Here is a 72,089-nt window from a genome sequence, read left to right on the forward strand (position 1 = left end):
CTCGCTGTTGTTGCAATGCAACCTGTTGGCCACAAATAACGGGGTCATAACACACAATGAATGGCATGTAATGAAAAACCAAGAACTTTCCGTGCGAATTTTTTATTGTAAATACAATTTTTTGTGTTTTAAATATTTTTATGTTTTTTTTTGTGTATAGATTGCAAGCAATTTTTGCAGCAACTGAAAGCTTATCAATACTGCCCTCATTGTTGACAAACGTCAAATGCAAGCTTTCAACTTGGTTTATTCACAGTTTATATCGCTGGCTATTGGCAGATGCACTCATTCGCTTAACGCACAGCCATTAAACGGTTTTTGTAAGAGCAGTTTTTCCGTTGAGCACATTTTATTTTATGCTTTGAGCAATCGCGACGGTCATTGTTTACTATTTGGTGATCGTTGACGTGAGACGGCATATCTTTGACAATTTTATTGCATTTCAAAAGTGCAAACTGTTTGCGAACCAATAAAAAGCTTTAGTGTGAAAGTAGCAACAGTGCAATAAAATGGTAAGATTTATAGTAATAGAAGACTCAAACTAAATAGTAGATAATTTTCAAAAGTCTGCCAAATTGTACCGAATAGCTTAAAATGGGGTTTGAAAAAGCAATAGAAATTTATTATAATAAGTACATGAACTAAAAGTATAGGAAATCGTAAATGTTCACCCCTTTCAGTAAAAAAATTGCAGCAGCAATTTAAACGATCCTTCTAGCTTGACCTTAGTCAATAACATTTCCGATTAACTGGGCATAATTTATACATTCTAATTGTGTTATAATTATTTTTATAATTTCTCTTTTGTACAATTTGCCAATATGTTTACTGAATTGTTTATATAGCCGGGAAAAATTGAAAGATATTAATAATGCAATGAAGTTTGTAACACTTGGGGAAATGTCAGAGATTTCATAAAGTATGCATTGAGAAGTCGAAAAAGTCTTTTCGTATTTCTAATCAAACTTTAACTTATTATTTTTATATATTTATACTAATAAATAAATAATCAAATATATATCATTTTGGTAGAGCACTTTTTGCCATTTTTCCGCTAGAGACATTATTCTGTCAGTGTAAAATTTTCATCTGTGTAAATGGAAATTTCCAGAACGGTATCGAGCTAACCATTGTCGTGCTACCCGAATTGATATAACATCGTCTCCGTAAACTTCACAAATTTCTTTGGTGGCTTGACTGGCATTCTTCCCTTTTTTATGCAAAATTTTCAAAAAAAAGCGAATGTCTTAATTTTTTTCACTCATTTTTGAACAGCTGTAACTTTTTATCAACCTCCCCGTATTTAATTTTTTTGTTAAATGAAGCTTAAAATCTCAGCTTTCCAGCACTATATGGTATGACACAATGTGATTGGTAGCACTGGAGTATCTATTGACAAAATACGAAAAGACTTTTTCGACTACCAATATACACCCTGTCAGGAAAGTATCGGGAATTCTTCATTTAAATTTCTGGCTTATAATAGGTTGTCAAAAAAGTCTTGCGGTATTTTCGCTAGTTGGCGCTGAAAGCGCGTAGTTGCAGTTTTATTCGTCGCATCGGGTCATGCTATACCTTTTTGTAAAGCCCATTTCACGCGCTAACAGGTGTTTGATTGATTGTCGTTTCTTTTAAGTCGTTCGTGAATTATAGCGGCGCAAACAAGGAGCAAAATAAAGAGAAAATACGGCATATTTTACAGTACTACTACGATAAAGGCAAAAATGCATCTCAATCCGCCAATAAAATTTATGCAGTTTACGGACCCGACACAGTTTCCATTTCCACCGCACAACGATGGTTTCAACGTTTTCGTTCTGGTGTGGAGGTAGTCGAAGGTGCGCCACGCTCCGGAAGGCCTGTCGTCGAAAATTGCGATAAAATCGCTGAATTGGTCGACCGGCATAGTAGCAGCCGTAGCATCGGTCAAGAGCTGGGCATGAGTCATCAAAAATTCATTTCAATTTCAATAAAAAAAAAAATTCAATACAAATACCGCAAGACTTTTTTGACAACCCTTTACAAACAGAGAGACTTGTTCAAATCTTATGTATGGTTCCTGAAGTTGGCTTTTGTGTGTTAAAATCTTCGTGGCAAATTTAATATACCCTGTTCTGGGTATAACTAGACGAAATGTGCTAAAAATGTCCATTAGCAGTGAAATAAAAAAAAAATATATTTTTGGTGTGAACTTCTATAATTTTCATTAGTGTGAGTTCCGAGCTTGCATCATCTTCTTCACGAGTTCGGCTATTCTATGTAGGATTAATATTGTTAATCAAAGCCACACGCAAATCATCTCTAACCTTCCAATGATTGTCGAGAAAACTGTAAAATAGATTAAAGCGATTTCTTGAATTCTATAAGAAATCGTATTTTACATCAAAACGAAAAAAAGCGATCAAAAACAAGCAGTTAACGACAATTCTGAATGTCTTTCGATTCATTACACAGCAATGCAAAGAATGACGACTTTTTGATTTTTGCAATAAGTGGCTTACAAAATTTCGTTCCGGCAAAAACTAAATTTTTTAAGTGTTAGTTCGACGCGAAAGAACATTGGATGGACCTTTTTTTGAATTGACCAGGGTTATTTTCAAAGTGAAGAAAGTCAGTTCACGTTTGGACGAATATTAATAAAAGTAATAATAACAAGTGAGGAAGGGCTAAGTGCGAATGTAACCGAACATTTTATACTCTCGCAAATGAAAGTTATATACAGGATTTTTGTATATATTTTATCACATATTGATAGTCGAAAAAGTCTTTTCGTATTTTGTCAATAAATGTCGTCGTAGTCAATACGAGTTACACATGGATGTGCTGAAGTTGTGCTCCAAGACTTACTCGACCACACTACTATAAGATTTTGTCTTTATATTGAGGACATTCTTCAAAACTGCACGTTAGCCGAATTAGAGAATCTTGAAATTATTTAAAAAAGAACTTGCATATCACCAACATATTTCAGAGTTCATCGGTTCCCTAGAGTTTGCAATCACATATAGCTGACACTAAAAAAGTTTTGTTTCAAAATCTAACACCCTCATCTAATTGTTTCTGCCGCCCATTTCAAATTCGATTTGTGCATGAAACTGTCAACGTCACAAAAGAAGGGTTATTATACGTAGATAATCAGACAAAACGATTGCTAGTGACTAAAATACCCAATCCAAAAGATATTTTCGTGCGACATACATTGCTTCCAACAATGGTTGACTCGAAAGTTTGCAATGCGGCTATCGATACCACCTCTGCCATCAGATGTTACATATGTGGGAAAACGTCAAAAGATTTCAATAACTTTGAAAGTACTAATGAGGAAGAACCCAAGTCTTTATAATTAGGTCTGTCAATTCTCCACGCTTGAGTCCGTTTATTTGAAATCACCACATTACACTTTGCATATAAATTACCTTTGAAGAAATGGCAAGTCCGAACCACAGAAGAGAAAAAAATTGTGAAAGAAAATAAGAAAAGTATCCAAAAAGCATACAGGGAAAGGACTAGACTATTAATAGATATGCCAAAAGCTGATTTCGAAAATTCCAATTCGCGAAACACATCCCGAAGATTCTTCAACGTCAACGAGGCAAAAGCCAACGCTTCTTGAGTGAAACTGTAATGCTTTTCGAGTCAAAGGAACCGGAGGTTCACGTTCGCACTGAAGCAGGGTTGCCTGAACATTCTGATGAATCAGAATAGATTTTTTAACAACACACACGAGGGCATTCTTATTTTCTTTATTATTATTTTATTTTATCATTTTATTCTGATATATTGCATTATTATATTCATTTTCATTCATAAAATCACTTTAAATTATTTTGTACGGTTGTGTTGCGGTTACAAAAGTTTTTTGGTATCTACTACACTGATGCAATGCCATGGACATTAGAAATAATTTCGTAAAGTTTTATTGAAAAATCTCCTTGTACGACAATTTACGCGCCATCTCGAAAAATGTATACAATTTCAAATTAAGTGAAATTCCAATATTTAGCTCGAGCTCAGTTTCTGTAATTTAAAAGAAATAAAAATTTTCTGGCAGCAAAATGACAGTGGTGCTATTGGTTATGCCAGAAATCCAGCAAGCGACGCTGTAAAAAGTTATGAAATGACAGTTAGGTTACATAAAGGGCAGTTAAATAAAAACACGAAACTCAAAAAAGAGAAAAATCGCGAATTAAAAGGAAATAAAATGAAATTGATCACCAGCCGTGATTAATTGTATTTTCCGTTTATCCATTGACCCACAGTTAAAGAGTTTGCCCATAAATCAACGACCTTTTGGTCCATTCAAACCTACATATAGTATAGGTTACTTTGTATATATCTGCACACATTTAAGTAATTACTTCTTTTTTATTTACACAGTAATGCACACAGTTTATACAGCTGTGACTGCTATGTGGGAAGTTAAAAAGTTTGTTTACGTTTTACTCATAGTCTTTTTTATTTGTCCCGGCCATATTATATTGATAGTATGAGAGTCTCCAGTTTAGCTTATAATACTATTATATATCTAAAACTTTTGGGTTTAACAGCGTTTCCTTATGTTAAACATATGTAAATATAAAAAAATTGTTGTTTATATTTGTTTGTTTTCTTTGTTTCAAAACCTTGTTCTAATTTCTAATCCACAAAGCAATTGAATATTATTTTAAATGCACACAAAATAAGTAAATAATTATTAATGAAACATGATTTAACTTAAGCAAATACCTCGGTAGAGCATTGTATTGATCCTCGATCTCTTGAATTGTTTTCTCGTTTATCGTCTTAAGCCCGAATCATTAAAAGATTATTTGTTTTATAACAGTATTTCAGTGCATCTCACATTACCTGTTTCTGTAGTCCCCGAGATGGCAGAAAACGCTGGTATCCCGATAATTATGTTACAGATGAATCTATCTATTCCAAAAATATCATCCGGTTCTGTTCTCTGTTCTTTTTTATGGGTTAGATAGGTAGGTGAGTATGCTATGTTAATTATTATTCATTTCAAATAATTTCTGAGTAACATTGTTTTATTTTTATTTTTTTACTTTAATAATTTATTGCTTTGTGAATTTCCTACAAGTACCGCTTGCCCTTTAAATATTTTACTATGCCTAAAACATACATATGTATGTACATACATATTACACTCTTGGGCCCTTGTACAGTCATTCGCTTTGTTGTAAATTATATTTTCAAAGTCAAGTTGCGAAATGTTTTCCACACTTAAACACAAACAAACACAAATGAGCTTATTTATATAGAGTTGGAATTCGAGTACGTAAATATGTATTTATGTATCAGTGTATGTATGCATGCGTGATTGTATATATGGATGTATGTGTGAGTTTGACTTTATCATTTTACTGCAGTACTAAATGAATAAAATCAACAAAAAAAGCACAACTTGTGATACGCTCACGCGCTCATTTGCGCACAAGCTCATGCGCACATTATGCGAAGAGCTCATTCGGCTTAACCCCCTTTACCGCTGCCACGCTGCTCATAAACACAGTGGCAACAAAGCTTTTAACAACTCGCAAAAATCGTTGCGAACGTGACTACTTTAACTAGCAGAAATCGCTAGACTGACTGCCGGTTGCCCCCTTGACCAAAGTCGTGCTGGTAGGCTGTATTAAGACTACTTGCTGTGCTCGTAGAACAATTTATGGTGAACTTTGATTAGGCGTTTGTAATGTAAGGAAATTGCAACTCTCAAGCCGGCGAGATTATTCTTTTTATTTATACATATGTACATACATACATATGTACATGAGTTGCTTGTTTTATTTATTAACGATTTTATGATTTAATGATCGTTGATTGTGATAGGATCATTTGTCTCCGATCATCACTCAAGCAAATTTGAAACATGCAGTTTTGAGAAAACCCCGTTCGAAGATAAACCGATAAAGTGGACTAAACTGAGCTGCTACACTTTAGAAGACTGTAACTCAAGAACTATTTGAGATAACGATATAAAATTTTAATATTATATTTTCAAAGGTCTAACCCATCGAAATATGAAAAAATTTTCTTATTTTATTTTTCTTTTACATTTTTCATTATAGTAGTTGTGCTTCTTATCTAGTTCCCTCTGCCGAATAGCATTAAATCATCAAAAATCGCTTATGGAATTATACTTTACGCTTACTCGGCTTCAACGTACCCAACAGCTTGCGCCCTTCACAGCCACTCTGCCAAGACATTTGCTATTAGTGAGCGAGTGTTAGCGCGCACGAACACCGTCCGTTACGGCAGCTTATTGCTTCGCGCTAGCGAATTGTGAAATTACTGTGCGAAATTCAATATACATACATCTGCAAGGTTTTCAAATTAAACACACATTTTTCCTAATAATGTGACTATTCTGAAATGCTCTCAATGTGAATTGTATTTTTTTACACTCCGATATACATATGTACATATGTATGCATGTATTTAAATTCAATTGATTTTAATTTTTTGTCATGTCCTTCAAGAGAAACTCTATTTAATTAATCATTATTACTATATCGCATATGAATTCCCATATTTATATTGATTTTTTTTGAAGAGCCCGATTGGTTGCCACACTCATCGTTCAATTTGAATAAATATTTGGTACCAAGCGTTTTCTATATACATATACTTCCTATATTATATTTTTATACACACTTTATAACTCACAGCCAGAATTCTGAAGTTTTGTCGATTACTGTACTGTGTTGATTTCCACTTACCAGCTAGATTTTCGAATTAATACGATTCCCTTATTATATGGCGCTTTTTGTAGCCTCAGAACCTGATCCATTTATGATAATTACTATCAAGAATGCGAGAAATGTACTTTGTGACAACAAAGTACCCGGAAATTGTAAATAAAACGCAAAACATTTAATTATTCATCAATATTTATAGATGTAACACACTTACATATGTCAACGATTTTTATATTCCTTGGGATGGTCTTCAGCTCCTTCAGCGAATTTTGTATATCTCTTCGATCGACTGAAAACGAGTTTCAGGGAGCGGCAATTTCATTTTGTGGAACAAGAAAATATCACGCGGAGCCAAACGTAGTGAATACAGTAGTTGATCGATGGTATTCATTGCATTTTGACTTTAAATTCGGTCACAATCGAGGCTCGATGCAATGATGCATTATCATCCTGTAAATTCTATGAATTGTTCTTCCACAATTCCGGGCGTTTTCGACGGATGTTCGCACGCAAATGCCTCAATATTGCGAAAGAAGAACTTCTTGCACGATTAACATGTCCAAAAATACCCGACACTCTTTCTGAAAAAATTTCACTTTCATCGGGACAAATCGAGCAAGAACACATTTCATATCCAAATTATCCACAAAAAACATTCGAACGGACTCCCGAGAGATGTCGAGCTCTTTTGCCAACTCTCTAACACTTGCCTCACGATTTTCAAGCACCATATCCCTCGCTTTTCCAATATTTTCATCAGTTACAGGCGAAGGTCGTCCAGAACGAGGCATGTCTTCAACGATCTCTGAAGCGTCTTCTGAAGGCATTCCACGACTCGTAGACACTCGAAATTTGATTAGATATACATAATTTGAGACGATATTTTTACCCGTTGTAAAAATCGGAACACACTACTGAGGTGTACCGACTTAAGCAGCTGCTGTAAACAAATCGATCTCAAGACAGATCGCGCTCATATTTAGCATAGTAATTAAGACAGTCCTAGAACTTAGCAAAAAACATTTTTTTTTAAATATCATTTAACCGGGGAATTTAATTACAATTCCCGGTTGCTTTTTTTGCCACAATGTACAGTTTCTGACAAAAGCTGTGGAAAGTGCTATCAGCAAACGATCTTCTATGTGAATCAACTAACGAAGTTTAATATCAAACCATTCTTATATATGTATATTAATACTAGTTCATACGATAACACTAGTTATCTAATTGAAAATAAAAATGCATATATTTAAAATCCGCCTGAGATCAAATTCAAACCTTTTATTTCTTAATTTTTGAATTTCAATTTATGGCTTTTGTTGCTGCTTTGTCAGTAAATTTTTCAATTTCTTTTCTTTTTTTTTGAATTTTTTGTGTTTTTGTTTCAATATTTTCTTTATAAAACAACGCATACAAATCAAAACAAATGCTTAAACAACATAATTAAAAAATTCAGTGGCTATTTTACGTTTTAGCGCAGAAAGTATAAGGCTACAAATTAACCAATATAGCACAATGTTGCATTTTTGCAAAATAATTTTTCTCACACTTACATAATATGCTAGAATAATTGTACATTTCGGTTTAGGAGCAAAGTAAAAACTCAACAACAATCAAGAATTCGAGTGCTTCAGTAAATTCACTGCAACTACAATACATTATAAAGGCAGTTTAGAGTTACTTTTTGTTTAAATATTTACATAAATCACTTTCAATGAAAAAATACTAAGTATTTAATTTATAAAAAAAAATGGAAGGCGGGTGGTGACGTGAGGAACAATAATAAACATTATCAACGTTGTCTACAGTAAGCACTGCCAAAGTAGAAGCTTGAACGCCCGCTACCAGAAGAGGCCCAGCCAGCGCCATGGTGTGTCTTCCAAACTTCGTTAAGTCCATGTTGGCCGCGCGCGTGCGTGTATGTTGCCAACGCTGATGCGGCGGCCCGTTGAGTTGTTTGCCGGCGACAGTTGAGTTGTTTGCCTTAGCGCCGGCAAAGAACTGGCTGCTTGCTGCTTGCAGTGCACCAAACAACAACGTTGACAAATAAGCATTGTGTGATGACAAACGACGACAACAACAAACAGCATGATGTGAAAGTATGTTTATGCCTGCATGTGTGTGTGTGTGTGTAATTGTTGCTGTGATGGAGGAGGAGTTGTAGGATGGCGTAATCATACAGCGCCTGCGCTTAGATAACCAGCTACCGCACCGACCACCACAATGTCCACGTAGTAGATGACTTTCCGACCACCAACGCTGCAATTGCCGCTGTTGCTATATCGTCAACGTCATATATATATAATACACACGCATGTGTAATCAGCTCATTTCGACGTCATCATCCACAACAATTGCATGCTGCTGGCTATTGCCGGTGGCAGTTGTGTGCGTACGCGAATAGTTAAGCGGCTCCGTATTGCTAATATCACAGTCGTCAGCGTCTTCGTCTTCGTCTTCTTCACAGTCTTCTTCAGTAACAAAGTGGTGTGCGGCAGCAATATTATGACTATTGTTGTCCACTTGGCAGTCTTTAGTGTAATGCATTTGCTGTGCTCCCCCCTCCACACGTGAAGGTGTTTGTTCCAACACATCGTTGTCATCATCATCACTTTCCATTTTCAAATCATCCAAATTCGTATGAACCGAGAGGTAAACGTAATCGTGTGGCCGCTGTTGCTTCAGCCACGGCGTTAAGAATACCTCATCGGCATGCAGACGTTCCTTGTAGTCCTTACAAAGCAGCAACAAAAGCAGCCAACGCACCGGACGCGGTAAACAGGAGGGTATTTGCACCTGACCATGCCGTATGATCGTAATCAGATTGCAGTTGGGTCGCTCATAGAACGGATATTGGCCAACAAGCATTGTATACAGTATAACGCCCAGCGACCACATATCGGCAGGCTTGCCTTGATACGTGGGGTTCGGGCAGAGCAGTTCGGGTGCAGTGTAGAGCGGGCAGCCAATCTTGTCGCTCAATGTGTCATCCGCGGGATCGTTGAGTATCATAGAGCCCTCCAACGATTCATACTGGATTTTCGTTCTAAAATGAGAGCAAGAAAAGCAGAAATTAATGTTGTGTTCACAAGTAATTGGTTGACTAATGATGACTAAAATTAATGTTGTTCAACTAAAACCGGCCGTATTGGTTAGTCGAAAAAGTCTTTTCGTATTTTGTCAATAGTTGTCATTGTGTCATACCATATAGTGTTTTATTTATTAGTATAAATATAAAAAAGATTAGTTGAAGTTTGTTTAAAAATACGAAAAGACTTTTTCGACTACCCCATATGTCTGTATGTATGACTTTCGACACGAAATTTCCCACTATAATGCAACAGCAAAATTGCAGACCCAACAATAAATAATCGAAATGTGCTTTGTGCAATTGTACACTTTTGAAAGCGTTGAATACATAATTCAATGTCGGCCGGCAGCGCACGCGGCGTTCAAATGTAATTGAGTAAGCCACAACAACAACAACGACAAGCGTCAAGTAAACGAATTAAAAATGAAAACAAATTAAAATCAATTATTCAATACAAAGTTGAGAGCGCAATGTGGAGCCAACAACCAGCAGCAAAAGAGCCTGCAAGCTGTAGGCCTCTGCGGCTGGCAGCAAACGTGTGCGCTCAGCAGCAGCTATGGAGCAACAGCGCGCCATTATTGAGTGCGCTGATCTTTCAACAGATCAACTGATCGTCAAAAGTCAAATAATCAATGAAGCAAGCAAACATTTCGAATAGCCGTACGATGTGTGAAGGGTTTGGCCTCATGCGCGCAGCAAATAGAAGTGGGTGACGTCGGTGGCTGAACGCTTAATGCCACGATCGCTCTTTGTCCCGTCGTCAAAACATAGTATGTACATATGTGATTGAGACTGTGAAATAATTGCAACAAAAATGACGACGATTGATTGAGCCAAAACAACGCAGTAATGAGTGAGCTCACGATGTTGTGCAAACGCGCGCCATCCGGTACGCAAGCGCTTCAAAAATGTAAGTGTATGTATGTGGTTGATCAATATGTACATATGTACATGTAGTTGTCCAGCGCGTCAATATGTTTGTATGTAGCCGCAGCTGACATTGAGCAAAAGCAAATCAATCTTGATTGAAATGAGCCAATCCACAGCGGTAAGTGTTAATATGACGTAAATTAATGAGCCGCGGCAGCAGCACACGTAACTGTAGCACAGCGCTGCTAACAAAAAACTCAAGTCGGAATTAATTTGTATACACAAATGATATGAAGTAGGCGTTGGCCCAAACTGACTTTGGCTAAGCTAGCGCGCGTGGGAAAAAAGTAAAACGAAACTGCAGTGACCCATTGACCTGAAAGCGCGTACAGCTTGCTTGGTGAGCCACAAGCGGGCGCGGCGGCAGAGACTTACAGACAGTAAACTTCAACTAAATGTCATTAATAGCATAATAGAGCACTAGCACAGTTAAGAAATAAATGGCAGGTGAGCGCACAAGAGGCGAGCGCGAGAATGGGCTTGGTATGGCACAGGCAAAAGCAAGAAACCAGCTCCAAAAGGAAGCACGCCAAATTGTATGTATTGTAATATAAATAAATTTACAAATATACATACATACATATGTATATGTGTGTGGCATATGTGTACGAGCACATGAAAGAAGCACTGAGAAATCGAATAACGAAAAACCTCGCGCTGACCCTGATATTACCACTATAACTAGCAACTGTAATAGTCACAGCACTACAACAAGTGGGGGTAATGCAATAAATTTTACAACAAATACACATACGCGCATATGAGCAGCTAAAAGACAACAGAAAAACATAAGCGAACGCGAGAGCGCGGCCTGCCAACGCGCATAGTGATCTTCACCAACTGACCTCGCGGCAATGCGTTGAAGAGAGGCAGTGGTTTCAAAAAAAAAAAAAAAAACAAAAAAAAATGAGCGAGCGCGCGCATATTACACATTATTTTGTTAATGTTTGCAATGCAATAACTTTTTTGGTTTTTTCAAATAAGATATGAGTAATCATGTGGAGGCACGACTAAACACTTTGTTGTCTGGCGGTGTTGTAAGAGACACGTGTAGAGCGCGCCAAAAAGCAATATGTATTTTTTTTAAATTTTTTTTTTAATTTTATTTTTTTTTATTTAATTTTTTTTATTTAATTTTTTTTTGTTTAATTTTTTTTTATTTTTTTTTATTTAATTTTTTTTCTATTTTTTTTTCCTTTGATTATACTGTAGCGTTTTTATAGCGCTTGGCCCGCGTAAAGCGCCAATGTAAAATAATATACAATAAATAAATACAAATTTGAAGGACTTCTTCAACGCACTTGCCCAAAGTTGCGTTAAATTGTTGCTGCCATTGCATGTTTAAGTAATTTTTGTTGGATTTAAATTCAAGACTCGATGAGACTACAATTTGTAGATCAGAGTCAGGGTCAATTGCATATTGTAGTTGTTGGGATACGAACATTTTCAGTACAAAGCGCGCAAGTGAGAGAAATCATAATTTGTATACGAATTTAATGTAGAAACGGCATGAGAAAATGTAGAAATTTACAGTTGTGCCACCTTACACAGCTAATTTGCGGTACACGGAAAGAAATAATTAAAGAATATTGTGAAAATATTTAACTTAGTAAAGCGCATAAATTTAGAAAATGAACCTTGCAGGTAATGAAAATTGTCATAGACACGCAATTATGTATATGTACACATGTATGTACATATGTATGTGCATGTGTATGTTTTTATGTATGGTTGTTTGTGTGTGCCTATGAGAGCTAAAAATTGAATGTCGACAATGAGACAAAGGCGATGACGAATGTGCTAATAAAAATGAACTTGAAATTAGAAACGCTAAAATTTTATGCACATATGTATGTACGTACATATGTATACATATATGTATATGGACGTAGATATGAATGTAAGAATGTGAACTTATTATGATTCAAGTTTACTGAAAAAAATCTAAAATGGAATAATTTAAAAAAATCATATAAAAAAACTTAAAAATTATATAAAAAAATAACATAAATAAAAATAAATAAAATAAAATAAAATAAAATATTTAAAAATACTAAAAAATATTAATAAATAATAAAAAAATAAAATGAAAAATATACATATTAAATAAAAATTAAATAGGATAATAAAAATAAATTAAAATTAAGTTAAACACAAAAAAATAAATAAAAATAAATAAAGTAAAATAAATTAAAAATTTAAAAATACTAAACAATATTAATAAATAATATAAAAATAAAATGCAAAATATACATGTTAAATAAAAAAATTAAATAAGATAATAAGAAGTAAATTAAAATTAAGTTAAACGCAAAAAAAAATCAATAAATAAAATAACATAAAAATTTTATAAAAATAAAATAAAAAAATAAAAATAAAATAAAAAATTTAAAAACAAAATAAAATTAGAAGCAAAACTACCTATAATTTATTTATTTATTTAAAAGAGAACTAATTATACAAAACTATAATAAATTATAATATAAATAAGAAGATATTGTGCAGTGATTTTTGGAATAACAACCTGCCTGTTTCTAGCGTATATTATTTAAACCCATTGGCATAAAAAATATGTATTAAAAATAATAAAATTAAAAACCAAAATAAAATATTGAAAAAGTAAAATAAATATTTTGTAATCATTTTTTAAATAAAATGAAAAAATAGTTAAATAAAGTAAAATGTTAAAAGAATTCAAAAAATATTAAAATGAAAAGTTAGATATAAAACAAAAATTAAAAAAAAACCTTTAATAATATAAAAAAAATATAGATCGGAAGATTTATTATATATTATATTTTATTATATAATTTTATATAATATAAAATAATAATATATATATTTTTTATATTAAAAAAATTAAATTTAAAAAATCTTAAAAAATAATATAAAATATTAAAAGTTAAAAACAAACAATAAATAAATAAAATTAAATTAGAAGCAAAACTATAATAAACTATTCTATAAATAAAAAATAAATAAGAATATATTGTATATGGATTTCTAGAAGAGCCTAAGGAATATAAAAAATAATAATATATAAATAATATAGCAATATAATATAATATAATATTTAAAAATATAATAAAATATTAAAAAATTATTTAAAAAATAAAATGAAAAAAATTTAAATATTAAAAACTAAAATTTAAAAAAATCTCAAAAAATTAGTGTAGAAAATATCAAAAAATAATATAAAAAATAACTACAATGAATAAAAAAAAATAAAAAAAGATAAAAATTACTAAAATGTAATAAAAATAAAAGAAAAAATAAAAATAAATTAAAAATAGATAAAATAAAATATTAAAAAAACAAAAAATAAATAAAAATAACTAAAATAAATAAAAATAACTAAAATGAAATAAAAATAAAAGAATAAATAAAAATAAATTAAAAATAGATAAAATAAAATATTTAAAAAATAAAAAATAAATAAAAATAACTAAAATGGAATGAAAACAAAAGAATAAATAGAAATAAATTAAAGAATGATAACATAAAATATTAAAAAAATTTTGAAAAATCTTTAAAAAAAATTAAAAAATAAAAAACATTGAAAAAATAAAAAAAAAATACATTTAGAAAATACTAATAAAAAATGTGCAATATAATTAATTTAGAAGCAAAATTAAATAAATTGATTAAAATAATAAAAGTTAATATTGAAAAATTCTTTGAACAAATTAATTAGAAATATAAAATATGTATAAAAAAAACAAAATAAAAAATAATATTTGAAAAAATATAATTAATTTAGAAGCGAAACTAATAATAAATTGATTAAACGATATTGTGAAACAAATTCGAGAATAGCTGTCGACTTCCTCCATATATTATGCAAAACCCTAGGCATATATTACTAATCACTTGCGACGATCGTCAAAAACCAGATATAATCACTTTCGCAAGCCTCAAACACGCCGCTTGAGGCCGACAACAAGTTCGATAAGGCAAACACGCAATAGCCGGTTTCATTGTTGTGCGCAAAAGGTGGCACTAAAAAAAGGCGACTTTAAAGAAAATGCTTGATTTGCATAATAAAAGCAATGGGAAAATGAAAGTGGTAAATGAAAAGCCAACAAGCAGTGCGCAACACAAAAGCGAAAGCAGCCAAGAACAGCTGATAAAGGATACTTTATGGAAGACAAAAAGCGGAAAAACTAAGCTAAACACAAAGGTATGTGCATTAGCAGCAAATAAAAGCAATATAAAGGTAAAAAAAATTATAACTGTAAAGAAAACTGTAACGTTGTGTTGCAAAAAACACGACGCAGATTCATATGTAAATTCTTGCGTGTGTTTGTCTAAGCATAACAATTGGTTGGCAACAAGGCATGGAAATGAGAGAAAAATTCAACCCTTCGTTTGAGTTGATGACTCCTTTTTGGTTTGCGTGACTTCGTTCTGACTGTTGAACAAAGGTGGCAGGACAAAAGTTGCCAAATGCATGCTGGCGTATATAACTTTTGTCTTTGTAATATTACCCTTGCGGATTAAAGCAAACGCGTACAACGGCGCACTATTACTTGCCATGTACTTGTATATATGTATGTATGCACCTATGTATGGAGACAGTTGCAGTGTGGTGAGTTGGCAACAAAGCGCTAAACGGATTGTGGTGCAAAATATTCGCAAATTGCATGTCATGCCGCAATTGTCTGACAAGTGACAATGACAGAGTGCATTTTTATTGTGCTGCAGCTAAGAATAAGTGTAGCTTTGTGTTGCTTTACAGCTTAGGCATATCTTCGAGTGGCACTGGATTAGGCAGCGCTAATGAAGCATGAAAATGCAGTGCAGCAGCAGCTATAATTTGCATTTAAATATTGTGCAGTAACTAATTATAATAGGAAGGGAGTAAAAGTAGTAAAAAAATATGTACTTAGTGAAGGAAAATGTTGCATGTGGGCTGACAGTTTGTAGGACAGGCTTGTCAAATGTTGCAAATTATGCTGATTATCAAGAGGATGGCATGCTTTTAAATCGCAATGTGCTAACCAAGAATAAATTTGTGCAATAACAAGCTTTATCAATAATAAATGAAGTAGTTGTATGACAGTTGCTGGTTATTGAAGCGTGCTTGAAATATTAAAGAAAACAAGAAAAAAAAAATGTAAACTAAGCTATAACTTTGTCTTTATAAATAATCTGCACCAAATGTCGTGAAGATATCTCTTCAAATTAAATTTTTTCTATACAAGGATATAATTTTGAATTTTCAGTTTGTATGGCAGCTATATGCTATAGTAGTCCGATTTGAACAATTTCTTTGGAGATTATAACATTGCTTTTAAAAATAATCTCTACCAAATGTCGTGAAGATATCTCTTCAAATTAAAATTTTTCCATACAAGTACATAATTTTGACCGTTCAGTTTGTATGGCAGCTATATGCTATAGTAGTCCGAACTGAACAATTTCTTCAGAGATTATAGCTTTGCCTTGGAAAATAATTCATGCCGAATTTCGTGAAGATATCTCAACAAATAAAAAAGTTTTCCATACGAGCACATAATATTGATTGTTCAGTTTGTATGACAGCTATATGCTATAGTGGTGCGATATTGGCGTTTTCGACAAATGAGCAGCTTCTTAAGGAGACAATAATGTGTGCAAAGTTTCAGATCGATATTTCAAACACTGAGAGAATTAAGATGAAAGTCTGCACGCCTTGAGGTATGCAACGCAATTAATTTTTTCCTTTAATACGGGATTATACTTCTTTACATTTGAAAGCATGTTGCAATTATTACTGCTGAGTCACCAATAACCTTATTTTAAACTGCTGTTATACAATAACACTGCAAATTGACTGCTGCAAGAACAAGAGCACTGGCGATTGCAAAATGAATTAGCAATTTATGCCACTTAAATGGAAAAAGAAACGCTAATTTTAGACTCATTTCAATGAGGAGGGCGAACATTGAGACAATAATTTATTCATTCGCCGCAGTTTTTGTCAAACGGCTCTAACAACGTTGTTCTGCTCGCTACTGTTGCCACAGCTCTAATGACCTCAATAACGCCTACGTCACCGCCAAACAAAACTCGGATGAAGAAAAAAACCAAAAACAACAAAAAATATAACAAAAAAAACGAGAAAACAACAAAAATGAAACAAGAAGAAATAAAACAACAACAATTAAAAGAAAAACAACAAAGCCAGCGCATGAGCTAAGAATAAAGCTAAGGCAACAACATAAACAACAAATAGTAGCAACTGTTGCGTTTGCGCTTATTGCCACATGACGGCAACCGCAACAACAACAACAATAGCAATAGCAACAAAAAGCGCAAATGCGCAATGGCAACGATGATGGTCATCACTGCTAGCGCTTGTTTGCTGCCAGCACTGACAGTGGCAGCCACACAAAACGCCAATAGCGGCAGCAACACACACACATACACATTTAAGCACATACATACATACATATATACACTTAGTTCAGTGTGTGTAGCAACAGCGTGCAGAAGAGCGGAAAACGCTGGCAATTTACAAATTGCAATGGCAATGGCACCAAAAGTACGAAACCAGCAAGAGAAAAAAAGAAGGAAAAACAAAATAAAAAAATGAGAAAAAATAAAAAAGCAAAAATAAAAACAAAAACAATATTAAAACATACAAAATAAAAAAATAATTGCAACAGCAAAATAACAAAAATATTACCACTACACACATACATACATACAAGCTCATGTACGAGCGCAAGACGTTAAAAATAGTAAAGCAAAAATATGAAATCGTTGGCAACAAGACAAACTGATTGCGTTATTGGTGTTAGACAGCAGCAATAAAAAGCAAACAACTACTTGTGTACAACAACGTTAATAACTAGAACAAGAATTGCGGCACTCGGGCAAGCGCAAAAATTCTTGTCGCAATAGCACAGGCAGCGGCAACGTCAGCATGTTGCTTAAACATGACATGGCGGCATGGCAACAATGATTTGTGGCCAAACAAGTAGCGTGGCATGCCAAGGCACATTGTTGCTGTAATGTTGGCAACATTTTTTGTTACGTTTTTTCTCATCAAAGCTTTGGCATTTTTTATTTGAGCGGCAGTTTTTGTGCTGATGTGGCAACATTTGTTGTAAAAAAAATTATTTTTGTAAAAAAAATATTTGTTGTAAAAAAATATATTTGTTGTAAAAAAATATTTGTTGTAAAAAAATATATTTGTTGTAAAAAAACATGTATTTGTTGTAAAAAAAAATATTTATTGCAAAAAAATTATTTGTTGTAAAAAAATTATTTGTTGTAAAAAAAATTAGTTGTAAAAAAAATTTTGTTGCAAAAACAAATTTGTTGTTAAAAAAATTAGTTGTAAAAAAAATTAGTTGTTGTAAAAAAAAATATTTGTTGTAAAAAAAAATGTATTGCAATATATTGTTGTTGTAAATTCGAAATTGTAAAATTGTAGCGATTAAATTGATTTTCCCCGAGACATTGCAATATTAAATCAACGAAAACAACAACAATTAAATATGAACGTTAAACTTGTAATGTATTTGGTTTAAACAATTCATGAAATTACAGAGAGCGTCAACGCAGCGCTGAGCAGTCAAAAGTGGCTGCAAAAGAGGCAAAGAGTTGCTTTGTATGTTGTCTCAACCCCTCCAAATGAGCATTGCAATGTCTGGCCAAAAGCTGTCGGTGAAGTCTTGTCTACTTTTGACCGGTTTGATGGCTCTTTGCCCAATGGCTAGGCTAGGTAGGCAATGCTTGTACTCACCGTTGTGTAAATTGGCGGGTGGCTCTTTCAATTACCGGATAAGCTGTGGCAACATTTATGGCATAACAGTGAATGCGCTCGCTCTACGCGAAGTTTTTGTGGAAGTCGTTGGATTGTGATTTCAAAGAATGAGTTTTGAAATTTTTGCGAGTAAAGTACAATGTAATTTCAAAGAATGTGCTTTTGCGCGTAAAGTACGATGTGATTTCAAAGAATGAGTTTTGAAATTTTTTCCAAAATCTACAATATAACATATAATTAAGCAGGAAACGTTGCGATATTCATTTTTAGAGCTAATAAATATATAATTGATAATATTATATTATTATTTAAGCACTAGTGATACACTTTTATACAAGGGCGTCATGTGAGCACTTCGGAAAGTGACGAATTTCGACAAACTTGTTAATTGTTTATCTTCGTATTTCGCAATTTGATGAAATTACGCATTAATAGTGAAAATAATATAGGTATAGGTATAGATCATATTTTCTACTTATTGCATATTTGATGAAATTCTATTGCTACAAAATATTTTTTTTTCATCTCTTAATAAATTTTTTTCAAAAATTTTTATTTCAAAAAATTTTCAAATATTATTTTTATAAAAAAAAGGCATCTTTAAAAATGTTTTTCTAAAAGAAAATGTATTCTAAATCCATTTTTAGAAAATTTTGTATTTCAAAAATTTTCAATGTAACCAAAAAACAATTCCAAACATGTTTTTCTACAAAAAAATTTATTCTAATTACATTTTTACAACATTTTATTTTCAAAAAAAAAATCCATATAATCAAAAAAGGTTTCAATAAATGTTTTTCTACAAGAAAAAGTATTTTGATTCCATTTCTTTTCAACATTTTGTATTTCAAAAATTTTTCATATCCAAAAAAAGAAATCAAATATTTCTATATATAATATGGATCTTTAAAAAAGGTTATTAAAGAATATATTATTATTTTTCAGCATTCAAAAATTGTCTATATAACCAAAAAACACTTTTCAAATAAAATTTCTAATATTTCTATATGTAATAAATTTTATTTATTAAAACTCTTATTTAATTTTTTCAAAATTTTCTATCTAATAAATTTTTTCCTTAAGCCAAATAGTTTTTTCAAATATTTTCTATATCTATATAGAGCATTTAAAACACGTTTTTCTATAAGAAAAAAAAATTATTAAAACCACTTATTTAATTTTTTTTTAATTTTGTATTTCAAAAATTTTCCGTATTACCAAAAAAAAATTTCAAATTTTCAATAAAATATTTTTCGCTTCAAAAATTTTATTTACAACAACTTTAAATCCACATTTTTCAAAATCTTGTACTTACAAAATTTTCCATTTGGTCAAAAAAATTGAAATAAAATTTCAAATATTACCTATGTAGCTTATCTTCACAAAAGAAAAAAAATATTTTCAAAACACTACTTTTCCACATTTTGTATTTTAAAAATTTCCCAAAAATCCTTAAAAATTTCAAATACGCAAAATTTCGAAATACTCTCAAGGCACTTTACTCACTTCATGCTCATTGCAGCGCTCTATCGAAATGGCGCTCTCGCTTAAGTGTTTGGCCCGCTTTTGATTATTTCAACAACTACTATTTCTCATCATAATTGCGGCATTTTAAAAGAGTGTGTGGCGCCCAAGTATGACAAAATACAGAAATATCAACATACAGTCGGCAATAAAACTACGAGTACAAGTAAAAAAAAAAACAATATACGAATGAATTTTTTAAGATGAATTTACCTTGTACACTGTATGTGCTCACTTTTGTCGCCGCGTATATGAGTGTGTGTGTAACACAGCAATTGCGTAGCCGCGCTCCCAGCGCTGTTGTGGGCACACCTCACGATATATGTACATATGTATGTATGTATGTGTACATGTAAATGTATAAATGCGGCAATTATGAGCAGACAGATGGGTTTGGAAACATTTTCGATTGTCGGCCATGACTAGCAAAGCAAACTGGCTTTCAATATAAAAGCGAGCACATACAAGCATACATTTTTTGTGCTATATTCTTGTGCAATTTCGGCGTTTTCCGCAAGTTTTAGATTTTTAGTTTTTTTTTCTTTTTTGTAGCATACGCACACGTGCGCGCCAAAGCAACACGAACATTGATTAACCGTAGACACTCGCAACAGCCTGGTAAATGGCCTCCACACTCAACGCTAGGCATTGCAGCGCCCCAAGCTGCTGTTGCTGCAATACCGACAGACAACGCATTGCACCACATGTTGAGTGTGCGCCCCACGCTCTCTCACCGCTTAATGAGGCTTTTAAACGCAAGCGCTGCGCCCACCACCTCCGCCACCACACTTCACCCAACAACGTAACATATTCAATGTTATTGCGTACGCGTGTGAGTCGTTCGGTCTGGCAATTGCAATCACGTTTGGAGCAACAAGTGAGCGTTCGGCAAAGTTTAGCGCGGCCAACGCGAGTCAAGTTTGCTCGCATTAATGGCAATAACGAGTTTTTACGCTGCTAACTTGTGTCGATTTCAACTTTTCGTTACGTTGGTGCATAAATGCGGCTTACAAATTATTAACTACTATTTTTTCTGAGACTGAAGGTTTTTAACTCGTTAACGAAAAAATACGATTAAATGTACTGCTTTGCGGTGAGAGCGTTTCGTCGCTATAGCGATGTTGCTGAGCGCTCTCACATGTTGACTCGAGAGTCAATGTTTTACAATACCTTCGCAAGAATTTGTGTAGAGTAAACAGCGTAAACGAGCGGTGTAATTGGATGGTGGGAGGGTGTCTTGTTAGGAGCAGAGGTGTTAAGTAGAAGAACAGAAACGCAAATCAAGGATTGGCAACAATTTGGTAACCACCATTCTTTTGCAAGACTGTTTAATACTACGCAGACTTTGAAAGTATTTTTTGCTGATAATAGGCTTTTCTTTTTCCTAAGATAACAATTCAGTTGAAATCATTAAATAATTTGTGGGAACTATTTTTATTTAAACAAAACTATATTTCCCCCTCAACAATAACTTGAAACGCGAGTTTTATGATAGGACACACAAACACCTTAGGGTTAGCTGTTGTTGTTGCAGATAATATTTCTAAAGTAATTTCGTAGTATGTTGCCGCGCTGACAGTGCTTGGTCCGTTAATAAAACGGGTCCGTTCAGTATCACATAGAACCGACTGTCATGGGAACGGACCTCTAATTCTCACAACAGCCGGCTCTACTTACTGGAATCGACCCGGAATATATCCGGCCAAGAGCTGTTATTTCGGAGATCTAACACCGTTTAGATCGGAACGGACCTTAGGTTAGTCTGTTAGGCTCCTGACTCCTAACCACCTTAACTTGTTAAGAAAATAGAGCATTCTATTGTATGTCCCTTAACTTGTTATTAAAAACAAAAAATAGTGCATTAAATTTAGCTTACCTCGCTTCGTCAATGAAGAAGAAACGTTTCAGTTTCAGATCACGCAGTATAACGCCCTTCTGATGGCATAAACTCACAGTCTCGGCGATTTGATGAAACAGCGCCTTAGCCTCATTTTCATGCAAACGCCGCTTATTCCTTACGTACGTATGCAGATCCTCATAAACCCCTTCGGCACCTTCGTGCGCTTTTGGTGGCGGTATTATCAGATACGAACGATTGGCATCCAATGGCACAATTTCGTGTATATCCCGTATCAATGTATGGCCATACAAAGAGCTGCGCGCTATATCACCTGCCGTTTTGATGTCATAGTAGGCGCGTTGCACCTTATCATGTGGCTCGTTGATAATCTTGCAGATGTATTCGGTTTCCGTGAAGACATCGGTACAACGGAGGCTAGACGCCTTGAGATCGATTAGATGACGATAGGAGGCGGGTGTGCGTGCAGCAACAGCTGGTGATAGATAGCACAATTGTGTGCTTATTAGGAACCGATTTTTAACCACTTTTACCGTCTCCTCCTCGCGACTTTGTTCCGGGCGCAGCGCATGCATCTCACAGAGTGAGCTGGGTGTGCCAAGCTTTTCACGTATACGCTCGAGTACACGCGAATCCGCCAGCGATTTCTTTGGCGTACAGAAGTGTTCATAGCTGCTGCTGCTGCTGCTGCTGTCAGGACCGCCTCTATGCAAGCGCGGTGTGGTTGCAGGCGAACAAGGACTGTTTGGCGCTATGACAACATCCATGGATTCGGAACTGAGCGAGGAGGCAGGTGAGGGTGGCGCGTAATTTATAACATTTAAGTGGTTTTCGTTAATTTGCGCACGAACACTATTGCTGGTATCCATTTTGATATGTATTCTTGGTTTTTATGTTTCTATTTAGAAAATGTCACAGTTCAATTTTGGGCGCACTTATCACAGTGGAGTTTATAAGCTCTTGTTTGTTTCTTCAGTTGTGTACAGATTCACGCTTATCACTTGCTTCTGCTTTATTTACGTACTTTTTTTTCTTTTCTTCTTCACTTATCGCCTGCTTTGCGTATCTCTTATATACACGACATTTTTGTTTTTATGCTTCTACTTGGGCGATTAACTTCACTTTTTCTTTGAGTTATTGCATGAGTTACCAACTCACTACAAAATATTTTAGTTTTTTAAATTAATATAGCAGTTTCAGCAAATTTTAATATTACACACGTTTATATGCAGGCAGAAACATATAAATTTATTGCTTTTAATGCAAATATAATCTCAACATCGAGATTGTTGAATTTTCTTTTAATATAAAAAATAACTCTGTTGTGTCGTTGCTCGTTTGCCAGCACGGCTTTCACACAAGTAAATATTTATTTACAACTAACGCGCTCACTCGCTGAAATACAACTGAATCATTTCACCGCCAGCAACGTATATTTGAAAATTTTTTCGTCGTCAACGAAGTCGTTCGAAAACGACGGACTTCCATATATTTTTCTTTTCCTTGCATTTGTTTTGCTGTGCTCTTCAGCTCTTTTGCTTTGGCTGCGCTGTTCGTATGCATACACTCGCTCTCTCACAGCTCATACTTCTCACGTTACATTATGGTGGTACTTTTTAACAACAGTGATGCAAATATACGCGCTCACTCGCACTCTCTGTGTATAATACGATAGTATTGTTGTTGTTTCTCACCTCTATATTTTTATATGGACCTCTCCTATATAATTTTTTTTTCAAGTATACAAATGCAAACAATATTTTTATTCTTGCTGTTTTGTGAGAGGATTTTCTTATGCACTTCTCGGCGTACGCGCTCTGAGTATTGCTTCAGGTATTGCCCTTTTGAAGCAATTGTACCAAGTTCGAATTTTATAGTGTTCTAGGTTAAGGTATAATATTTTTTAACTTTAATATTGCAAAAAAAAAGAAAAATTTCATTCTGCAGCAGGAGCAATAAACTGTTATTGGTAAGTAACGATTTCAAAATTATTTGAAAATAGTCTCACATAGTACTTATCTAATTGTATGCAAGAGTTTATAACGGTTTAGTATATCGTCACATAAAATGCAAAATAACGCAACAACACCTTTCATAAGTTTACAGACGAAGGAAAAACGATATATGTATGTACATATGTATGTATGTAATAGAAACCACTAATATTGAAACAAATTTTAAGTTTTGGTTATAAAATGGTTATATGTACATACATACATACATATGTATGTATGTATATTGCTTATCATATACTCATAGTGAAACAATTTTAGAGTTTCCGTTATAAAATGGTTATATGTATGTATATTGGTTATTATATCTGACAAAGATGCGTTGTACCTACAGAACATTTCATAATTTCGGTTTTAAAAATCAAAAATGCTTATAAATTTTATTTACACAAAAAATTGCAATACCTACCTAGACTACCTAGTCGCCACATCGACACCTATTCATATGGGCATATTGTACTCCCGTATCATCATTAGACCTTCATTACCCCACGCGTCAGTTAACCTTCAAGTTTATTTTCAAGGTAAATTACAAAAACAATTCAAAAGCACCTTTCACTATTATAAAAACAAAAAAATTGTCGTATCTCTTGCATATCAATACCCTAACAAAGCATCCCCATACCGACACACCGTCGGACCAACAGCGTACCATAAATGCTGATTTTATAAACTTCTCTTATTGCAGTCAGTATGCACATTTCCATAGCGTTTTCATAGTCTCTGCATACTCTCTCCAAGCTACAAATTTCGTCACATTTCAACCCTCAAAACAAGCAATCATACGCTCACATTGCCTTCGAATGTGAAATGTTTGTTTGAGTACAGTTGACGCCGTACTTATTTAGTATATTTCTTTGTGTGAAAGAGCACGTTCTCAGGACATGTCATGGTGCTGCAAATATTGCTGCTTGCTGGTCATCATCATATTTCAATACTATGCTGCTTTGTTGTGCTCAGGTATGACTGACTTTGAGCAAAATTCCTTTGTCAACATGTGGCTGTCTGTAGCCGAGCGGTAGCAACACAAAGTCGGTGGCTTCATGTTTTCACGAGATAGTGATGGAAGTCTAGGATTTTAGTCAAATCAAATCGTACCGGATTTGTTGGTATTGTACCTAATTATGTATGTACATATGTACATTTAGTATGTCTCACTTGTATCATTTGGGGTATATTACACATATGAAGTCTTACATACTATACATAAAAGTATGTACGAATAGAAGGTATTTTCTATAGAGAAAATGATCTATCTTGATTATAATCAGAGAAAGTACAGAAATATCATTTATAATGCCTAGTAATACTTCGACTAGCCTAAAACTTTTATAGAAAAAAACCGTGTTTTTAAAGGGTATTTTAAAATTTAATTAACGGTATTTTAATTAAGGAAATGTTCTATACAATATTTATAAAAAAGCGCGATTTTGAAGGGCATTTTAATAATTAATTATTTATTTAAGGATATTTTAAATGTTCTATATAAAATGAATAGAAGTACTATTTATAGTGCCTAGTAATACTTCAAATAGCGCAAAAAAATTATAAAAACCAGCCGGAATTTTAAAGGGATTTTTAATGATTATATATTTATTTAAGGGTATTTTAATAAATAATTATTTATTTTAAAGAATTTTAATAAAGAGAATATTTTATTATTAAATGAATAGAAATACCGAAAAAAATATTAAAAATACCGTAATTTTAAAGGGTATATGAATAATTTGTTATTTTTTTAAGGGTATTTTAATAAAGGAAATGTTCTACAAAAGATTAATAGTAATACCAAAAAATTTATTAAAAAAATACATTGATTTTAAAGGGTATTTTAAAAATGTATTATTTATTTAAAGGTTTTTTAATAAAGGAAAAGTGCTATAAAAAATTAGCAGAAATGCCAAAACAATTTATGAAAAATACCGCGATTTTAAAGGGTATTTTAATAATTAATTATTTAGTTAAGGGTATTTTAATAAAGGAAATGTTCTACAAAAGATTAATAGAAATACCGCAAAATTTATTAAAAATATACATTGATTTTAAAGGGTATTTTAAAAATTAATTATTTATTAAAGGGTATTTTAATAAAGGAAATGCTCTATATAAAATTTATAGGAATACCTAATAATTTTATAAAAAAATTCCGTGATTTTAAAGAATATTTTTAACAATTTATTTGCTTAAGGGTATTTTAATAAAAGAAATGCTCTAAATAAAATTTATAGGAATACCAAAAAATTTAAAAAATACCATGATTTTAAAGGGTATTTTAATAATTAATTATTTAGTTAAGGGTATTTTAATAAAGGAAATGTTCTATATAAAATGAATATATAAAATACCCTTTATAATACCTAGTAATACTACGTTTAACGTAAAATTTTTATAAAAAATACCATAATTTTAAAAACCTATAAGACTCCTCATTGAATTCCATATGAAAAAATTATTTCAAAATAATTTTTAACACACTTATGTATATAATGCATTAGATATTTTTAAGACTTTTATTAAACAAAAATTAGTCGAAGCTACAATTGCAGTTACCTACGGCTGCACATCAATTCTTTAGCATCACTATTGCTTTTTCCTCTCACACACTATCATGCGCTTGCTGTAACCACTCGAAAATCTTGTACAGTTGCGCGTGCGTAGTGCGTACGTTTCAACAATTTCAGCTATAGCTGTGTTTCGGCTGCTGTTCGTAGCATTTCTGTAAACAAAATGAAATGTTGAGATGCATATGAACACGTATACGAAGCATTGAGCGTTAGCAACATTGTAGCTATGACGATTTCGTTGAGGAAATGCGCTAGTATGGCCAGCCAACGCTCATTTTAATATAATTGAGGATCAGCAGAACGTTTGTGTGTATGCGCAGGAATTTTGTTAGGGTGGTTTTGTGGTTAGAGACCTATGTTGGAACTGAATTAAAGGATTTTTATTTATTATTATATTTTTATATAGTTAAAATAATTGTATTGTAAAATTGTATGGGGCTTAGAGTAAAAATTGTTTAATTAGTTTTCAGAGGATTTTATTGGCGTTAAATATATTTCGTGTATAACTATTGTAAGGTTCTGTGAAAATCAGCACTAAGACACATACATACATACATACATACATATGTACATATGTACATATTTTCCAATTTTCTTTTTTTTATTGCCATAATTTAGCCACGAATTTCGATATTCTTCATTGAAATAAAGAAAAAATCATAAGCACATTTATTGGCAAGAAGTCTGTGAGTTACAAAAAATTCCTTAGAAATCGGCTTAAAAAATATTTGGTTTTGAAAAACACTCAAAAAAATTTTGGAATTAAATTAAAACTGGCGATAAAAAATACACACTTAAACAATTGAAAATGTCTTAAAAATGTGTTTAAAAAATATTTGGTTTTCAAAAACATAATTTTTGAAAAAAAAATTTAAAAACTTTTAGATTTAATTTAAAACTGGTGATAATAAATAAACACTCAAAAAATAGTAGAATGAACTGAAAATTGCTGATTAAAAATTAAAACTCCAAAATTGTTTTCAAAATTTAAAAAACCCAAATTCAAAAATTAAAAAACAGTATAAAAAAATAATAAAACTTCGAATTTCCGAATAAACATATAGTTCCAACTATAGGCATACATTAGTATGTTCGTTCTATATAATAAATATTTTTTTTGTTCAAAATGCCAAAAAATTAAGCGCTGTTATTGATTCTTTATTTGCTAAATGCTGTCGCCGCCCTCCATTCAGCCAGAAGACCCAATAACAAGTGGCAGAAATTAACACCAGTTTGCCATACTGTTGTATTGGGTGTATGGAATACTTTCGAAATATGATGAAATAGAAAAATTGCAAATTCATACATATGTATATATACTTACGTACATACATAAGCACTCGAGTACTTCATATGAAAGGGTGTGAGAGTAAGCAACAATTGGTTAAAAAAAATATATTATTGTATGATATTCACCATTTTACAGCTGCTGTCAAAGATAGGCTTCAATAACAATTAAACACAACAAAAAAACGCTGCAACAAACAATAAAAAAATACTTAAGTGCAATTTTTACTTTATAGGCCACAAGCAGCACAAACTATGTGAACTTGTATACGGTACTTTTCTACAATTGAATAATAAAATCATTTATTAAATTATAGTATAAGGTGCAGTATATCTGTCACTTGCTTTTCAGTGCAGGCAACAAAGCGTTAATTCAAAATCCCACAGCTGCAAATGATTCCATGGCTGAATGCGGTCGACACGCGTTATTTCACAATCTTGCTTTAGGTTAGGTGTGAGGTTGGTTAGAGGTGGGTACTACATATAGTGGTGTGGGGTTCCCGTTTCAGTACAGAATTGTTCATGCACAATTTCACCATATTTGATTTTTGTTATGAGCAGACCTTGTTTTGGTTCTAGAACAGCTTTAAGGCGTGATCTCAAGCACGTACTCAATGCCGATTGGCTAAAAAAAAACTAAAAAATGCTAAGAACCAAATATGAATAGAAGAATTTGGCCAAAAGAAAATAAAATAAAAAATAATACGAAACAAACATGAATAGAAAAATTGTAAACGCCACTGTTATCAATATGATGGCAAAAATTGTAAACACCATTGTTATCAAAATTTTTGTAAACAAAAAATAATAATTTGAAATTCCAAAAAACAAGCTGATTCATAACTTTTGATAATAGTCATGCCTCTAACACTATTTTATCAGTTAGCAAGAATTCCAAAATACCGACATCCCTAGCGTGATTCGCGAAGTTCTGAGAACATTCGCTCTTAATACAATTGAGTAGAAAAGCCGATAAGCGAGCGCTCGGAAATTCCACATATGTATGTATGTATGTATGTATGCACTAGAAGTTGAGTAGCAGCATGTCAACAATAACAAAAACGATGATAAACAAAACTCGCATTGTCTTTTAAATTAACATAACATAAGCTGATGAAATCAGTGCAATTAACCACATTTGTTTATATGTATGTATGCCTGTGTTTGTTGTTTTGATCGAAGTGTTCTTTTGAAATTATCTTAAAAAACACTTTCAAGTATTTGAGAGAGAGAGAGCGCATATAAGCGTTAGATACACGTCAGTCTTATTAGACACAATGTGGCTGTGTGCAAAGTGTTTCAGCAACAAATACGGAATTTCATAATTTTAGTTCCCTTTCCGCTCATGTAAACCGCAAAGTTTGCGCTAACACATGCTATTACGGTTGCGGAAACATTTCTATGCACAATTGTGGAATTTTTGATATTCATAATAATATTACAAATGCCACTACAGTTGTGGGGTACAACATGCGGCTAACCAATGAGCATATGCATCATGCAGATCAGGCTTATAAAATCGAATTTAAGGGTTGCAAGCTGCACGTTGATATCTCACAGGTAGTTGTGTAACCACCTAACACATGTCCTGTGCTATCGTTTTGTCTATTGCGCTGCTGAAAGCGCCAACCCTCTAATCAAGCCAGCTGTTATGTTGCCGCTGTATAAAGTGATTTTTATACATAGCTTGGTGATCGGCAATGCATCGGTGTGCATGCTGCTGACTGGAAGAGTCTTTTTCGATCATTGTTGGTTAGTTGTGGTTGTTTACTTTATAACGTATAATTCGAATTGACAATAATGTTTGCTCTTTTTGAATGGTGTTTTATATCATGGTTTGCCATGAAGCTTGTAATACCCAAAAATCAGAACATTTGTATAAGTATATTTACAAGAACGAGATATCGAACTGAAATCTTGCACATTTTCTTTCTTCCCTAGGAGCCGTCGATATCCGGCCCAGAAAAACCTAGTTCTTGTACGGAAAACTTTTTTATTTGACAAGTTACATTCATGAAATTCGGCATAAGTTATTGTTCAAAGTAACGGTACAATCTCTGGACAAATTCTTCAGGTCGGATCACTATAGCATACAGCTACTAAACGAAATGTACGATCAAAATCCAGTCCTTGTAGTGAATACTTTAAGTATATGACGAGATAACCAAGACAACGGTATCGTCTGTGTAGAAATTGTTCCGTTGAGACCACTGCGGCATATATGTATGTACATACATACATATGTACATACTTATGTAGGAAGGTTCCACGTCGGGAAGCTGCAATCACAATAGACAGCCGAATGATTTTCTTCTCGATTTGCACTCCTGGTCTCTGAGAGCACTCGTCAGCAACTCGGTTTAAGCGAACTGTGACACGGTATTTCAAGCTCCTTACGAGAAAACAGACTGCCTCTCAACTTGTGACCAACAGTAGGTTTCAAGACCGGAGCATATTCTTGTAGAACCCCCAGAGCTGATCTAGCGGGAAAAAAGGGAAACCCCACAATCTGCGCCAACTACCGTAGAATAAGCCTCCTCAATATCGCATACAGGGTTCTAATGAGCGAACTGTGTGAAAGATAACCTTTTTTTAGCTTACTAAAAATTTAGTGAGGTATATTTTTGTTGTCGTTGTCGTTCACTCACCTACGAACTTCGGGAGGGTCGTTCAAAATCTGCTTTTTATCCATGAATTATATGAGATATTCTCGAAATTACAGCTTAATATAATATCATATACCTAAAGATTGATAATAATGAAGTCTCCAGAGTCTGAATAGAAAATACATCAATTTTCACATTTTCAAATGATCTTAAAAGGTGATCCATGTTCCAGGATCTCAGCTTTTGTTCCAGGAACCATTATAAGTTATGCCCAAAATTACAGCTTTACAACGGGAGATTGATAATAAATATTGACAAAAAGATTGAATAGAAACAACATTAATCGAACGGTCGCGGTATTTCAAATGATCTTGTCAGGTGATCCATCGAGGATTTATGTATACGATCCCGAAATAAAAGCAAGATCGACTGCGTGAATATGCCAAGTCGAGCGTATGTTTCTTTTTCACTTAATTACTGTTTGTCTGAAACGGAGTTAAATTTAAGGGGTTAGATGGGTTTACGGATTTCGAACTTTTGAATTGTTTTATTAAATTCTACAACACCTTCAGGGTATTGTCCTAAGTTTTCAAGTTGATCCGAGTAATAGAAGTAGTTTTGGAGCTACAACCTTAAGAACTTGTGCGCTCAAGGCTAGCTAGGCTAAGTGCGCCCTCTTTAAACACATTTTTATCGGAACTGTGTTTTTGAAGTCGGTTGGCAAGATTTCTCGAGTACTACTCAACCGATCTTAGTGAAATTTTACACAGGTCTTTCAGATACAATTTTGAAAAACTTGCATGAAGGATTGTGTTTCGATTACAACTGTTTAAAAAAAAGTGTTTCGAAATTTTCACTGAAATTTTATTTTATTTTTGTAAAAATGTCTGCCAAAAATCCAATCTTCAGTTTTTTTTCTTCTTTCGTCCAAGTTGTAAGTTAAGGTGTTAACTAAAACACGTATTTTTCACTTTAAACGATCCTGTAAGTAGTTATTCCGCCATCGCGTGCGCATCTTTTTTCCGAGGGGTCACCGAAAATGGCGAGTTAAAATATTTTTTTTTCTAAAAATTTCAGAATTTCTTTGTTAATAGTGTATGTTTGTAAGAATAAAAAATTCTAACAAAATAAAATAAATTATAATAATAAAATTTGCATGTGAAAATAAAAATTTTTTTTGAAAAAAGGCTGTTTTTAAGTGTGAAAACTCATTTGACTTTTTAATTAAGAATACATTTATTAAAAGTGAATTTATTTATCAATTTACAATCGATAGTGTCAAATCAGTTCGAAATTGAAAACGGTCAATGAAATTTAATTAAGCTACTTTCTTAGCTAGAAAGTTCCTGAAAATATTAATTTAGATAAATTCGAATTGTAAAATTGTATTAAAAAGCAGTCAATCAAATCAAAAAAAATATTTTCTAAATATATTTACATATGTACATATGCATGTGTGTAACGATGTGCATTGTATGTAATTTCAAGAAACTTTAATTTTTTTCATTCATCAAACATTTCATTAAATTGCAAAAATATTGCTAACTTTTGTATGTATGTACATACATACATACATTGTATATCCAAACATACCTACATACATATACATATGTACATATACATATACATATGTACATATACATATACATACATACTTATGTACAAATAAACGCTCTCAAAAGTATTTCACCGCAACGCACGTGAGTCAATTCGAAAAATAACCGCCACTTGTTGGCTGCGCGCAAAAATTCAATTCGAAATCCAACGTACACAGCCCCAGCAACACCAGCAACAAAAAGCGCGCACTACTCACAAACTTAACAGTCCCCACAACTAAACAACAACACAACAACCAGTCACACACAAACACAGCTAACAAAGCGCCAACAAAAGGCAAAATTATATTTCGCAGCCGGTTGTGTGCTGCTAGCGGAGAGCCTACAAATTTTGTAGTTGTAACGAAAATTTTCAAAATTTTGAATTCGCGCAAACGACGTTACATTTAACCGACACTGTCGAGGCGCATTCGAAAAAAGAGCGCGCACACCATTGCTACGCGGCATTGCGGAGAAATCACAGTAATACAAGTATGCCAACAGCAGCAACATTTGGCGCTCGGCTGAGTGAGCGCAAAGCTAAATATTGCAAAGATAGAGCAGTGAGCGCCCAGCAGACGGAACTGTTGGCGTGTATATTGCGCTCTCCCCAAACGATCAAACGATCGCCGGCTCTCCAACCACCCCGCCTGGGAGTATGAAAGCACGTTCGCCACAGTTCTGTTTATAGTGGCATGAGATTCATAAAAAATTATTGAAAAAAAATGCGCACTAGGAAGTGAATAAAATATACTATACAAACATAAGTAAGTTTTTTGTGTTTTTCCACACAAATGTTCATACATACACACATACATATGTATGTATGTAAATATGTTTGTATGCTGCTTTATAGTATGTAGCTTTGTGCAACTTGCCGTTTTCGCTAATGGTTTTTTCCTCCCGACGCTGCTGTGTTTAGCGCCTTGTCATAGTATATTGTTGGAGCGTGTTGGGAGCAGTTCAGGTAGCGTCCATTGACTGTTGCTCAATTAGCGCACAACTAGCCGCTTAGTTGTTGCTAAGTTCTTGAGCCGTGCACTTATGGTTTGCGTCGTCGCCTTAAAATGCTTTATTTATTTGCTGATTTCAGTAGTCTCATTCCGCTTGTACTGGTCAGTTGATTCTGGAAATTGAATGAGTGTGGCTGCCTTTACAAACAGACGCACCAAACGGCTGGCTGGTTAGCGTATCGTCATTGGTTTCGTATGCGTCATACTTGCGACGTCGTAAAGTGTTGGAGACTGCGTCATCGAGCGGCTGGAAGGTGTGTGCGCGACTTTCATGCATACATACATACGTACATACATACTTATGTATGTACTTACGTAGTGATGAAATAAAAAGCTACTCAAGCGTGCTGACTCCAACATAGCCATATTTCGCGCATTTGCTTGCATTACTGTACCCGCCCGTATCGATAGTCAGAGGCAGCACGTATGCGCCTGAGGCACATGCTCGAATTTCTAGAATTCCATTCGTTGAAGTTAGTCATGCAGCCAAATGGAGTAGCAGGGAATTCGCAGTTTTTTTGCATTTTTTCTACACTTTACTGCCAGTGTATGCGCTGAGGAACGCGCGTATGCTTTATAAATAAATCAGCTTGTGCCCATCATGTGTCGTTTGGCTGCAGCTTTTGGTTTATCTGTACTACGCGTGCATCTTCGTTTGCGCTTGTGCATTGTCTTTGATATTGTGGTTGTTGTTGTTGTTAGCATTTCCATTAAGTTTATTTTTAAGCAATTAATTTATATGCCTTTGTCTCGCACTTTGTTACTCGACTGCCAATTTTTATTCAAGCACAGCAATGCCAACACTTTTCCATATACATACATATGTACATACATATGTATAAATCTCAGTCGGCGCCAACTCCTCTTTTCAGGCCACATTTTAAGAAATTTTGCACACCACTAATGTCTTATTTGTAATGATATACTAATTGAGTGCATGTATGATAAAATTTTAACCTTCCGCTGTCAGATATGACGGATATATAACCAATATATCACCATTATATAACAATTTTATAACCAAAAATCAAATTTTGTTTCAATATGAGTGCTTTCTATTATACATAAGTATGTTTATCGTTATGCATCATAAAATTTTAACCTTCGGCTGTCAGATATAACCGATATATAACCATTATATAACAATTTTATAACCAAAAATCAAATTTTGTTTCAATATGAGTGCTTTCTATTATACATAAGTATGTTTATCGTTATGCATCACAAAGTTTTAATCTTCAGCTGTCAGATATAACCGATATATAACCCAAATATAACCAATTTATAACTAATATATAACCACTTTATAACCAATTTATAACCAAAACTCAAATATTGTTTCAATATGCGTGCTTCTTATTATACGGTTTTTCCTTCACTTGAAAACTTATAAAAAGTGTTGTTGCGTTATTTTGCATTTTAGCTGACATTATACATATGTATTGTATATTTTTTCCTAACTTCCCCATCCTTCCTTTGAACCCCTTATTCCTTGCTCACCAGTTTTGGCACGTGTGCACACGTCACGATCCATTCGCCACTGTTAGTTCTTAAGGTAGTCGCACTTTTAGCATTTTTTCTATACAAAAAAACGTTTCGCTGCCTCTTCTACCCTATTTGTGGTTATGTTTATGGACGCGTCGCATTGTTGTTTGCCATTGAACTGTCCGGTAAGTGAAGGTTCAATTCATAAATGTACAGATCATTCACTTGTGCATTCGTAGTGAATGGGGAATACAACAAAATAAAGTGTGTTCACATTAATTTACACTCCCGCCAGACCAGTCAGTCAGTCCGTGTTCGTTTGTCGTACATATTTCAGGTTTTGAAATGTTGAGGTCATTTTAATTAATACATATGAAAACGCAAGTGATGCCATCACTTTGATATTTGCACTAGGGATTTTTTTTGTATTTTTGTGGTTATTGTGGCGGTTGTAGTTGGGTGAGTACTGCAAAAATGTGTCGACGGATCTCAACTTTTGTTTTCTAATAGCTCCTCTATAGGCAATTTTACAACTATTTTTGAAGATACGAAAAGGGGGTCTCTTATCCGAGGCCGTTGTTTCGTTTTCATTGGAGGCGTTTTTTTTTACGTGGCACAACCCTGGAGAGGAATGTTTCGCCTTTTCACTTTAACTAGTCTTCAAACGGATGTTCTTTGGCTACCCAGAGGATGTTTGGTCTAAGACCGGAAGTCGTGAGCTGCTTGAGCCATATGTAAAGGAATCATTTCTGGTCACTCCTAAGTAAATGGCGCTCATAGAACTTCCCTCACTTGCGTGTACTTCTACACAGGACTTTACCCCGTAATATACGACGACATTGATTCAGCGAATTTAGAGTCAGCTGCTACGCTGGCTAGGTCATGTCGTCAGTATGAATGAAAACGCTCCAGTTTCCAAACGACAAACTTAGCTGTTCAATCTGTATTGACTAGTGCATTGGATCGGATAATCTAAGTTAGTACCTTGCTACTCAAATGTCGTCCAAATTCCTTCAGAATTCTTCCACTTACTGAAATAAGTGGAGAAGATGCTGTAATCTCGATATCGGCACATCTGACGTATGGTAATTTATCATGTCTGTCTTTAAAATCCTCCATCCGTCCAGTAGTGTAATGGAGCATCTGCCAATCCAATCTGTCGATCCTACTGGACTTTAGTCATTCGTCAAATTTTTAAAGAGATTCGCTTGAAATTTTAATTGTCGACTTTTCGTTATAGTTATTCGACAATGGACTACACTTACAGCATCAGGACGCACCTCTCCAAGTGGCGAAAATTATAAATATAGGCCTTGAGATTCTCTTCTATATTTCTTTCTTCTCTACAAGTATTTCTCCCTCGGTTAAAAAATATTAGTCACTCATTGCGCTAGTTTATGCTTACTCACGTTAGGCAGCGTCTTAACCCTTTTTCTGATTAGTCGGTGACTTGAATAAGTATTTATAAACTTTGTCAACTCATCCCAGATTTTCTTTAAAGTGTCTGAGATTACAATATTTCATGTTTATCTGGAATGCTAATTTTTTAGGAACAAAAAGAAAGATTAATTCAATTATACTCTGTTCTCAAAGATAGGAGCTTATCGCTTTTTTTGCTTTCGTAAATAAATGAAATGTTGTTATACCCTTAACAGGGAGTATGCTATGCATTTTGTAACACCCAGAAGGAAACATTGGAGACCCTATAGAACATATACGTATAAGTACATACATAAATGATCAATATGACGTGCTGAGTCGATTCAGCAATGTTCGTCTGTCTCTCTCTTTGTCTGTATATACCCAAACTAGACCCTTAGTTTTAGAGATTTCCATCTGAAATTGTACACTCATCCTTTTCTCTCCAAAAAGCTGCTCATTTGTTGGAATCGCCACTATCGGCCCACTATAGCATATAGCTGCCATACAAACTGAACGATCGGAATTAAATGCTTGTATGCAAAACTTTTTAATTTTACGAGATATTTTCACGAAATTTTGCATGGGTTGTTTTCCAAGGGAAATATGTCATCTTCGAAGAAATTATTCAGATCGGGCTAATATAAAATATAGCTGCCATACAAACTGAATGTTCAAAATCTGTGAATGCGTAATTCTTGTCTGGAAAACTTTTGTATTTGGCAAGGCATCTCGATGAAATTTGGTATGAAGTATTATCTGAGGCAGCGCTACAATCTACAAAGAAATTGCACCGATCGGATCTCTATAGCATATAGCTGCCATACAAACTGAACGATCGGAATTAAATGCTTGTATGGAAAATTTTTGTATTTGGTGAAATATCTTCATCAAATTTAGCATAGATTATTTTCCTAGTCTAAGGTGAAATATCTGAAGAAATTATTCAGATCGGGCTACTATAGCATATAGCTGGCATACAAACTGATCCACCAAAATCCAGTCCTTGTATGGAAATCTTTTGTATGTGGCGAGATATCTTCATGAATTTTGGTAAGGAATATTATCTGAAGCAGTGCTACTATCTACGAAGAAACTGTTCAGATCGAACTACTATAGCATATGGCTACCGTACAAACTGAACGACACGAATCAAGATAAAGTTCTTTTAGTACCCTCTAAAGCTAAGTATAAGAAATGCACTTGTGAAGGGTATTATAGCTTCGCTGCACCGCAGTTAACGTTTGTTGTTTTTTTTTATTTGTTTTTGTAAATGCTAATTTTTACTGACTTTTTAAGCATTACGAAGCACTCAAATATATTGTAAGCCTAAATTGGTTGTATTTTTAACAATTCTACGTACATAAGTATGTACATATCTACATACATACATATGTATATATGTATACATATACATATGTATAATACCTAAACAAATTTAAGTTATGACTCATACTTTCATAAACACCATTATTCCCAAAAACCAGCTCCTGCTGGAATTCAGCGAATGCAATAATAAATGATTCACCAATATAAAAGTAACCAACATTATCTAATAAATCTGCCAGAAGACGTTTAACACACACATACATACATATGCGCATACATACTGTCATGTCTTTCGAAATTTATGAAAGCCTTTGTGTGCCACAACAATAACGCAATTAATTCACTTCAGCCGCATTGCTACGGCAACTTGCGGAGCAGCGCCTCCAGTTGCATATGCTGAAGTGACACGATTTTTACATAAAAATCCAACGAATTGCGGTAACTTCACGAACAATCGACGCTTCAAATGACAGCGAGTGCGGCGTTGGAGAAAGTCTTTCCAAAGCGAAAGACCGGCGTAAACATTTCCATATTTTACGAGCAGCAATCACGCGACGACGCAACAGTAGCAACAAAGAGTATACACGTGTGTCTGTGTGTCTGTCCATTTAATAGGAGCAGCACGGCAGCAGGTGCATTGACCCAATGCCGGTGATCGCCACGCGGCGGCTCACGCAATTTTTACACATCAACCAACGGCGTTTCGCTTCTGGCTGTGGAAAGTGCCAACGAAGACGCCAACACAAATGCGCGACTGTTCGCTCGTCCGTCTGTCCGCTTGGTGGCCCCAAAAAGCATAGTGCGCAACTGTAAACTGTAAACAGCAAACAGCTGTGCTGACAACAAACAAACAAACAGCGGTGGCTGCTGTTGCTGTTACTGCTCTTGCTATTGTTGTTGTGTTGTTGGCCAAAAGTAGAAATTTACGCTTACACACGAGCATTACGCCTCAATTTACCTAAATGTCTGTGTGTTTGTGTGACTGCGTGCGTTTTCTTTGAGTGCACAATTCCGCTGAAGAAAGAAACTTTCTTTTGTGAGATCATTGAACTTCACTAATTCGAAACCTTTTGTTAAATTGGTAAACACTCCAGCGGAGTTGGCCGAAATTACTTATGTAAATACTCGTATGTATATACTCATGAATACATGAAAATTCATATATAATTTTTAAGTAAAAATATTGTCTAGTTTCTATATTTGTTGTAATACGATTATTTCGAAGAGTGATCTATTCGTATTCGATCATTTCATAAGACAACTTTTCTGTAGCACTAACTACAACTAAACCCTCAAAAAATAGTTTAGCTGTGTTAAATCGATCTTTAGAGTCCATATTACAGGTCGACGACGCGAGAGATTGCGTTTACCAAAAGTTTCCTTCAATAAATTGTTTATTTCCTTGGCAAAGGTCTTTAACATCGTCCAATACAGGCCGGCTTCATTTTTAAGAAATATGGATCGATGACTCCCTATGCTCATAGAGCATACCGCGTCTCAACAATGGCTTGTGGATTTTCATCACTTCAAATGCGACAATCTTGTCTGTGGTTACTCGTATTACCAACTCTGCTAGGCGATTATATTGACGGAATATTGGAAGCCACCAGCATGGCTGCCAAAAAGTGCACAGCACCACCACAGCACTTAGCGTCATAAACGCCCAGATAGTTCATGGCCTCAACCAAAAACCACCCTGTTTTGAGGTAAAAACTCTAAATTGAGAAAAATTAAATAGGGGATTCCGCAGAGTGGTGTCCTTTGACGGTTGCTGTTTAGCTTCTACATCTCGAAACTCCCTCAACTACAAGAGGGAATTTCTATCACCTCATACGCTGATGATTGCACGATATTGACATCGGGCAATGGAATCGATGGCTTGTACTCAAACGTAAACGGCCATCTCTCCAACCTTTCTCGCTTCCTCGCTGCACGGAATCTAACACTCTCCCCCACTAAATCCACAGCGACCATATTCACAAACTGGACGAAGAAGTACAGACTTGACCTTAATATTGCAGTCGATGGCGTTAAAATTCCGACTGTCAATAACCCTAAGATTTTAGGTGTGACATTCGACAACCTGTGCCCCTTGTTTCCTCACACGATGGCGATTATTGCCAAAGTACAGAGCCGCAACAAAATTCTAAAGTCGCTAGCCGGCAGCAGATGGGAAAAGACAATGAAACGTTGTTGGCAACATACAAGACAATCAACTGGTCGGTCATCAACTACGCGCCAACAATATGGTCGCCTGGATGCAGTGAAACGAAGACGAGGAGGCTACAGACATGCCAGAACACTGCACTGCGGACTACAACAGGATGCCTCTTGATGTCTACCATCGAACACTTACACAGGAAGGCTCATATGCTCCCAGTTATGGGGCATAATTAAATCTTCTCCAAGCAGTTTCTGATGGGCTGCTCTCGCAGAAATCATCCCTGCAGTCACTTGCTTGGCGCGGAACCGCCTTCTAAGAGTATTGAGACGTCCTTCCTCAACTACGTTGACGACGTAAAACAATACGCCGACTAGTTTTCGGACGCAACAAACTTCAGACCACTAACCAGCTCTTTGCGTGCCCTGCTAACCCTACTCATCCGACACCCCTCGAACATTATTCTGTAGTACTTTATTTAAATTGAATGCTTTGATGGCTATAAATAGAATGTTCGAGATCTAGGTGCAAAGGTATTGAAGCGATGAGTAATTAAATCATGTATTCTTATGTACATATATCCTAAGTACTCATAGTCGATGATCAATATAATATATAGTACATAAGTATGTACATATGTATGTATATGATTGACAGGATTCTCAAATCACAAATTATTACATTAAATTCACTAATAATGTAATTTTTATTATTTTTTCATTTCAGGTAAATATAAAGAATAACGGCAACGCAGTTTTTCAACCGATAAAAACTAACAGTTATGATACTTATCCGCGTTGTGAATCTCCAAGGCCTGAATCGAAGCGAGATTGTCCGCATAGACTTCAGACTTTACATATTCCCGATGATTTCATTGGCTCATAAACCACACCAAACCATTGTTTTTTCTGGATGAAATGGCAGCGCTTGCTTTTCGTCCCAAATGCGGCAATTTTGCTTGTTTATCTTCTTGTAACTTTTCAAGAGCCCATAATAGAGCGAAGAGATGTCGCTTGGGAAGGTTGTCCTTGCATAAGTATATAAAATGCACCAAGTTGTTCCATACCTCAGTCCGTCATACCTCTACTTCCACCCGTTATTTTCCCAGTTCTTCGAACAATTTTTCTCACTCCATGTGAGAGCAACCAATATCATGATATGAACAACCCTTTTTGGATATCCGTGCTTCAATGACTGATATTTATAAAGCTCTTTCTATAGCAGATGTGTTTTTTGGCCTTTGTCCACCTTTTCTTCAAAAAAGTTTGCGGTATTCTACGGACTGCATGTAAAAAAACGTTATTGTTGTTGTTTTTCAAATTTGCAACAATACTGCTGAATGTTCCTTCATACAAATACTATACGTCGATGTTTTTTTAACTTCTTCCGCTGCATAATTTGAATCAATGTTGAGTCAGCCACTGTAAGAGTTCCTGTTATTGGTGATTTGTGGGACGTCAGCAAACAATAATCACGATCAGCAAGCGAAATGGTAAACAACAAATTTTGTGAATGAATATTATACTAACATACTTATATAAATACATTTATGTTTGCAGGTGTATGTGTGCAAATGTGCGTCTTGCTGGAGTAAACAAACAGGCGTTAAAGTGGAGAAATTTTTGTACACGCCACTGAGTACGAAGTTTTCACAGCGTAATAATCAAGACAACAACAATAATGTGTTTATTAATCGGTAAGTGTGAAAAAAATAATAAACTTTGACTTGCAATTAGAAAAAAAGATAAACAAATTTCGCTTATTTTGTAAACAATAAAATTTTTCGCTAATCTTTTTCGCTTTTTTATCTGTGAATTGCGTGCCAGTTGTCGTAGTGTATGATATAGACGTATTTTTTCCAATTGCAAGCATGAATATGGGCACGTCATATAGTATTGTTGTGCCAACTGATATTTAGCACGTATTCATGAGAACGGAAAAGAGTTTGTCTTATGCAATTACTGCTTTTATTTACTTTTCTATTAAAACTTTTATTATTTATTTTTATTATTTACGTAAGCAAAGCTCGTGGCGCTGCTTATCGCTTTATATTAGGCCTGCGGAATTTTGGAATTTTTCTTTTAATTAATAAATACGTATTTTCCGCTTTCAAATACGCTGAGCAGTGATGAGAGTGATAAGCCTAACTTTCCTGCTTATGCATAGTAAATTCTTGATTTGAAACTAAATCCGCTATTGATAGGGAAAAGTACAAAAATTACAGCAATGCATAAATATAAATTTTAATTACATATTACATTCATAATTAACAAGTTACTGCTAAGGCTGAGCACATAGTGAAGCATTGGGTAAAGCAACAAGTAGTCAATGTAGTTAGTAAAAAGAAAAAATGTTAACTTCGTCTACACTAAAGGTATAGTAAGCGTCACAGCTGCATTTCTAATAGCATAGAAGGATATGAAATAAACTTTAATCCGATTTTGGATAGGTAGTTTCTATGGCAGCTATATGCTATAGTAGTTCGATCTGCACAATTTCTTTCGAGATTGTAGCTTTGCCTTAAAAAATAATTCGAGTAAAATTTTGTGAATACAACTTTACAAACAAAAAAGTTTTTCATACAAGAGCTTGATTTTGATTGTTCAGTTTGTATGACAACTACATATGTATATGCTATATTAGTTCGATCTAAAAAATTTCTTGGCATATTATAGCTTTTTCCTAAACACAAATTTGAACCCAATTTGATGAAGATATGTATATTAACAAATAAAAAAGTTTTCCATACAAGAACTTGTTTTTGAACGATCAGTTTGTATGACAACTATACGCTATATTGCTTCGATCTGAACAATTTCTTCCAAGATTATAGCTTTGCTTTAAATAATACTTTGAACCAAATTTGGTTTAAATATCTTGTCAAATACAAACGGTTTCCATACAAGAACTTGTTTTTGATAGTTCGGTTTGTATGGCAGCTATATTTTATAGTGGTCCGATCTGAACAATTTCTTCGGAAATTGTAGTGTTCTCTCAAGAAATAATACTTTGAACCAAATTTGGTTTAAATATCTTGTCAAATACAAACGGTTTCCATACAAGAACTTGTTTTTGAACGATCAGTTTGTATGACAACTATACGCTATATTGCTTCGATCTGAACAATTTCTTCCAAGATTATAGCTTTGCTTTAAAGAATACTTTGAACCAAATTTGGTTTAAATATCTTGTCAAATACAAACGGTTTCCATACAAGAACTTATTTTTGAACGATCAGTTTGTATGACAACTATACGCTATATTGCTTCGATCTGAATAATTTTTTCCAAGATTATAGCTTTGCTTTAAAGAATACTTTGAACAAAATTTGGTTTAAATATCTTGTCAAATACAAACGGTTTCCATACAAGAACTTGTTTTTGAACGATCAGTTTGTACGACAGCTACATACATACATATATGCTATAGTGCTCCGATATTGTCGATTCCGACAAATGAGCAGCTCCTTGGTTAAAAACGGATGTGTGCAAAATTTCATATTCATATCTCAAAAACTGAGGGACTAGTGGGCATATACCATATACAGACATACGAACATGACTACATACATACATACATACATACATATATCGATTCAGCTGTTCAGAGTATAAATACTGCACTTAATTATGAAATTAAACAAAAATTATTAATTAAAATAAGTATATTTTGCTTTTTATATGCGAATCCACTTCGCTAATGTGCCCTAAACCCCACATTTTACTGCATAGCAATAACTACAATTGCTTTTAGTTTCATTTGATTTCGTAATGACAACATACTGGTTGTACGCGCATGACGTTTATGCAAAAACAAAATCAAAAACAACATAAAAATACGAAATTAAAAAGTGAAAAACACAAAACTTTCACATTTCTCTCGATTACAACATTTCCGCAACGAAAGAGTCAACATAACATACACACATATGTACATACATACATATGCACTTATAGAGTATAGTCGTAGTAGCGTTGACGTTTTATGGCTGCCGCGCATGCGTACAGCAGCAACGTCACATAATCAACATAGTTCAAAGACCTCCGTGCGCAAACGGTAGAGAGCCAACTAACCAACCAACCAACTAGCCAAGTAATCGAGTAAACAACATTAATTGTAATCCCAAAGTTAACACACACACACACACACACACATACTTATGTACATGCATACACTTGTAATAAAAAATTTCTACAGAGCTGCAGCGATTTGCGGAAGAGTTTTTCACGTTCACTGCAGCTGGCTCCACTAAGTCGAATTATGTAGTTGGTTTTTATTGCGGCTGCGCAATGGCGAAAGTGAAAATTTATGCTTTCAACGGCAAGCGTTTTTAATAAGTAGATATGTATGTATTGCTAGTCTTTGTAGCAGTTCATCGAACGCTTGGTAGCTTCAACAGCAGGGCTACAAATATTAGTTGCTTAGTTAGGAGGAAAGCCCAGCAATTTAAGTACCATAATTTATGTTTGAGGTGAATCACCTGAGTGGCCGGCTGCTAAAGCGGCTACGAGAGTTGATGTTAGTTATGCTTTAGTCTGGTTAATACGTAGGTTGCCTTTTATATTTCATAATTTGGCCACCCTAGTGTTGCAAGCTGGCAACTCACAACTTTAACGAAAAATTTGACATTTTTGTTGTTATACAGAACTTTTTCACATACGATCGCTATTTGTTTTCCTTACAGTGACTTGAAATATGCATATCGACCAAAAAAATAAAATCAAACCGTGAACATTTTCGAGCGATGCACTGTGGATTAACTCAGGAACAGTGCAACGATGAAGTCAATTCAGTTTTTGAAGAAGAAGCTTCATGAAGAGTCAGCGTTTATCGTTGGTATGAGGCGCATCCTTATAAGAGAAGGGTATCAATTTCAAATTTATTATAAGAATATGTTAATCAAGCATTAATTAAAATTATTTAGCGCGTCATTAAAGCAATTTGCTTGCTCTCCATTCATAACAAAAACTTAAAATAATCAGCTTTATTAGCTGCTTATAAGTATGTATGTTTATTTGTGTATTCGCCGCATGAAAGTGAATAATTGCTTGACGACCCGACTCGCCTTGATTACCAAGTCGCTACCGGGTTTGTGCAATACTCGCTGTATGCAACTATTACCCACATTGCTTGGCCAATTATTTATTGCAAAGCAACGAGTTTTGCGGTAGCTTTTCCTTGTTCAAACAAACCCGTGCATATATAATCACTTACATATGTATGTACATAAATATTGCTGTTGCTTAGTTGCATCAAACGCTGTGCAACTTTCTTCGCCAACTTTCTTTATACGCTTGGGAGCAATGACTAATGATGAAAACCACAAACAGCGATGTGTGTTAATGTTTGTAAATATTTATTGGCATCTTGAAGAGGAATAAAGTTTCATGAAGTTTTACCAAATAAATCCATCTGAATTCTCACAATATTTGACAGAAGTGAGAGTCGACTGACATATCCACAAGATCCATAAACTCTCAACCATTCCTCCAACATACTTGGAAGCTGAGGTTCAATCCCGCTGTAATTTGCGGAAAGAACCTCAATAACCATCCTTTTGACGCCAAAGCTTAACGTTGTTTGTTAGCGCTCAGAGGATCAAGACAGACTGCTTTCTGAGGTATCCGTGTTTGCCTTTATGGCTGTGTAAGAAACCAGATGCGATCACGATGTTGCAAAGAAAGATCAGAGATGTTCGCAACTACCTGCCATTTCCCATTTTACTCCTAACTGAGGGTCATTTCCTGAAAGAATTTGCTGAAAGAACCCCAAGAAAGCACCTTTTGGAAATAAAAGCTTATGGTTATTATCGCTGTATGGTTCGAGATAGACTACATTCTGAGGTAACCACGCTAGCCGCTGGCTGAGCAGGAAGCCAGATGCTATTCCAATAATGCAAAGGAAGATCAGAGATGTTCACAACTACCTCCCATTTCGCTTTTTGCTCGATGCTAAGGTTCAATCCCTCTGGCATTTGCTGTAAAAAACCAAGGAACCACCGTTTATAGAGAAAAGTCGATCGTTCATGTACTTATTACGATGCCAACCAGTTTTTACTCGCAGCTGAGGGTCAATTATCCTGGCATTTGCTGAAACAACCTCAATAAACATCTTTTTGAAGCCAAAGTTTATGGTTTCTTGTTACCGCTGTGCGGATCGACTCAGACTGCATTCTAATATAACCACACTTGTTGTTGCAGTTGGGCAGAAAGACAGATGCGATCCCAATGATCCAAAAAAGATGTGAGATGTTCACGACTACCTCCAATTTCGCTTTTACTTGAAGATGGGGGTCACTTGAAAACTCTTGAGAGAATCCATAGAATCACTTTTTTGAAGTTTCTTGAAATTTCGTCCAATAAGTCCATCAAAATGATCACAGTGTTTGAGAAGACTGAGACTCCCCTGTCATATCCACAAGATGCACAATCTATTATCTTTTCTTCCTACATATCTTGAAGCGGCGAGTCCCCCCTGAGATTTGGTGTAAGAAACTCAGGAACCAACGTTTTGAAGAAAAAGCTTATGGTTTCTTTTTATTGCTTAGGTGATCAAATCACACTACATTCTGAAGTATTCGCGTTTGTTATCCTCCAATTTCGCGTTATCCCCAGGTCTCTCCAAACTTTTCATAAAGATAGGTCGATCGTTCGTTATAATATTGTGCCAGCCGGTACTCAGGCAACTTGGAAGTAATCGAGGACTACCTCTGTACACAGCTATAACTAATATACTTTTGATATTAGTTTACCATAAAATTCATCTGCCACATGACGGTGGTTTATAACGGAAAGAACTCTGCATATGCTGGATAACTTTGAAAACCACACCTCCAGAAGGAGTAGAAAATCAAGCAAAAGTCTAGAAGAGATGATAAACATCAGTCCTTATAGCAATCGTTCCCAGTCTTAATACAGCTTTTACGCGGACCGCAGCGGGCTCTAGATCTTCATTGATACCATTTCAGCAATCAACATTGGTATTGTTTTCGTTGCGTCAACAACCCGTATGCAATGTCTATTGCTGTAAGTGAGAGTATTGCGTTTTATTGCGGAAGTCAACAGCAACCGCTCCTACAGCTATTATGGCAATTGAATGTCGGTATGTGAAACACATGCATGTCGTTATTTTGAGTTATTCTTTTTTGTGGCATACGTTGTACGGAGTTTTCCACACGGCTTTCATAATAGGTCAGTAAACTTGGCGCTAAAGTGGCCAACCAACATCCACAAAACTTTAGTGAAATTTCAGCGAAATTTTGGTTAGCTAATTTTTCTGCGTTCCGCTCACAGACGCACGTATTATTTGACTACCGGCAAAGCATTGAAGTTTTGTAAGGGGAGCAATGAACAACTACGAGTAACACGCGGCTTGACAATGTGACTTCAATGGTTGCTTTTCCTTTAGACATATGGCTAAGTTTGAAAAACTTATGTAAGTCAGTCAATGGACATCTTATCTTGTTCTCGGAAGTACGCGCATCTACTTACATATGTAGATGTCTTTCTTACATTGTAAGAAAGTAAATAGTGCAGAAAACATACAGAATTACGAGTTTCCAGGAAATTGTAATTCGAAAAATCACTTAAAATAATAAAATTGAAGTCACACTGGTGTTTCTGTGGTTAAATTGTAATATTCTTGTAAACTGGAAATTGAAATTTTCTGTCTGTCTGCCTGGAGTGGTATTATGAACACCACTCTCAATACCGTACAGATTTGGGCAACGCAAGCCCAAAGTCTGGGGTTAAATTCTGATAAAATGAATCAGCTTGCTTTCACTATGAAGTACAGAATCCATCCATGGAGGTTTCCTTCAATAAATGGCACACAACTCTCTTTCAAAGACCGCACCAAGTAGCTTGTGGTAGCCTTGGACAGCAAACTGCTAGAGTGTCTCCCTCTCTGTTTCGATGTGATGCAGTTTCAAAGTCATGAGGTAACCTCACGGGAAGCTCGCTGCCGGCTGGTTCTATAAAAGAAATGCACGCACCGTGCCTGGCCAGTGCTTAAGTAACTCTTATGTCGAGGTACGATATGATTTAAAAGTCATGAGGTGACTGCCAGGGAAGCTGTCTATCAAATGGCTCTATAAAAGAAAAGCAGGCACCGCTCCTGGCCTGTGCTTAAATGACTCTTATGTCGAGGTACGATGTGATTTAAAAGTCATGAAGTGACTGGTCAACTGGCTCTATAAAAGAAATGCAGGCACCGCTCCTGGCCTGTGCTCTCGGTCCTCAAAGTGATTTGATTTAAAAGTCATGAAGAAGTCAGCAGGTTCTATAAAAGAAACTCAGGCGCCGTGCCCGGTCAATTCTGAAGTGACTCTCATGTCAAGATGTAATGTTTTTTAATATTCATAAAGAGATCTCACGGTAGATTAGAAATATACAAAGATCTTACTGGCACTCCATCGATGAGACTATATAAACATGATTGGAAAATTTACTGGTCACAGTGCTGTGGGGCTGACAGATTGACAAGACTGCAGAAAATGTCGAGAGCAAGGGAGCCAGAGAAAGATTGGAGTATCTTTTGTACATTTGTGCCGCATCGACAAGACAGGCTGGTGGGCTGACAGATTGACAAGACTGCAGGAAATGTCAAGAGCAAGGCACCAGAGAAAGATTGGAGCATCTTTTGTGCATTTGTTCCACCTTGGCTCCACTTTAAGCATATACGAGCCCCACGCTATGAGTAGAATGAGTCTATAACGGGAAGTGGTATCCCTGGTGCGGCCACAGAGTTTGTTGAAATTCGCAGGCATCCTAAAGGAACCTCATGGGCTTCATAATGAAAGTATCACTTTCATCGCAAAGAACCAAACCTGATCTGTGCATAATGAATGTCGTATTTGATATTCAGGCGAAGAACCAAACATGGTCTATGCGTAATGAAAGTCTATCTAGTATCCAGGCAAAGAACCAAACCTGGTCTATGCGCGGCTCATCAGTCTGCGAGACTAACCTAACCTAACTTTTATGCTTTAAGAAATGCTCCTGTGAAGGGTATTATAGCTTCGTTGTAGTCGAAGTTATCGTTTTATCTAATTTTTTTTGCGAAATTTCGACTTTCGAAATAAATCATCGCCTAATCTACAAACATATGTTTTTCGCCTACAAAAAGGTTAATTAAACTTTATTACAAAGTATGCGCAATTACTTCTCGTTTACTGCCGATGTGTTATCTCATAAGCCGACTTCACATTTTTATGTTGCCTGCAATTTATGCACTTTGATTCTCATGTCGATAAAATTCGGTCTTTGTAAAAATCGTTTTTCAAGAATTGGCATAATTGCTGCCGCTTGTCATGGTCAACGACTACGAGTCGAGCACGACTGCCATAAGTAGCAACAACAAGCGCTAAGCTGCTTTTGGCCAACAGCAACAACCTCAGCAATGAATTCCATAAACAACAGCAGCAGCGATAAAACAATTTGTAAAAGATTAAATACGGCCTCTGCCGAAGTGATCGACTGGCTCTGCCTGCGAACTAACACTCGTACTCGCACCACGCACAACTGAAACGCTTGGCAAAGTCTTTGAAAGACTTGCACGGAATTGTACCAAAGCCACAGCCAAGACCGCAGACCAAAGACCAACAGCCACCGCTTTGGGTGCAACATTGCGCTAGAAACCTCAAAACTAATGCAATGCAATGCGATGAAATTACAATGTAGCCGTCGTTGGCGCAGCCGCAGTTCAATGTTAAACTGCAACAACAACGGCAATAACAGCTAACAGCGAAGAGCAATCACACAACGCTAGAAACGAGATGAAAAGCAATAATTATCAAAAAAAACAAGGGAATGCTAGAAAAAATTGAGATTACGTCGACGAGTTTAGACAAGAAGTGATTTGAGATCAAAAGCTGAAAAGCTGAAAAACTAAGCTCAACCGAATATTGAAACGAAGGCAAACGCAGACAGCGTGAGTGAAGCCAAACAAAAAGCGGCGCTTCAGCTAGGTGGAGCGGGTGCTGAAGCAGCAAATTACCAGTGAACACATATGTATGTACTTATGTGCTTTACGAAGTTGGCACAGCTGTGGCGATGTTGCAATTCTGTCATTAGCAGCGGCCCAAACGTCTTCAAGAGCGCGTTAGCAGCAAGCAAACAAAAAACGCCACAAAAAAGAAGCAAAAAACAAGTTTCTACAATCGGATACAAAGCGACATGTAAACCAAGTCAAGCACCAATGCAAAATTGACAATTTTTCGGCGCGTTGGCACAGCATACAGTTAAACTTGTAGCTAAATGGACGGACGACGCTCGCGAGCTTCACTTGACTTGACCTTAAGTCATCTGTGTAATGTGTTTGCGCCACTTTTAGCTAACGAGTGTCTTTATTTGAGCGACCGCAGCCTCACTTCGGTAGTGTGGTGGAAGTAGTTTAGCGGCTGAGGAAGTTGGTGGTGTGGAGCGGAAGAAAATTGGAGCTATTGTTTCGGACGTCGCATTTTGGATGCTATCTGCATACGTTTACATTGTAGCTCGTACAGCTGTGGATAATTACTTTGAATTGATATGCGGGTGAAGTCTTTTTTTGAAAAAATCTGTTTTGTCGGAATTGCACGTTCCACTATTAAAGCAGTGCAAAATATTATTTCTCTGTACATACATACATATGTACAGGTGGAGTTTGAAAATTTCTTCGTAAATTAAATATAATATTTACCGATTGTGTCTAATGAGCTTTTTCGCAGAATTCTCACTGAGCCGTCAAGCACATCGGTGTTTGAAATAGTATTTTATTTTCGGACCATATTTTGTATTCAACTTACCGAATGAAATTAACTGTAACCTTTGAATTCAGCAACCAATAGCTATAAAATCCTAACTTCCCTTCTATTGAATAACTTTTAGTGAAAGTTAGACTTTTGAGAAGTCTATAAAAGCTCGGCATTAATAGCATTAACGATAATCATTAAGAAGACCGTTCCCAGGACAGTTGGTTCTACGTAACCGGATTTTTATCCGACCAAGAACTGTCAATTTGGCAGAGTACTGCCGCTACAACAACAACAAGAAGTTGCTGTTCCTCAAAGAACATCTCCTCAAAAAAAAAATTGTGACTTCAATATGAGAGAGAAAAGGACTAATTTGAAGTAATCCACTCAATAATTAGACAAAATGATTATCATTTCTGACATAAGGAATACCGCTTAGTAATGGACAAGAGCTTTAGGAAACGAATGTGAGCTTTTGGTATGTCCTTGCTGCTCACGTTGCTAGACTTCGAGCTGCAATTAGGAAAGACTAAGTACTTATACATCATGGATATAGGCAAATTTATTGAGAACACCACTTAATTGAGCTTTATAAAAGAAAAGTGAGCGTTTAATAGTGATCATGAGCTTTAGGAAGATGTAGGATTTATGATTGGTTGAAGACTTGGCTTGGTACCTTGGCAAAGCCACATACAAATATTCCTCGCGCCTTGGGAACTACGTCAGCTACGTGTTGGCAGCTATATATATTTAAAAAAGTTAAGAACTTTGTATATAACTCTCAACCGGTGCTACTTTAGGATCGGTCGGCAATTGAGCAGTAGATCTCTCTCTAGACGAACGAGAATTACGTTCTATTAAACTCTCATTATTCCCATCCTATTATACGGCGCAGAAAAATGGATGATGACGCTAGACGAGAAAGTATTCGAGAGAACTGTTCTTCGCAAGATCCTTGGAACCGGCAGTGTGGATGATAAATATCGATGGAAAGACGGAACCACGAGCTCTACAGGCCATGTCGTTCGCATGGAAGGTGCTGCAGCGAAATGCTCCATCAAATCGAGATCTCTATAGCAACCTCTCTACACGTGGGATGTTCAACACGCGTAGCCTTGCCGAGAATAGAGCTAACTGGCAAAGTTTTGTATTTTTTTTGGAACCACGAACTGTATGAAATGCGAAATACTGCTTCTTAATAGAGACCTCCATAGCAATCTCTGCACGTGGGATGTATAACCCGCGTGATCTCGCAAAGGCTAGAGGTAACTGGCGTAGTTTTGTATTTTTTTGGTACCACAAGGTAACTGGTTTTGAATTCTCGGCCCAGACCGACCCACGGTTATAGTACTAAAGCATAATAATATGAGCTTTGAGAAATGAATGAGAGCTTTTGGAATGCTTTTCGGGTTCCTAGAGCTCAGTTTTAGACCTCGGAGAGTAGACAAACCAACAATTCAATATAATCTAAGTTTAAGCAAATTTTTCCTGGTTTCATAACTCGAACTCATGAAAGTTCTATAACCGATTGAACTATTAATTTTTTGTGTTTTCTTTATCCGGTAGCATATCCTCAAAGCGTGTTGTAACCACTGTCAGATATTTCCAATTCAATTCGGCGTACATAACAACGTCGCATTGGCTCATCCTTTTCACAAGAAAGTCAATTTATTTCTACGTTGCTTAAATTAAAGATGTGCCAATTGAAATTGCAAATATGCTAAGGGAAACACAAACACAATAATAAGAAAAAAAACCTCAAACATTCATATGAAACAAAATGAATTAAAATATCGACTTAAAACGACACATTGATCCGGCGCATTTGCGACATTTCGAGCAACGTGAGAAAAACGCATAAAACAAGAGTATCGTCCGGAATGTTGGATAACGACGTGTTTTTGGACTTATTTTGCATAAATGCTGAAGTTAACTCCAGTAAAATGCTAATTTTCAGAAGACGCTGTTGTGAAAAGATTTTTTTCCTGAAACGTCTGCTTTTTTTCTGACAAAACATTTATTTCTGATTGTATAAGAACAATTTGTTTGAGGTGCTAATGAACTTTTGCAGCATGCGAGGCAATGTACTTACGTAAAAATGGATAACAGCAAAGCTTTGTAGGAAGTTTACGGACTTATGAGGGGATAAGATTGATGATAAATCTCAATGACTTCATGCTTAAATATACATATGTATGTATGTATGTATATGTTCAGGATAGATAGCAATGATGCAAAATAAGCGTCATCTAACAAAAATACTTTCGCTGTGGTTGCTTTTGTTACAGAAACTTAAAAACTTACGATGTCAATATTAAAGAGCTCAATCTTTCAGTTATGTGGTGTAGACTCAGAGGTCGGTGATGTCACAAGCGCTTTTTGGAACTCAGTTCCGCAGTCTCTTTTATACGCACATACACTTACACTTGTTTCTTGAAGCTTCCGAAATTCCTGGTAACGAAATAGCTGATGAGATTGCCAAAAGTACCATCCGTTCGGCTGCTAAAACGGTACAGGAAATACGGTTAGTGACTTCCGACGAAAAAAAAATTAAATTTCCGAAAGGGTCTGAGATCAGGGTGATTGAATGCCTGAGGGACGTGCTGGATCGTCAAGATCATGTACAAGAGCACTGAAGGAAAACACGTACGATTTTTCAACTCAAATTAAATTACCTCTATCTATAACGATAGGATCGGGGGTATACTCCAATGATCTTTACATGTCTATTTCTATCCGCCTACCAAACTCCGCCAGATAGAAGTACTAGATATAGGGAAGACCTTTGGCGTTATTTTGAATAACTACGGGTGGCTATAGAAAGCAAATCTTATGCACAGATAGAGAGGCAAAATTGCTGGCTTTGTTGACAGCACAGATTTCCTCCAGCGTAGTTAATAACTCCTGGAACATTTGTAAGCTCTCGGACAGGTCAACGTCACTCGTTCAAAACTTGGATTTTCGATCACAGAAACTTTTTCGACAACGAAAAGGCAGATGATTTGGCAAAGCTAGGAGCCTGAATGAACAGCTCTATCACAAACCCGACATAAAATAGACACCAGAGCTTGAGTATTTGTTCACAAAAAGCATAAAGGATATACATAAGTAGTTTCATTGAGGTCACCAAATGGTTTCAGCGCAACGATGAAACGGAGTAGCAAGATTACATGAATGCCCGTGTCTACCACAAATCCGAGACAAACTACTTGGAGCCCATCAGGCACCAAACCTTGAATGGTTGTCCACAAAACACATAAGGTTCATTGAGAGCAAAAATAGTTTGAGCGCAACTATGAAACCGGATAGGAAGATTAAAAGGTCCTACAATAGTCCTAATTGAGCCAATGGTGGCAGCATTCCTACTTAGCCATCCTCCTAACACACTTTTCATTGCTTGCCAAGCAGTTTGTGATTGTTGACTTCAACTTACCGACACTAAATACCAATTTGTTACAAGCATAAACCAGAGCTTAATTTTCAATTATGTAAATAACTATTAAATTAGTTTATTTGCCAGAACTACCCTTTCACTGAGGCACACACACCTTTTTTTGTAGTTTTGCTCATTAAAAAGGCGACTTTTTAGTTTATTTGGTAAATAGGAGCAGACTAAACAAACAGCTGAGGCATAAACCTAGAATACCTATTAGTATAATAAACAAATATTTGCCTGCGAGCAATTTGCACTTTTATGACTTGTTTACATTCCAGTTTCGGACCCCTACTTACGAACCCCAGACGAGTACAAAACGTCTAATTGAAGGGTTTCCCAAAGCATATTTAAAATTGCCGCACCAGGACATTTGTGACAACGGTGAATTTTACGCATTTCTACGGTTAAGTGAAGTGATTGTTTTGCTGCAAATAAAAGATAAACTCATCACAAACAAAAATATGGGAAAAATTAAAAAAAAAAAAATTTTTAATTAAGGGAAAATCAGAAAATGCGTAGTTAAATTGCGCAGCGTCGTGAGCGACAATTTTCCACTAAAACTATTTAGCGTTGGTTTCCAACTTAAAATACAATACAATTTCCGCTTTTAAATAGGTTTAACCAACAAAAAAAAGTCTACCTTTTCCTGACGAAAAGCGCTTGAATTACAATGGCAAAAAGTATTTGATTGTCAGCAGTTGGAATGCGCACACAAAAAGGTGGCAAACAATTGACATGTGTGTTGCGTCGCGTCCTTGCAGCGGCATTGCTAACCCAACCTCAACTCGGGTGCTGGCTTGAACTCATAACATTACGTCACCACCAACGGCAGTCGCCTTGCTGTCAGCGGCGCCTCAATTGCCCTTGTGAAAACAATCATTAGGGTGAATGCGCCTCCCCATTGCCGGCAACTGGCAACTTGTTTGCTTTCTTTACATTTCTTTTATTTTTCACTTTTTCTATTCCGTCGAAATTATCATTATTTTGCGTCAATACAATTTTTCATTTCTTTCGCTATCTAATAAAGCACACTAAATAGGGAAAACACTTTGAACTCGTTTGTGTCTCACAATGGAGGTTCAACTCTTTTGTACGACGCTTAGCTATACACCGCTTGCTTGCTTGAACTTTGCACTTTCCTAGCATATTTTGTTTTGATTTTGAATGAAAATCATAAAATTTATTGTGAAAATGCACTTATAGCGTAATTTCCTTTCCGCGGGCTCATCGCATTGTTCAGCGGAAGTTGCGCGATGCCATTGTTATTGCCTTTCCTTTGCATTGTTTGATAACCCGTTGAAGGTAATCTCGAGTCAGAAAAGTGCCTGTGACACAGTGGGTATGACGTATGACGAAGTAACCCTTTCAAGTGGCCTTTCTGCTGGCTTGAGAACGTAGCATGAGCGCATGATTGGTGAGCAAGGCTCAACGGAAGGAGGGAGCTCCTTGATTAGCTTGTGCGTTCTAACGTTGCCATTTATTGTAAATTTCTTAAAAAATGCGTTTCAATACAGTTTTGAGCAACACATGCGAAATCAAAAGCATCGTTTCTGCGTAGCGCCAGTTTTCTAGTATTGCGCTACAAAAATGACAATAAAGGAAAACATTAATAATGCACGAAATTGACGAAATGTCTTCAGCGTCTGTGTGAAAATATGATTTTCAAGTGCACAACGCTTATCACCGCATGATCTTTCAACTCTCTGGCGGTGTACAATTGAACTTGACACACTCCGAATACGCGTAAAACATAAATTGTTTTGAACTCTGCGTCGCACTTGAATTCCTACATTTAATATTTCGAGTGGAATTTAAATAAAATAGATAAAATAATAAGTTGTTGCTCAAAAATATAATTTAGTCGTCTGTTTCTATGTTAGACCTTGAAAATATAGGAAGTAATAGTGATCTTGTAGTTTTAGTTGTCTTGGAGTGTATGGCATTACTACAGGGTTGAACTAAAAGTAAGTTGATTGGATTTAGATAGGCATGTGAAGAGCCTCCATTAATGCCTTGAAATACATTTACTATTTTCGATACGTAGCGAATTCAGCAACGTTAGCTTCAAGCTTCTGGTCTGGAAGCATGAATTTCAGGTAATTTTTAAAGTGTCGTAAAAAAGGCAATCAATATTTTTATTGTCAATTTTTCTATTAGTTATTTGTTAATTTTAGAAGAGTACAGGAAAAAATTGAAAACTAAAAAAAGTAAAAAATTTCAAAAATTATGAGCTGGCGAAGTGGGGGGTCTCTAAAAATTTCCGCGTGACCATACCCATGATTTCAACCCTCCTAGTTATCTGAAACCAAAAAAAAGATTATTTATGTAGAATAATGTCGCAATGGCCGGAACTACGGAAAAGTGGGAAACATTTTTCTTCACAAAATGGCGACTGCCTGAAAAAAAAAGTTTTTTTGGATCACTTTTTCTGACTATTTCGAATTTTTTAAAAGTAATAAAAATAAAAATTTGGCGATGGGGCTAGTTCCAACCATAGACAAGACTATGAAGAAGACTCTATAAAAATTTCAAGTAAATCGGTCCAGTAGAACCTGATAAATCGTGGGTATCGTTACGAAAAAGTCAGTTTTGAGAAGAACGCGTAAAGTCTTTTGTTCGATTAGTTCCGGCCGAACCAGTTTGGATGCCGGGTCAGAAAAATGCCTATATCTCCGAAAATAATTTGAATTCTGAAAAATCCTCTTGTGCACCTATTCTTGAATAGTTAAACTTAAACAAATTTCGATTTTTTTAAATTTCTAGACCAGAATACCCCCTTAAATTTAGTTTGATGCTAAACAATGCTTCGATTTTTTTAACGTTGTGTTGGAGGACTCGTATAATTATCCGAGTATACCATAATCTTTTATAACACCGCCATTTCGTTTGCTCTAAAAACTGCAAATACAGAACGAACTTTCTTATTTCATTAATCTAAGTTATAGGCAATTCGCAAGTAAAGCAATATATAGGTCTTCAAGTCTTAGCCCCAAAAATTACTCTAAAAGCTTTCAAGAAGCTTCACCGTCTCATAATCGTACTCTGCTCGAAAAAATGTACATCCGTTCTGTGTAATTTGGGATCCAAAGATAGTGGTAAAACACAGCCTTTTACCATTCCGGTGACCCCTTGGAAAAAAGATGCGCCGGCGTTGGCAGGATAACCTCTTACAGTATCATCTAAAATGAAAAATCCCTGTTTTAGTTAAAACCTTAACCTAGAACTTGAACGGAGGTAAAAAACTGCAAATTTTTGGAATTTTTGGCAGATATTCAAAAAAAAATTAAAACTTCCCGACATTTTTTTCCAAATAATTGTATTCGGAAAAAAATCCACCGTCCTAGCCTTTAGACATTGTATCTCAAAGACCTGCGTAAAATTTCATGAAGATCGATTGAGTAGTTTTCGAGAAATCTTGCCAACCGACTTCAAAAACACAGTTTCGAGAAAAACGCATTTAAAGACGGCGGCATACTTAGTCTAGCTGGCCTCGAGCGCACAAGTTCTTAAGGTTGTATCTCCGAAACTATTACTCGGATCAACTTGAAAATTTAGCACAATATTCTAGAGGTTTTTTAGAATTTTATAAGACAATAAAAAAATTCGATTTTTTAAAACCCGTAAAACCATGTTACCCCATAAAACCAATCAATCTATTGAGAGTGTTATCTTTCGTCTTCATAAAGATGAAACAGGAATTTATTTCTCAACAATACCTTTAAGTTTTCTAAGCCTCAGAACAGTCAATAAGGTAATACTAACAGCTATAAAGGTGACTTACTATCCTAGGAAGTTCAAATATTAATCATAACCTCAAAATTGTAGAATTCAATCATCTGATCCTGAACACCGAGAACAAAGCGTCCTATAAAACTTTATAAAATATTTTATAAATATATCGATCTGAAAGTGTGCACACTTTCTTTTCATCCAAAGAAACTGTTCATTTATGGAAACACCTGATATTGATCAAATCTAGCATATGGCTGTCAAACAAATAACTGATCAAAAACAAGTCTTTGTATAGAAAACTGCTATATTTGAAAAGCTATATTCATGAAACTGTGTATGTCTTATTAACTAAGTCTATGCTATAATTTCCAAGCAAATTGTTCAGATCGAATCTCTATAGCATATAGCTGCCATACAAACTGACCAATAAAAGTCAGGTCCTTGTATGGAAAACTTTTTAATTTGATGAGATATCTTCACGAAATCAGGTATATACTATTATTGAAAGTATTGTTACAATCTTCAAAGAAAATGTTTAGATCGGGCCACTATATCATATAGCTGCCATACAAACTGATATCTTAAAATCAGGTTTCTATATGGAAAACTTCTTAATTCGACGAGATATCTCAAAGAAATGTGGCATATACTATTACTCAAAGCATAGTTATAATCTCCAAAGAATGTGTTTAGATCGGACCACCATAAAATATAGATGCCGCACAAACTGATCTATCAATTTCAGGTTCTTACATGGAAAATTTTTTAATTCGACGAGATATCTTAACGAAACTCGACATAGACTATTACCTGCATCATAGCTATAATCTCTTAATATATTGTTCAGATCGGATTATTGTAGCTTATAGCTGCCATACAAACTGACCGTTCAAAATCATAATAACACTTTTGTTATACCCCTTTATGGTATAAAAATGCACCTGTGTAGGATATTCTTCACTGCTACCGAAGTTAAATTTTTTCTTGTTTCTAAAAATTATTTAATTAACCTGTATAGTAATTTAAAATTTATTTGAAAGTTATACGCCTGTATCCAAATCATGCTAGTAATTACCGTATGAGTATATTCAATGACTACCCGCCTGTATCAATAATTTGTGCCAATTAATTAAAGTTTTAAATATGCATAAACATACATACATATGTACATACATACATAAAGTTGCATATATTTTTTTATAATTAAATTATTTGTTTGCCGGCCAGCCTACTACACAAGCCGCCCTATGAAAAAATTAGCTCACACAAAGCACTTTTCTGCTGCTTAACATTCATCAGAGGTTTTAAGGCGAAGGTCTCGCTCAAGGTTGCATTTATTTATTTTTGTTTCTTTTTTTCTATTATCTACTGCTTTATTTGTACAAAATATTAAAATTGTTAAATAAACTTTTTTTGTGGCTTAGAGCAACCAGCCCAAAAATACGAAACAAGCAAATAGCTAAGCTGCAAAGTTGAGGCGCAGTCGCGTACAACTATAAACATTAGTTCATACATATATGTAAGCATATCTATGTATGTATGTGTGTTATACTATGTATAAATATTTGTTGCTATGCACTCATTTCGTATGCATGTGTGAATTGAAGAATTCATAGGCCCATTGCCGGTGTTGCGCGGGCGCTTCGCAACGCGTCCAAACACCGCATAAATTTTTCGCTTTTCGTCGCCGCTTTTTTGAATTTTTTTACGCTTTATAGCTAGTGTTAAAGCAGCGACAAAATATGTATTTACGTGTTAGACATTAACCAGCAATTTTCCAGTTTTTTTCATTTTGTTTAAGTTATTGTTGGGGCTGCTGTTGCTACTACTGCCTTTTGTTGAGCGCATAAAGAAAATGCAAAGTGCTTTGTTAATTCTCGTAGGCCAACCGCGTGCACACACATTTTTCATGGCTTATAAACTTATTGGCCGGTTATAAGCTTGTTGGCGCGTCGCCGCGTTGGTCTACTCTTTGACCGTCGACCGTCGACGCGCTACCAATGTGGGTGCTTACAAGTTTTCGTCAGTTGTTAATTCGACGTGTTTATATTTTATGTATTCATTGTTTCACTCTTTTAATTTTTATTTAATGTGAAGGTTAATTGGGGGTTACGTTTATGGTCATCTTGCATTGGCCATTTGGGGTCTACTAGTGTTTGCTGATTTATTGTGCAGTTAGTATTTGTTTAAAAAGATCTTTTCAGACATCTTGTTGGCATGCTCAGACAATTTGTTGTGCAACATATTGCCGCATTGTCGGCAATTTACTTGAAACAATAACCAATAGCATTTCGAAACTGTGTAAATAGTTATGTTCTTTTAAGTATTTTAATTGATTTTTGAAATGTGGGCGTCCTTGATATATCAAAGATGATCTGCATGCTAATATAAGCAAACGTTTTACAAAAACAGTTTGAGATTGACGCATAGTTTTCTTGATTGGGTTTTTGAAAAGGGAGGATCATGAGCGCCGGACCGCAGGTAGGCGCATTTAAGCCATCATTAGGCCCAATGAACTCCCGGATTGTAACCAAATTAAGCCTTATCCAGAAACTTAGTGGATTTAGCAAAAACACAGATTCTTCTCCACCTCAGCTGCCCAATGTCTCTAATGTTTCGTAAGTAATCAAATTTTTCTTTTAAGTTGGAGCATTGGTAGCCGTGGAAAATATACCTTCTTATCCAACTGAAGGCTGTTTATTCGCATAGCTAATATTCCCGCGTTTCATCATCCTCCGCGCATGCTCTGCCTCCGCAGAAACCACTTTTCCCCTTTTTTAAGTTGATATATTAAGGGTAGAAACAATGTAATGATGCCTATATGCTCATAAGCTCTGTTTTGCCTAGAAGTAGGAGCTTTTTGGCCTGTCCAGCATCAACGCTACTGCAAAGTAACTTTGCGGTGTTCTGCGTTGCATGTATTCCAAGATCTGAGTTGTTTCCCTAAAGTCCTTTGCTTCAAACAACCCTTGAAGGAGCTGAATGGCCTGCGGCAGCTTAGGGGAATTGTATCTCCATCTACCTCCAAGCATGTGAGCTCGCCTGGCTTTCCATTTCTTTCTTATAACCGAGTATCCAGATGATATGAACCGAGCTTCCCACTAAAAGTCTGGTTATTGCCCGCTTGTATAACCTTTCGCATAAGACCTAGTAATGGCGCAACGAATAGTTTTAATTATCGCTTGGTAATATATTTATGGACTTGCTGGTTAGAGCAGCAGATCACTTGGCACCACAATTTCAGGGGAAAAGACTAAAATGAAGTAATTTAGTTTGAAACTGCCTTCTGTGTATGGATTACTATAGAAGAAGCCCGCTCCTGTTCTAGTTTTACCCTTTGATCCGCCAGTAAATATGTAGATTTCGCTGTTGGAACTGTCAATCACAGTACCATTGATCCGACCTTCTCTAATGGGAAATGAATACGATGTATTTAATTCCTCGTGAGCTTCCTTTTCTCACCCAAATTGCCAGCTTAGCCCGAGTTCATTAACCAGGTTGAGTATGGTACCATATTGACTTATTATGACTGCCATACAAACTAACCGATATAATAACCGACATATTAACAGATATACTAACCGACATACTAACAGATACACTAACCGATCAAAATCAAATTTTTATATGGAAAACTTTTTTATTTGTGAATGATATTTTATAAGTCTTTTCTTTTTTTTCCCCTAGAAATTTAAATTTGATTTCTGCCGCTTTAAACTCTACATTTATTTACTTTAATTTATTTTATTTCATTCAAAATAAGTACTTGTTTGGCTTCATACCTCATATCGCCATATAGCCTGACATAAGTATTAACATTCATCATATTTCACATATGTACATATGTACATACATATGTATGTATATAGCTCCACGCAAATCCTATTATCTCTGTGCAAAAAGTACAAAGCAGAAAATTGCACCACCGCATGTGCAACAGAATCGCACCCGCATTACGCAAAAATCCTTTCAGATCCTTACAAATCTCAACGCGTTTCAGAGCGTGAGAAAAAATCGAGCCAGCTAAAATTGTAGCAATTTTCGAAATATAAGTACATACATATGTACATATTATGTATGCATATTTCAATAACCAAAATCAAAATATGCATACATATAAGTACTTACATGTGAAAAGCATACAAACAAACAAGCTAAGCATTCAATCAACGTCAGCAATAACAAGCGAATACTTATGCATATGTGAAATTTCAAAACTATCTCTATTCAAGATTATGCATTTCCCATGGACTCTAAAGTAACATATGTGTGTAAAAATTTCTGTAGGAAAATCGAATAAAAAGTTAGGCTGTGCAACAACAGATTGCATATCAAATTTTATATGATGAACGACGGCTTTGGTAGCGGCATCTGCTGCATCAGCACCAACACGCACACAAAATATCAGCATCCACCAACACAAATGCAGTGCCTCATACCTCGAAGTGCATCTTAACATCCTGCCAACAATGCCTAATACCTTGCTTTAGTGCAGCCCACGTACAACCATGCTCAGCCACACATGTGTACGTTGCAGTGTTTCTAATGCATTGCTTTGTTATTGCTGTTGTTGCTTGGGGTACTTGGCGTAGCAAATGTGCATATGGTGTAACCGAATCATGTGTATAAACACCTTTGGCGAGGATCAGGATGTAAAGTAGTGCGCTTTGTGCATTTCGGCGCATGTGTGTGTGTGTGTATGTGTATATATGTATGATGTTTATTGACATCTGCATTTTAATAAGAGTACGCTTGTAGAAAATATTTGGGAGATACGCGTTTTATTGTCGATTTGAATGATGCACAACTATTCAGCTTCTAACTATGCAAACGCTCGCAAACATTTGCAGCGGAGATTAGAAAGAATTGGATTTCCTTTGAAATCATATACATATGTATGTATGCATTGTATGCACGCACATACACACTTACATGCTTAAGTGGAGTGGGAAAGTAGGAAAAAACATCATTAAAATATTAAAGGAAACAATAAGTAATGAGCGAAAGGAAATTGTTTTTGTGTCAGACACGTCCTGCAGATGATTTGATAAAGTACAACTACATACATATGTATATATTTATGAGTATTGTTGTTTTTTATACCCTGAACAGTGTAAATTAAGTTGGTCATGATGCTTGAACACCCAAAAGAAAACGTTAGAGACCCTCTAAAGTGCTTATACTATACATACATAAGTATATACGAGTAAATCCTTAAATGATCAGCGTGGTGAGCTGAATCGATTTACCCATGTACGTCTGTATACCATATACACGCACTAGTCCCTCAGTTCGTTCCCACCACAGTCGGGCCTACGTAACCGGACAAGACCCGGATTTTTTACCGGCCAAGGACTGTCAACTCGGCAGAACAACAACAACAACTAACCCCTCAGTTTTTAAGTTAGCATCCTAAAAACTTTCACACATCCTTTTCTCACCAAGAAGCTGCTTTTTTCTCAAAGCCGCCGATATCGAACGTCTATAGCGCATAGCTGCCATACAAACTGAACGATAAAAATTAAATTTTTGTATTAAAAGTTTTTTATTTGACAAACTTCACAAAGTTTATATATAGTACATACATATTTTGTAAGGCCACGTTACAATATCTGGCATAATTTTCAGATTGGATTACTATAGGATAGAGTTTCCATGCAAACTGACCGCTCAAACTCACGTTCTTGTATGGACAACTTTTTTATTTCAAGAGATATCTAAAGTGGGAAACTGAACAGATTAAGAGTCCCAGAGACGAACATTCGTATTACTTTCTTACTTCGAACTTATTCCTAGCGAAATCTTCTCCGCGCAACTCCTCCGAAAGATGTGTGGGTGAAACGAAGTCGCTGGAGAAGAGGCGCATTGAGCTTTTCACGGTTGGATTGGAAGCTCAGGTGGAAGCTTGGGGATATCCTCGCCGAGAAACTGAACATATTAAGGATTTCAGAGACGAACATTCCTATCCTATTTCTACCGAAATCTTCTCCGCGCAATTCCTCCGAAAGATGTGTGTGGGTGAAACGACGTCCTTCGAAAAGAGGCGCTGTGAACTTTTCACGGATGGATAGAAGCTCAAGCGGATGCTTGGAGCAAGAGTTTTCTGTCGGGAGCTCTTGATCAAATCTTGTTTTCAGAACGCCAAACTACTGTCAGGGTCTTTCAAGCAGAATTGGCAGCCGACAAGGTAGCAGCAAATGTACTTCACCGAAGTGCGTCATTCTTTTAGGAAGGTAACCATGCACCACGATACCAGAGCTGCTATACATTCCTTGAGCTCACTGTCAGTGAGAAATCAAGAAATGCATAACCTCACTAACAGTAGCATGTTCCATATTAAACTCGTCTCGGTGCTTGGCCACAGCGGAATCGTCGGAAATTGCCAAGCCGATGAGCTTGCCAGAAAAGGCACCTATACACAATTTCTATAAAGATCGGAACGAGCTAGGGCTCCCCTATCAACGTGTATTCGCACCAGTTCAGCAAGCGTTGGTTAGCAACCAGCACTTGTGGAGTTGTGAAAGCCTTCTGGGTTAAAGTGGAACGTAAAAGGTTCATTGAACCTCACTCGGCTCACATCGCCGCAATGGTAGGCGTTCTAACTGTCTCATTCGCAATCACGTGTTGAGGCTAAAGATTTTGGAGGGCGGAACTTGTCAAAGCGCCAATGTAAAAGATGAGGTGTAAACAACTAGACACTGCCTAGCTTTCGCCAGACTGAGGTTGAAACATATCCGTCGCCTTTTGGCCCAAAATGGATCGCAAAAGGTTCATTAAACCTCACTCGGCTCACGTCGCCGTAATGCTAGGCGTCTTAGCTAGACACTGTCTAATTCGTATTCACGCTTTGAGACTAAAGATTTTGTAGAACGCATCTTATCAAAGTTACAATGAAGAATGTGAGTCCAAGTTTCGCCAGATTAAGGTTGAAGCATATACATATGTAGGTTACCATACTTTTTACGAATCCAGCGAAATGTCTGGAACGGAACGGATATTTGCCGCCTCAATAAAATTGTTACAGGCCCTAGGCGTTTCGTCGATATCCGACGGTCTTTTTGATCCATACCTAGGAATTCTAGGCATCACAACGGACAGGCGTCTCTAGCTGTCCAAGTGGCCTCTCGAAATGTCTGGAACGGAACGGATATTATCCGCCTCAATAAATTTGTTACATTTTCTAGGGGTTTCGTCGATATCCGACGGTATTTTTGATCCATACCTAGGAACTCTAGGCATCACAACGGACAAGCATCTCTAGCTGTCCAAGTGGACTCTCGAAAATCAGCTTATTTACCTAAACTAAGCTAAGCTCGGCCAAAGATTTATCACTAGAAAGAAATACTACAAAAAATATGTACATACTTATGTATGTATGTATTACATAATATTCCTAGTAGTACGAGCATGCGTTCCCAATCTCCGTTATAAAATATGATAAATAATTTCTGAAATTTATTTGCTTTTTTAAGGGCTTAAATATGACATCTTTGAACTCTTGAGCTCATATACATATCTACATACATATGTATGAAAAAGACATACATATGTATGTATGTACATATGTATGTATGAACTGTATTAAATAGTCCTATAAATTCACAACTTGTTGCAACTGTACCCACGCTCATTGCCTGCAGTAAGCATCCTTTCGCCTTTGATCTTAAAGCAATATCTAAACAAATCTTCTACTTCAATTTTCACACAAACAATTGACATACTTATGTACATATACACATACATATGTACACAGAGAATTCCCTTTGGAATACAACAGAAATAATCAGTAAACCACAGCCTAGCCAAATAAGACAGTTTTCAATTCGATAAAATTGTCACAGTAACGGCGGCTTGTAGACTTTTATCTCATTACTTGCCGAAAATTAAAGCAATCGAGCAAACAACCAATTGAAAGTAGCCGAGCAACCAGAAAATAAATAAACAATACAAGCAAAGCAAGCGGCAATGACAAGGAAATGTCTATGGGAAAGCGAAAATGTGCGCCTGCGCGTATGTGTATGAACGTATGTTTGCGTATGTGAGTGCCTAGCGTGCTTCACGCATCACAGCCTACAGCCTGATGCTGCTTGCTGTCATCGGCGATTCTAAGCAATATTGCTGACGATCACAATGATTGTGTACACCACTTACATGCCTTGCTGCTGAGTGCTGATTTGGTTGCTAGCTGCTTTCGTCTGCAATAGCTAGCATTGCGCCTGTGTGTGTGTAGAGCGCATAGTGGTGGAATTTTGATTTAGTATGTGGAATATACATATGCTTGCAAATAGACGCGATAGCCAAAGAGCCATAGCACAGCAATGCGGCAGTAGCATGGCCATGACCATGAGGACGCGCGGCGTGGCGCTCCAACTTCATAGGAGAGCGCATGAGTGAGGGTGCGAGAGCGGTTTCACAACAAGAAGCAAAGAGAGCCATTGAAAATGAGGAAAAAAACCATTGCTGGTTGACCGATAATTTCAAACTGAAAGATACAAATTCAAGCGCATAGCAACACGCTTGGCAACAAGGCAACATGCATGCGCCGACTGAGTGAATGAAGAAATGTTGCCGGCGACATGTTGAATTGAGGAATTCCCTTGCTGAGTAACATAGTACCACAGCGCGCCGTGGAACGCCTTGCCGGGCGGAAAGGGGTAGCCTGTGTGCAAAGTACGAAATGTGATCGCTTGTGTGTTCCGCTTTTGGGCTGTTTATTTGCGCATTTCTAAAGATACAGGCGCATATCTCCACATACACACATCCGTGTATGTATTTATAGAAAAGCGTCCGTCCACATGGCAGATTCATTTAATGGACAGTGAACTTCAGCCATTTCTGCAAACAAAGCGCCAAGCGTATGCGTACGCTGCATTGGTATTTCCTTTATAGTACCAGCGCTAATGATCACTATAATAATGATCATCGGCACGTTGATGGTGATGTTGCTGAGGTTTTGTTTTTGTTGTTTTTGCCAAATGGGTTGTGCGTCGGTTTTGCATTCACATGCCAACGCATCTAGCTTACGAGCAACGAAATTAAAAATACGCACACACAAACATACATACATACATATGTACATATGTATGTTTGTAAGGTGATTTCAAAGGATGCAGGCTGCCACTGAAGACCTATACTTACATATGTACATATGTATGTACTTTATTTGTACTTCATTTAAGCGAAATGTGAAATAAAGTGGTTGTTTTTATGTTCTTTTAGTAGAAAATTTCCTAAAGTTGTTTTGCATATTTTTTTCTTGTTTTTTTTTTTTTAATTTTTATCCCAATTCGTTTTGCTTTTATTGTTATTGCTCATAGTTGTTATTGAATTGAAGCTGTGAAATTTCGTACAGTTACGTCCGATAAGAGAATAGCCATGACGCAGTGACGCATTTTTGTACTGAATGCGTTGAAGTTTTCTTATTTTGATTTTAAAGAAGCACATCTCAGCATTATTAATCCCCACTAGATATAATACACTTATGCCAACGATTTTTCCACTCGTCGAAACAATTTTCACAAGCAATTTTTCGGATGGCTCGCAGCGCCTTCAGCGAATTTTGTTTCAACTCTTCGATCGACTGAAAACGGGCTCCACGGAGCGGCAATTTCAGTTTGGGGAACATGGAAAAATCACACGGAGACAAATCTCTTGAATACAGTGGTTGATAGTTGATATTCATTGCGTTTTTGGCTTTAAATTCGCTCACAGTCGTACACTTTTTGAAATAAAAAGTTCAGCTTTATCGGAACGAGTCCAGCAAGAATGCGTTTCATGCCTAAAATATCCACCAAAATCAATCGAACGGGCCCGTGAGAAATGTCAAGCTCTCTTACCACCTCTCATACACTTGCCTTAGGATTTTCAAGTAACACATCCTTCCATTTTTTAATATTTCCATTTACACATATGTATGTACATAGATACCATATGCAGTCTTTGTGAAGCCATAACATAAGAAAAAAACGTTAAATTCGGTTGCATTGAAGCGTAATACTTCAAAAATACAAAAGATTCCTTGCAAAAACTTTGATCGGTCAGTATGCTATAGTAATTCCATCAGAACTATTCCTTTGGAGATTGCAACATTATCTTAGGCAAATTTGGCCAAATTTCGTGAAGAGATCTCGTCAAATAAAAAAGTTTTCCATACAACGAATGGATTCGGTTCGTCCAGTTTGCATAGCAGTAATATGCTATAGTGGTCCAATATCGGCCGATCCGACAAATGAGCAGCTTCCTGGTGAAGAAAGGATGCGTGCAAAATTTCAGTTAATATCTCAAAAACTGACGGACTAGTTCGGATATACATACTTATGTAAATATACAGACAGACGTTTCCTTTTGGGTGTTACAAACATCTTAGCAAACTTAATATAACCTCTTCAAGATTTAAAAATATAACCCTTAAATCAGCAAAGCGCCTTGTGCCCAAAACCAATTTAATTTTCGATTCCCACCAGCTCTGTGGGATACCTGAAACTGTTTAAGCTTTGATCTTGTAAATGTGAGACAATCAAGAGAATCAGATGCATCCACTCCTCCTCTTCCATACAGCTTTTGCAGGTGGTATCCGGTACTATCACTAACTTGACAGCGTGCATGCCGAGGCTTGTAAGAAATCCCATAACTTAGGAGCTGCTAGCTTTACTGAAGGCAAAGAGCTCACAACTTCTCTTACGATCAAACTTGTGCCAAAAGAATCTTGCAATCAGATGCATCCACCGCCTTTTCTTCCATACAGCTTCTGCAGTTGGCATCCAGTAAGATTCCCAATCTGACAGCGTGAATGCTGAGGCCTGTTAGAACACCCATAATCTAGAAGCGGCTAATCTTACTGAAAACAAAGAGCTCACTAAATTTCTAACGATCAATTTTGTGACAAAAGTGTCTTGCGTTAGCACATGAACCGATATTAGCCCAACACTCATCAAGCACCCGCGAAGCTCAGCTATTCAGTAGTAGAACTCTGAGGAGAGTGTAATGCGAACCCGTTGGCATTCTACTGACATCGGGACTATGATGCATTTCTATGTCAGCTCGTCAGCTTTACAGTTTTCTGAGATCCTTTTGTGGCCTGGCACCTAAGGTAATCTTATCACAAAGTTCCCATTCTACTGATAGCGGGGTTAGGGTACCACTGGCACTGGCAGTAAGCAACAGGAATACAAATCGCCAATCTTCAATTGGGAGGTTACAACCTAGCAAAGCCTCTTCCGCGCTCTATACTAATCACTGCAAGCACAAGAAACACTTATTCTACAATGTGGGAATAGAACCGGAAACTTCAGAACTTCAGAATTGCCTACCAATTTGTAGAAGCAGACTCAAGGCCCTTGGATCTATCTAAAAATTCTTGGTATTGTTCAGAGTGCGGGATCTTTGTCTCAATGAACTCAAGGCACTTTCCCCGTTCCGTAGTTTTAAGTTTCGAAAACGGAAAGAAGTCACATGGGCCCAAATCTGTCGAATACTTTGGCTGAACGATGATTCTGGTTTCATAGCAATGTTAAGATAAGTTTCTTTCTCTAACAGATATATTTTTTTGGGGTCGTACTGGTTCCGAGTTTGAACTGATAACTTTTCCATAGTGGTACCGAGTTTGAATGTTAAATGACCTAGGAGAATGGTTAGTGGCTAGTGCAGACTCATTCTCGATTAAGCGCATTTTCTTAAATATTTTGTTGTATATAACTACTATCGAAAAAGCTAACAGACTGTGTTGTTACATATCCTTCTGTCATCTGTATAATGTCCCTTTGAGAACTGCTTTGAACTGCTTTTTTTGCTCTTGAGTTGATTTAGCGAATTTCAAACGAAATTGGTGAACGCAGTCTCACCATCTCTATGGTCAAGACATGTTTTTTTTTTAGTTTTAAGATGATTTATTTATTTCAAGTTATTCCTGAGGGTTCCAAAGCGTCTATTGCTACTAAGTAGTTACTTAATTCTATGAACGACCCGACTTCGGCGTTGTTTTCAGGCATATTACTGTGCACAATAGCACCCTATACACTGGTCTAGTGTAGTTTCAATCTAATTTAAAAAAAAAAAAAAAAAAATGCGAGTTTTAAAATTGTTCTTGTTGTTTTATCGGACATAACTGAAAAATAGCTTAACTTTCTAACGGCCACACTTACCGGAAGCTTGATATTGTTTCAGGAAATATGCTTTGATAAACATGTCACCCACATACAAACATACATACATACATATATATGTATCTATGTATATAAGTATGTTTGCTTACTTCCAGCTTCAGAGTGACCAAACCTACAACAACAAGTAGGTATCAAATTTTAATTATGAGAGTATATTTAACCATCGAGAATCGATTGTACGCATAATGAACATAAAATACGCTCAGGAAATTTGAATACTAGGGGAATATGTTTATGAATGTAGACATACATACATACAACTATATATCACACATTGTTCAACTACTGATATAAATCAGCAAAACAGCTTCCGCTGTTATTAGTGAAAATAGTTGCAATCCGCTAACAGTATCGATAAGTGATGAATACAAACATACATACATATGTATGTACATACAAACAAGTACATATAACTATGCACTCGTATTTATGTGACCACCAATTCTACTAAGCACAGTCAGCTTACCGCATGCCATTGCACTTAAAAGTCCATGAAACGGAACGCGTGGCAGTTTGTTGGCTGCCAACGAAACCAACAACACGGCCATGGTCATTGGCTAGCACCGCCTCAGCGGTCACCCATGGGAAGGTAATGACTGTATGAGAACTCAGTTGGCTGCGATTTTCAGTTTCATTTCATGGATGAGTGCCCAGCAACAACACAAGACAGCAGGCGCATGGGTAGAAGCAATAACAAAAACAATAATAATGCATTAGTGCGCCTAATTACTTTAGACGGCGCGCTGTCACGCGTGTGAAAAATCAAAAAATCAAAATTGAAGAAACTAAATCAAAAACGACCACAAAAAAGTCGCGACTTCCAAACAAATGGCACTTTATAAACATATGCATATCGTCACCTAAAAAGCAAAAGAACATATGTATCTTCAAAAAAAATTGAAAATCGCTCTCAGGTATAATAACCAATATATAACCATTTTATAACTGTTTTATAACCGAAACTATAACCATTTTATAACCAAAACTCAATTTTTTTTTTCAATATGTGTCGTTTTTATTATAAAGTTTTTCTTTCGCCTGAAAACTTACGAAAATTGAATTACGTTATTTTGCATTTTCGGTGACGATATGCACATTGGCACCGCTGGCATCCTTAAGCACTTTCGCTAAAGTTTAATTATATTATATACATATAAATGTATGTATGTATGTGTATACTTATATTTATAAAGCTAATCATATTTGAAACGTTGAAATTTTATAGATTTTGCTTCCGTTGACAATTAATGGGAAATCATACATATATAACGCGTTGTGCCGTTAATGCTCTACTTCCTGCAGTTCGACTGCCAATTGACTTTTGCTTTTCATTTTCGGCTTACTCTCATTTTCCTTAATTATTGAAACCAAAAAAATTTTCCAATTTTCCACATTATCGTGTAAATGTTTGTGTGAAATTTATGTGTCCTGCTGTCAAATGTGCCGTAAACTTCAACCCCCCACTTGTGAGCGCAGTCTTCACTACATAATTTCTTATCAGTTGCAATTAGTTCAAAGAATGTATGTATGTACATATGTATTTTTTAAATATTTCTTTTCTTTATTTTTATTTTTTGTGTATTCTAACAAATTATCAGCTCTCGATTGGAGTTTGGTGGCAGATGAAGACATTTGAACATATGTTTGTTATGTATACATACATACATATAGTATATTTATGAGTAAGCACTCTCAAGGGAAACCTGAGTTCAAGCAGACCATTATTTCTCACTTGTTGCTAAAATTTTAGTAGTTCTTGTTGACTTTTTCTAAGCCTTCAGTAAGCACAAGTCCATAAATTATAATAATTGTAATAGTGTCTCGATGCCTAGTATGGCATACAAATTTGGGGCAGCTCAGCTGATTCAAATTTTAAAGTTGTTCAAGCCTTTCAAAATAAAGTTCTTCGTACTATTGTAGGCGCACCTTCAAATATTCGAAATCACGTCCTTCATGACCAAAAAGTCATCAAGACCTCCAGAAGAAACTACAGAAGTTATAAGTCAAAGTAATGTGTCTCGATTGGAGAACCACGTCCTCCATCAAGACCTAAAAATCTCTAAAAGAAACAATAGAAGTTATAAGATATACAAGCAGAAAGACGTGAATAATGAGGGACTTGTTTGGCCTTTCTTTGTCGAAAGAGGTCTTTACTTATTAATTTTCTACTCAGTAAAAACGGAGCTACTTTTTTTCAGCATCGTACAGGATAATAACACAAATTTATATTATACCCAGAAACTATCAAGCAGAGAGACGTTTACTTAGAGAAAGCTCGTGTCACTATTTTTGCTTGGGAGAACCTGCTCCTTCAGAGAAGTGACTATCCACAGTGATACTACTCACTAACCGTGCATTCAAGGCTGGTTAAGGCATGGCTCACCTCTTTATGGCAGCGAGTCACTTAATGATAAGACTGTTTTGAATGTCAAGCCACAGCGGAATCGCAGGAAACAGTACAGCTGATAAATTGACAAGAAAGAGCAGGCTAGCCCCTCTATCAGTATAATTGAAACGGGTAGGTGCACCCCTCTCGTGTGTTCTACTGCTGTATAGCTGGGCTTCGCAAAAACTTGGACAGCGCTGGCTAATATCGACTCATGCACTGTCGCAAGACCCTTTTGACTCAAGACCGATCGTAAGCGATTCAGTGAACTCTTTGTTCGCAGTTAAGGTTGGCTTCTCTCTGTTTGGTTGGGG

General features: G+C 35.8%; 1 protein-coding gene across 1 annotated transcript; it reads right to left on the minus strand.

Moving 5' to 3' along the window:
* Positions 1-8,131: 8,131 nt before the first annotated feature.
* On the minus strand, positions 8,132-23,270 carry LOC120777269 (tribbles). The gene is made up of 2 exons (XM_040108473.1): positions 21,879-23,270; positions 8,132-9,747 (listed from the first exon to the last, which is right to left on the minus strand). The coding sequence occupies exons 1-2, from the start codon at positions 22,727-22,729 to the stop codon at positions 9,024-9,026; spliced, it is 1,575 nt and encodes a 524-aa protein (XP_039964407.1). The 5' UTR covers positions 22,730-23,270; the 3' UTR covers positions 8,132-9,023.
* Between the last annotated feature and the right edge of the window lie 48,819 nt (positions 23,271-72,089).

This window comes from Bactrocera tryoni, chromosome 5 (assembly GCF_016617805.1).
Source record: "Bactrocera tryoni isolate S06 chromosome 5, CSIRO_BtryS06_freeze2, whole genome shotgun sequence".
Lineage (NCBI taxonomy): Eukaryota > Metazoa > Arthropoda > Insecta > Diptera > Tephritidae > Bactrocera > Bactrocera tryoni.

Excerpts from the sequence above, each read along its gene's own strand:
- LOC120777269 (XM_040108473.1), bottom strand. The coding sequence starts at position 22,729 with ATGGATACCAGCAATAGTGTTCGTGCGCAAATTAACGAAAACCACTTA. Across the intron at positions 9,748-21,878 it reads TTCTTCATTGACGAAGCGAG|AACGAAAATCCAGTATGAAT; the intron begins GTAAGCTAAATT and ends CTCTCATTTTAG.